The sequence below is a fragment of the Candoia aspera genome, chromosome 10 (genome assembly GCF_035149785.1).
Source record: "Candoia aspera isolate rCanAsp1 chromosome 10, rCanAsp1.hap2, whole genome shotgun sequence".
Classification (NCBI taxonomy): domain Eukaryota; kingdom Metazoa; phylum Chordata; class Lepidosauria; order Squamata; family Boidae; genus Candoia; species Candoia aspera.
In genome coordinates, this window is record NC_086162.1 from 22,916,914 (window position 1) to 22,972,557 (window position 55,644).

General features: G+C 45.1%; 4 protein-coding genes across 5 annotated transcripts; 1 reads left to right on the forward strand and 3 right to left on the reverse strand.

Moving 5' to 3' along the window:
- Nucleotides 1-7,934: 7,934 nt before the first annotated feature.
- On the reverse strand, nt 7,935-10,732 carry LOC134503712 (C-X-C chemokine receptor type 3-2-like). The gene is made up of 3 exons (XM_063312616.1): nt 10,662-10,732; nt 10,260-10,404; nt 7,935-9,397 (listed from the first exon to the last, which is right to left on the reverse strand). The coding sequence occupies exons 1-3, from the start codon at nt 10,730-10,732 to the stop codon at nt 8,369-8,371; spliced, it is 1,245 nt and encodes a 414-aa protein (XP_063168686.1). The 3' UTR covers nt 7,935-8,368.
- Nucleotides 10,733-13,735: 3,003 nt separating this feature from the next.
- On the reverse strand, nt 13,736-15,141 carry LOC134503045 (C-X-C chemokine receptor type 3-like). The gene has a single exon (XM_063311658.1). It carries the CDS (start codon nt 15,032-15,034, stop codon nt 14,057-14,059), a length of 978 nt encoding a protein of 325 aa, XP_063167728.1. The 5' UTR covers nt 15,035-15,141; the 3' UTR covers nt 13,736-14,056.
- Nucleotides 15,142-30,573: 15,432 nt separating this feature from the next.
- On the forward strand, nt 30,574-34,509 carry BLOC1S3 (biogenesis of lysosomal organelles complex 1 subunit 3). 2 transcript variants are annotated; one of them, XM_063312534.1, is made up of 2 exons: nt 30,574-30,639; nt 33,314-34,509. In XM_063312534.1, the coding sequence occupies exon 2, from the start codon at nt 33,325-33,327 to the stop codon at nt 33,904-33,906; it is 582 nt and encodes a 193-aa protein (XP_063168604.1). In that variant the 5' UTR covers nt 30,574-30,639; nt 33,314-33,324; the 3' UTR covers nt 33,907-34,509. The 2 variants fall into 2 exon arrangements, 1 of the variants encoding a protein (XP_063168604.1); XR_010068566.1 differs by lacking the exon at nt 30,574-30,639 and having other exon boundaries at nt 30,828-33,960; nt 34,068-34,509.
- Nucleotides 34,510-35,410: 901 nt separating this feature from the next.
- Nucleotides 35,411-50,266, reverse strand: LOC134503653 (galectin-4-like). The gene is made up of 9 exons (XM_063312532.1): nt 50,165-50,266; nt 45,449-45,537; nt 42,814-43,009; nt 41,932-42,051; nt 41,024-41,074; nt 40,193-40,222; nt 38,689-38,777; nt 37,859-38,024; nt 35,411-35,938 (listed from the first exon to the last, which is right to left on the reverse strand). Exons 1-9 carry the CDS (start codon nt 50,192-50,194, stop codon nt 35,795-35,797), a joined length of 915 nt encoding a protein of 304 aa, XP_063168602.1. The 5' UTR covers nt 50,195-50,266; the 3' UTR covers nt 35,411-35,794.
- Nucleotides 50,267-55,644: the final 5,378 nt, after the last annotated feature.

Genomic DNA, 55,644 nt, shown 5'->3' on the forward strand with positions numbered 1-55,644 from the left:
TTGTTTGCTTAGACTTTGGACAGGCAAGAGGGGTGTGCAGTTTTGGAGAAGGTGGAGAATCATTTTGGATGGTGCTTTGCTTGACTTTTCTTTTTCTTTTTTTTCTTTTAGCAAGACCGCGATCACATATAAATGTCCTGCTTTTCATACCAGCTCGATCTGGAACTGATACTGCTGCCGTAGCTGGGTAAGAGGACAGCGTGAGTGGGACTGAACGCTTAAGCAGTGAACTGTGGGACGGTGCAAGGGATCCAATGAAACCAATGACTTAGGTGCAGGGAAAAAGAATGTGATTTGGGGGATTTTTTGCCTTAAGCCCTAATATCTGTGGAACAAAGAAAGAAGGTGTTGTAGAGGCAGCCCCGGGATCCAGCAGGGTGATACATCACAGGTCATTTTACTCCAACAGCCTAGGATCAAAGTTGGGTGGGCAGGGCTGCAGAAGTGAGGAACAAGTCACGCATCCCAGACCACCCCATCAGGTTATAGAGACCCTGCTGACTCTAAACTCAGGTGGATTTTTTTCCCCCCTAAAGATCAGAGAGCTATTGCCCCGTTTTTAAATTTTTGCATGTCGTGTCCGAAAGTGCATTGACAAGGGCAAACTTCAAAGAGCTGGGTTTTTAATCATCCTGTCGTGCAAGCAAAGGAAACGGGGCTGGGGCCAGGGGCTCCTTAAGCAAGGAGTGGGGCAAGAACTAACTATTTATACCCTTCAGTTAACGCATTTGATTTCAGTTTACCAGGGTGTATCATGTGCTTAGTTTTAGGTCTACAGAAATCTTCGGAGGAGCAAAGAAGGAACTGTACATTTGGCGCTGAAAGGTATGCCTCTGTTCTTCCTAGAAAAGAGTTGCCATGATGTTTCTGACCGTGCTCCTGTGCCAGAAACAGACGCCTTCCCGGTGGGAAAGGCCACAAGTAGGTAACACCTCGCCCATCCCTCTCGCCATGCCAGGAAAAACTGCAATAGATTAATATAAGCATGAGAGCTCCTGAAACGTATCAGAGGTGGTATATTAAGTTTGCTCTGCTTCCCCATCTGATTTTCATCCACTGATGCCTTGTGGTCTCTTAAATTATCCCCCCTTTTTAGGAATAGAAGGACTGGCTCATCCACATCGGCTTTCTGTCAGTCAAGAGATCTGTGAATCTTGCCCAGCAGCAACTGCTGCAATTGTTGCAGATGTTCTCCCATTTACAGAAGTGTTAAATGCATAAACTGCTGTGGTTTCTCTCTCTCAGCGTGACTGGAGAGGGAGGGTACTTGCAGGAACCCTGCGGTGAATCCCTCGGCTCTCTCAATTACAATTCAGGAATGCAAAAAGGACAGGAAAACACCTTGTAGCTGCCCCAATATTCTCCTCTGCACACTCCTGTGCACTTTTTACATACCCACGTATACCCCTACGCATCACATTATCTTCTTTCGGGGTGAGCAACCTGGTGCAGAGCCCCAAGTAGGAACAAGCAATATTGCTCAAGGCAATTAAAAGCATTAACTAGGAAAAAGAAGACAAATGAGAGATAAAGCTAGTTTACAACAAGCTTCCGGTCCTTTCTGTCTTTGCAAACCACCTCTGTGTCTCTCACATCCCTCCATGCTACACACACTGCCTTTTGCCCTTATCAGGAGGGGAAGTCTTTTAATCATAAGGTCTGATTAGGAGTTGAAATAAATGTGGACGTTTGCAACTGTTACACATCTGTGGTTGGCCCAGTCAAGGTGCCCTTGTGGGTATTTGATTTTTGGAAATGGAAAAGCCACAGGTTAAGTTGCATATTGCCCTTAACTTGGTGATTTCAATCGCTCATTTGAAGGGTACCTTTTGCACGCTAAGCTGCGGGGGGAAAATAAATAAAACTAACCAAGCTTAGAGCCATGTTGTAAGAACGGATCTTCTAGGTGTTCTGCTGATCTAGTTTCCATGTTATATATCTTTATATATCTTTTTTTTTTAACAGTATACTTTATTGATTAGTCAATTGACCATATCAAAACATAGGCATCAGCCACAGTAAGATACAATAAAACAAAGTGAAACACAATAAAATGAGATAAAATAGGCTACAGTGAGATAATATAGATAAAATATAATACGGTAAGATAAAGTAAGGATAAAAGTAAGGTAAAATAGTATGGGATAAAATAGAGTACAGAAATGTATAACAAGATGAATATTAAATATCTATATTTATATATCTGTTGTTTGCCTTCAGCAACCAGTTTTATGTATGTGTGATGAAGCTAAGATATTGGAATTGTCTGCTGATGTTTTTAAAAACAGCACGGTCTGTCTTTATAGCCTTTCATTTATGAGATGAGTGAAGAAAGTTCCTAGATAGGAAGAGAGATTTTTAAAATCAATAGAACTTTCCCTCCACCCACCCACGCACCGTCCCCGCTTTTCCAAAATCAGAAAGACAACATTTTAGGGAACTCTAGTGCACAGGGTACCATTTTCAGCTTCCCAACAACCCTGTGAAGTAGGTTAAGTTGAGAGAAAGCTCTTTGCGCGTGCGCGCGCGCGCACACACACACACACACACACACACTGGTAGCTATTCTATTCCTCTTTCCTTCCTCTTAATTTTTTCATTATACTTTTTGTAGGTGAAGAAAAGAGGTGAGAAATGTTTGGGAATAGTTGGATTGTTACAAATAGAAGATTACAGCTCCTGGAATCCGCAGAAATTCCCAGAATGGAGGGGAATTGTAAGGGCTGGTCTGACGTCTTCTAGTGATTGGGTTCCCACAACATAGATGACCAGGCTAAAACTTGGATAGTTCAGGGTTCAGCATATTAGGATAACCCAGCCCTTGTTTCAGCAGATTGGGTGAGCCCAGCCGTCACTTCTGGCCTTCATTGGGGTGGTGTATTTGAGCGAAGCATTTCTGTGAACACAGCCATCGTGTTCACTTAACTCACTTTAGAGCAGGGGTCCCCAAACTCTTCAGCTCATTGACCCCTCCATGAAGCTTCAGATTTTTCATCAGCCTCCAGACATTTATTATATGAAAATAATTTAATAAATACTGCATTAACTCATTGCCAAGAAAACTGCAGGGACTTGTCCAGGCAGTTGCTGAGAATCAGACACAATTGAACGGATTAAAAAAAAAACTTTAATAGTAGTATGAATAATAATAATAATAATAATAATAATAATAATAATAATAACAATAACAACAAAATTGACCCCTTGGATAGTCCTATCGACTCTTGGTGGTCAATATTGTCCACTTTGGGGAACCCTGCGTTAGAGTTAAGTAGTGGGAGGAACTCAGTCACTGAATTTCATAGATCGAAAATGGGCATTTGGTGCTTGCTGGTGTTTGTGGCTTTTTTACAAGTGTTGCTGGTGAGCTGCCCATCGAACAGGGATCGACTATGTCCAAGGAGTTGTTTGACTTCAGAGCTTTCCCAATTTTTGCTTATCTTGGCCAATTTTTCTTGTCCAACCTCTTAGGAACAGCTAATGCCAAAAATGAACCTGAAGTTTGTGGCTGCATCAGTTCTGTTGCTACTCCTTTGTTCAGGTTAGTTTTCATCCAACGGCTATTTCTTTTGTCTTATATATTATTTTATTTATTATTTTATTTTATTATTTATTTTTATTATCTAAAGAGTGGGAATTGCAACAAAGGGCTGTGGAGAAGAAAACCAAGCCCATTTCCAGGATACAGCTAGTCCTCATTTAGTGACCACAACTGGGACTGGCAACTTGGTTGTTAAGTGAAGCAGTTGCTAAGTAAAACCACAACTGTGCTTATGATCTTCCTTCAGCTTTCCTTTGGTTTACAGACCTGCAAAGGTCATAAATGTGAGGACTGGTTGCAAAATTACTTTTTCATCACCGTCATAACTGCGAACAGTCGCTAAATGAGGCAGTCGCTAAATGAGGATGACCTATACTCCATTCCCTTCCCTTCCTTGTCTTCTGTTCTTAAACAAACCAGAGATGTCCTCAGGGGGTCAAAAAAGTCAGGAAGGCAACCACAACCATGCCATCGAAGCCCCATCCTTTTTTACATGCATCACGATGGACAGTGGATGCCCATGTCTCCGCACTGTGACCCCATGGTAATCCACATATTTGTATCTTGTCAACCAGACCCAAAGCAACCCAGTCTTCTGCCACATTCAAAGCTCTTTACTTTTTCTCTTTTGCTTTCCTGCAGAAGTTCTCAGCTATCGTCTGCAAAAGAGAGAAGCTGAGGACAAGACAGTATTCACCGAAATTCAGGAGGCAGCCAGGGGGTACATGAATTACATCTCCGACGTGACTAACACCTGGGTAGATAAAGTCAAAACCTTTGACTTTAGCCATCGCTTTTGGTAAGGAAATGACAGGGAATGATGGGTGGTGGGGATTTTCCAAGGACCTAATATTCCTTTCTGATCAGTGGTAGGCCAAGGACATGTTCGACAGTGACAACTGCCTCGCCACATTCCTACCTTCCTTTCCTGGATCAGGAGGCCCTTTGAACAGTCACTCATGCCTTGGTTATCTCCCAGATAGACTACTGCAATGAGCTCTACATGGGGCTACCCTTGAAGATTATCCGGAAGCTTCAGCTGGTCCAGAATGCAGCCACGCAGGCAATTCTTGGTGCCCCTAGATCGGCACATATTACAGAGTTGCTTTGCCAGCTACATTGGGTACCAGTCTGCTTCTGGGTGCAATTTAAGGTGTTTACCACCTTTAAAGCCCTTCATGGCATGGGTCCAGGCTACCTGAGGGGCCGTCTCATCCCCATTGCATCAACCCGTCCCACCCGGTCAGGCAGAGAGGGCATGTTACGGACCCCGTCTGTAAGAGAATGCCGTCTGGCGGGGCCCAGGAAGCAGGCCTTCTCTGCTGTGGCACCTGCCCTCTGGAACACTCTTCCCCCGACAGTGAGGCAGGCCCCCTCTCCCCTGGACTTCCATAAAAAGCTGAAGACCTGGCTCTGCCATCTCGCTTGGGGCAGGAAGGGGTGTAGTCAATCCTGGGGGGGGGCACCCTAAAATGGCCCTTATATACACACAAACTGAATTAGGGCTTTCATCACCATCTGGATTTTATTTTATATTTATATCTTGTATTTATATTTGATGTATTATTTATGGTTTTATTGTATTTTAAATCTTTTACCTTTATTATAAATCCCCCAGAGTCCCACCTCTGGGGGGAGATGGGTGGTGGCAAAATTGAATGAATGAATGAATGAATAGTAAAACTCCCCAGCTTTGCCTGAAAAGTGAATGTGTGCAAAAGACCATCCATCATGGGCTAGTGCTGATCTGATTGGAACCAAAAAGGGATGGGGAAGCTGAAATAACATTCTGGAAGATGGTAACAATAAGATACTTCGGTCTTGCTATTTGAAAAAAGTACACGGTCTTCCTACTTTGGGACACGGTGGTGCTGCAGGTTAAACCGCTGAGCTGCTGGGCTTGCCGATCGGAAGGTCGGCAGTTCGAATCCCCGTGACAGGGTGAGCTCCCGTTGCTAGTCCCAGCTCCTGCCAACCTAGCAGTTCGAAAACATGCAAATGTGAGTAGATTAATAGGTACCGCTTTGGCAGGCAGGTAACGGCATTCCGTTTAGTCATGCTGGCCACATGACCACGGAGGAAGTGTCTACGGACAAATGCTGGCTCTTTGGCTTCGAAACAGAGATGAGCACCGCCCCCTAGAGTCGGACACGACTGGACTTAATGTCAAGGGAAACCTTTACACGGTCTTCCTATCAAATCTCCAAGACTGGATTTGATTCAAGGCTAGCTTTATCTTATCTGGTATTCAATAATGTCCTCTTTCTTATTTTTGGTAAATTAAAATTGCAACTCAAGCAGACATGGGGGAGGAAACTTGGAGGCTGGGGGCAAAGTTTTCCAGGGGTCCTGACCTGGAGCTGAGTGCCAAAAGCGATCAAAGACGAAATCTCTACCGAAGGTCTCCCAACATGTGGGTGAAAATTAGTGAGTAGAAGTCTTTGTTCTTGGGAAGGGGCTGATAATCTGAAATGTGTCCTGTGTTCTTTCTTTCCAGGGAAGGCTATAAAAGCTTCACTTCAACAGTGGGCACCTATAAAAACATCATCTCCGATCAAATGTACCACTACTTGTGGCCCAACGAATGAGCCCTGCCACTCAGCCGTCCCCCCACCGTGTCCTTCAACCTTTGTGTCTCAGTGTCCCCAGCTCTTCCCAGTCTGGCCCTCCATACTTTGGGGGTACAGAGATGCATTTCTGTTTTAGCATGTGAATAAAGTTCCTTTCCTACTAGGTGATTCTCTAGTGATGGATTTGTTCGTTGACATGCAAGGAATCCCAACAGGATGACTGATAATTTAGGCACCAGCTTCCCCTAGAAACCGAGGAATTTGCAGGGGTGGGCACTGGCTATCGCTGTCAGTGAATTCTCAACATCCACTCAAAATGCCAAGGCAGCAAAGCCACATGATAGTGGACAAGTTAATCAGGAGGAATCCAGGTTTTCTCAAGAGAAGGGGGCAAATATTCATTTATATATATATTTACAGCATATTCTAGCAGGCACCCTTGCAAGCCCTTTTCCTCTAATATATGTTTCTGCAAACAGTGTTTTATGACATACATTGTTCTGCCGAGGAAGGACTGTCAAATACAGTGAAACATTCACTTCAACCAAGCCAGGCCAGTCCATGGTGGCAAAAAATTCTGAAGGAGCCTGGTAGCCCCTTTTCTGACTAACCCGTTTTATGAAAAGGCAAAAGCTGGCTTGTTTAGTGGGACTCGAGATCCCTACTCAGGAAGCTCAGAAATTGTCCGTTCAATAGCCATGTGAACCTTGCTGTCTGAAGACCATCCCAAAGTTCTCAGGTTGAAACCAGACTGCAGGGGAAACATTCTTTGGGCCAATGCTGGAAATGCTTGGTGAAGTAATTCCCGTCAGCATGAAGCAAGGGGCAACGTGTGGTGTTTTGAAACCACCTTCAGGGCTGTTACAAGCTGGATCCTTCCCGTTGTGGGGAAAGATCTCTGGGTTTGGTTTTGTTTTCTCATCCTTCTGAGTTCCCCTTCATCGCTTCTGGGGAGGATGTGGGAGGAAGGCAAGTAAATAAAAGGGGTTAAAGCCGTGTGTCTCAATCTTGGCCACTTTAAGATGGCACCAGCTTCCCAGCCAGCATGGTTGGTTTGGAGTCGTTGCCTGTTGGGTTTCTGAGGGTTGTGCTAGGGATCTTGCCAAGGGGGAAAAAAAACGTCAACACACCTATTTGTTGCATCATAGGGGCCCGGTAATGGCAGTTCTGCCTGCTCCCCAGTTGTTGCAATGGTGTGGCTGTGTGGCAACAGTGTGTCTAACCAGGTCAGTTAAAGACTCAGTAGCCGCATGTGCACAACATGTAAATTGTTGTTTAAACAGGGGGATGACTTAGCAAGCTCAGCCAGCCAGTCCCATCCACCCTTTGAGAGATGCACAGACTGGGATTTTCCTACCAGCATCGCAATCAATTCCCAAACAGGGCTGACCCTGCCAAGCTGACCTGCCCAGACCCATACTGTGAGGCTATTGTTGCCTTGTATCAGTGTTTCTCAGCCTTGGCAGCTTGAAGATGTGTGGCCTTCAACTCCCAGAATTCCCCAGCCAGCATGGGGAATTCTGGGAGTTGAAGTCCAAACATCTTTAAGTTGCTGAGGTTAGGAAACACTGTTTTGTTTAACCAAGCAAAGTTATATATTTGCCTTTCCCACTCATTCAATGACTTTTCTTAAGTCTTACTAGCATCTTTTAGAATAACAAATTAATCCTTGGTAAGTTACTCATTTTTATCGTCAATATTCTTCCTAGCCAAGGAACATTTATGTTTTTCCATCTTAGAATGTCAGCCATTATATGTTTCCAGATCTGTAAATCATTATGTTTGAATAAATCTTTATTGTTTTTCATTAAGTAAATCCCCAGATCCTTGATCCATTTAATACTGATACTAAACCCTGCTGTTAGTTGCAATCACCTGGGAATAAATGACGGGCAAGCTTTCACCTGCAAATTGTGCCCATTTCTGAGAGCCGCAGAACAAAGGGGGAAAAAACAAATAAAATTTCCCCTGCCCCACCCCTTGAAGGCCAGCCTTTTGGCAAAAGAGAATTTTCTGCTGACTGAAGCCGCAAGTGCTCCGATGCGTAATTCTTGTAAGTCTGAAGCAAGTTGCAATGAGGTTTGGTCTTTTGTAATTATTATTTTTGAAGCTGTTGCAAATCTAGAACCCTTCCTCTCTGGGGGAAGGTGCTCCTTCCTTTCAGCTCTGCAATCTCCCTTTCCCAACGTCTGGTGGGAAACTGTCAGAAGGAGGCTTCACTGATCTTGCCTGGCACATGGGGTTGACCGTGCGCAGCTCACATCATGACAGAATAATCCATGCTGTGGATGGCGCTCTGGTCAGTAGCTTGACTACATTCTTGGCTACCTAGATGGCACCTGCCTCTGTTTCTCCTACAGAACAGCCTGGAAAATTCCCTTTGGAACTTGACTGCTCCAAAAGCGTAGACCAAGGGGTTGAGGCAGCAGTGGGCAAGGCCTAGACTCCTGGTAATCAAGAGCCCAAAATCCAACACCTTCTCCCATCCGCAGTCCCTCTGCAAATGACCCAGGCGTTGAAAAGTGTCCACGAGGACAAAGCAATGATAAGGGCCCCAACAGGCAATGAAGAGGATCCAGATTACCACCAGGAGAAGTAGGGGCAAATGCTTGCTCAGGAGTCCAGCATGGCACAGCCTGGTAAAAATCCGTCCGTAGCAGAAGATCATCGCTAGGACAGGCAGGCAGAAGCCCAGAAGGAAGAAGAACAGCTGTAGACCCAGTCTCCAGGAGTCTGCTTCCTGAACCTCAAAGCCCAGCTGGCAGATGACCTTCCCAGCCTGCGAGACGTAGGTGGTAGTCAGGAAATGCAGGTCCACTATGGAGAAAGCCAAGCCGACACCCCAGAGGAAGGCTGAAGTCAGATAGATGTGAGCAACCTTCAAGAAGAAGTTTGGCGGGATAGCGTGGACCATCACCAAGTAGCGCTCAGTGCTGATGTATGTCAGCAGGAGGATGCTGGTGTACATGTTCATGGTCGAGAGGCCCCCGATGAGCTTGCAGAGGAACCTCCCAAATCTCCAGCCCTGGGTAAACCGGACAGCTTGGAAGGGGAGCGTCATGACCAGGAGGAGATCAGCCAGAGCCAACTGGAAGAGATAGTGGTCCGCAAAGCGCCAGGAACGGCGACTCAGGCCCAAGATGGCCAGCACCAAGCTGTTGCCCCCCAGCCCCACCACAAACACCAGGGAGAAAATAACAGGGCCAAAATAACCAGCAAAGGTGTCCACTTCGGTCTGAACGCATGGTTCTGCTTTGGGGTCAATCTCAGGGAATCCGGTGCCAGGCTGGGAGGGAGGGAGGGAGAAAGAAAGAGGAGTTGTTTGGGAGAAATTCTCAGCACATCCCAGGCACACAGGCGTAGCATACATGCCCCCTTACGAATTGCCTGTTGTCACTGGTCTTGTCTTTCTGTCCTGCTTTCTGCTGGGCAGATTAGTAGTAATAAAAAGAAGTAAACTAGGAGGGGACAAGCCAATCCTGCCAGAATGGGAAATCATCTTGATCCTCTTCCCTGCTCACTTCCACCTTGTCCTCCAATCCCATTTCTCTTGACCACGGATATTTAATGTGGTACTGTTACCCTGAGAGCAACCTTCCCTCCCTCCCTCCCTCTTCCTTCCTTCCTTTCTTTCTTTCCTCTCCTTCCCTCCTCCTCGGCCCAGGAACTCTAGGAAGTACAATCTCCCCCAGCCATCCCTTCCCAGTCTCAAGAGATGTGCTATGAAAGCCCCACCGTATCTAGACCCACCCTTTTAAGGGTTGGTCCTGGTTACTATCTGGTCCTTGTGGAGTAGGAAGCAACGGAAGGTGGGTGAACATTGGCGTGCAATGAAACCGGGAGGACATTTGCAAGGGTACAGGGTGGGCCGAGGTCTTTTGCTGGCCAAAGCAGCCGATGAGATGGCTCCCTCACTGCATTATACCCACAGCCTGCGCATGAACCAACTTGGTGGGCTCGAGGGGGCAGGGGAAGCTGGGCATGGCGCATCACTCAGCCCGCCCCGCTCTGCAGACCTCCGGCAGCCGATGGTCTGGCCGGCCCAGCTGGGGTGATCTTGGGGTCTCCTTTCCCAAGCCAGAGGGACGGGCTCAGCTAAGCCATTGGCTCGACAGCAGCAGAGACGAGAGAGGCAGGGAGCGACGTACCTCGGTGTAATCCACTTCCCAGGAATCGTTGGACAGATTCGTTTCCATGGCTGCATCCAAGCCTTCTCCTTGGGCGCCCTTCTCCGCTGTGTTCCCCAGAGTGGGCGCAGAAGCAGCCAATCGTGGGATGAAGTCACCGGGGCTTCTTGGGCGGAAAGGAAACCCTCAGGTTATGAAAGCTTCCCCGGTGGGGAAGCTGAACCACACTGAGGACCAATTGCTTCTTTTCCTCTCTACCACCTTGGCCCCAGTGCCTTTAGCGTGGAGGGGGGCAGTGGGCAGTCTGAGAATCAGTGGCCCCCAGACCCATTTCTGAAACTCCCAACGTTCCCCAAGATTGCACTGCAAACACTGGCGGCACTTCGGTGGTGCGATTTTGGAATTTTTTTCCCCTGTGCTGACAAGGCTGTCTGCAGTGGGGTCCAAACAGGGAAGATGGTGGTGGTGGTGATGTGATCAAAGCCCCACCCCATTTTAGGTGGATTGTGTTTGACCTTTGTGGATGCCCCTGAATGGCAACAATGCAGGTAGTCCTCAACTTACGATCACAATTGGAACTGGAACTTCCATTGCTAAGTGATGCGGTCATTAAGTGAATCAAATTATTATTTTTGAAGCTGTTGCAAATCTAGAACCCTTCCTCTCTGGGGGAAGGTGCTCCTTCCTTTCAACTCTGCAATCTTCCTTTCCCAACGTCTGGTGGGAAACTGTCAGGAGGAGGCTTCACTGATCTTGCCTGGCACACAGTCGTTAAGCGAATCACTATGGTCATTTTGTGAATCATGTGGTCATTGAGCAAATCTGGCTTCCTCCATTGATTTTGCTAGTCAGAAACCAGCTGGGAAGGTCCCAAATGGCAATCACGTGACCCCAGGACGCTGCAACCGTCATAAATATATGCCAGTTGCCAAGCACCTGAATTTTGATCACATGACCACAGGGACACTGCAACGGTCATAAGTGTGAGGACCGCCTGCAAGTCACTTTTTCCAGCACCACAACTTTGAACGGTCACTAAATTAATGGTCGTAAGTTGAGGACTACCTGCATGGAAGTGGTTTGTCGTTGTTTTCTGAGATGTTTTTTCTACTTTTTAGCTAGCCTACCACCCTGAGCCATTGGTAGTCTCCTATCCAAGAACTAACCAGATCTGACTCTGCCTAACTTTTCTGAGATCTACTAAGGGCAGCTAAGATGCTGCCTCCTGCTGCAATTGAGGAGGAGGAGGAGGAGGAGGGGGAAAGGGAGGAGGGGAAAGAGAAGGGAGGAGGAGGAAGAAGAGGAGGAGGAGGTGAGGACTAGCAAAAAAAAAAACACCTTGTGTAACAGAGTAAAGTAAGTGTGCATCTCTAGATCCTGGATCCTGAAGAACACAAAAAATACAAAACTTACAATTAGTGTAAGCTTAAGAGAATTGTTGCTTTTTCTAATCTAGTTAAAACTGGAACTCTTGGGGATTGAATCAACCAAAGTCCATTCTCTGTACTGTTAGTCAACCTAGACATTTAGTTAAAAACCCTCTCATCTCACCGCAGTGTTAATATTTTTTAATGTTAGGATGTTGAATAGATAAAGCATTAAGGAACTTAGTCAAGATAAGCTCATTTTCCCTACATCCTCTTTCCAGCAATGGGCATCCAGAAGAACTGACCAGGAAACTAAGAGCCATCTTTTTCTCTCATTTGTCATTCATATACAGTATATTCAGTTCAAAGACTTATTCAAAACCGCTCTTCTTCCATCATATTCATCAGAGAAAATAATCTTCAGCTACACATTTCAGAAGAGCAGGGTCAGAGTTTATGAGCAGGTTACAAGGACATTGGGGTGCACATCAAGCCAATGTGAAATAACAGCATAAACTGCACCACAAAGCCTTCAACATCTGGAGTTTTTGACACGAGCCCTGAAATGTTTTGCGTTCTGACATTCAAAGCCTCCCTATCTTCAACCTCAGAATGTCCCGCTCGGAGGAAGCAATTGAAAACATGAGCCTGTGACCTCAAGACCATGATCTGCAACCAGCTTCTTGACTCAGATGTGGAAGTGTTGACGTTCACAACCAGGATTGCCAATGCCCACCTCTCTGAAGAACCTTTTTTTCATGGAAGTACTTAGCCCGCTTTCTAACGAAGCCTGATCCACAGAGGAATCTCTCTCTCTGTCTCTCGTTTTTATTAGAAGTTTTAAAAAGAAGATGGAAAACTAACAAAAACAAACAGAAAGAAAGAAAGAAAAAGAAATGAAAGAGGAAGGAAGACAAAAGGGCAAATAGAAAAGATGAAAAGAAATGTTTATTTATTTTTATCAAATCTGTATAGCCGCCCATCTCACGGAAAAGTGACTCTGGGCAACATACAACAAATATAAAGAAGCTTCCAATTTACAGCATATACAAGCATGATTACAAAATTATCCCTCACGCTATGGTTACATAAAGAAAAGCTCTTTTTTTCTGTTATCCAGGTTTTTTTTTTTCCTAATCATCAAACTCACAAATCATCAGTTCATTTTTTTTATTTCTTATTTTTCTGTTTCATGCAAAAAGTCTGTAAAGGGTTTCCGGTCAGCAATAAAGGCAGATGTTGTCTTTTCTCTCATGAGGGAAGTCAATTTAGCCATCTCAGCAGGTTCTATCATCTTCACCAGCCATTCCTCCATTGAGGGTAATGCCGAACCGCTCCACTTTTCAGCATATAAATAATCTCGCTGAAGTCGTCATATATAAAAACAAAGCTCCATGACCTTTTTTCCAGCTGTCTGTCCATTGGTCCCAGAAGAAAGGCCTCTGGCTTCAGTTGTACACCAGTCTTTAAAATCTTCTGAATCAGTGAATGGATTTGTATCCAAAATTTTTTGGCTTTGTTACACATCCACCAAATATGATAAAATGTTCCTTCATGCTGATCACATTTCCTGCATAAATTCAAAGTACCTTTATACATTCTAGGCCAGGGTTTCTCCACCAGGGTTCTGTGGCACCCTCGGGTTCTACGAGGGGTCCCTAGGGGTTCCCTGGGAGATCACAGTTTACTTAAAAAATTATTTCAGATCCGGGCAACTTCACATGAAAGAGGTAAGTTTCATTCTTTATTTTTAGTTTAAGAACACTGTTCAGGCATATAGACAGGCCTACATATGAAACAATGAATACAATAATTTTGTAATTGCTGGTCTATAATTGAGTCTGAATGTGAAGGGGTTCCCTGAGGCCCAAAAAATATTTCAAGGGTTTCTCCAGGGTCAAAAGGTTGAGAAAGGCTGTTCTAGACAATTTCTCTGGTGACATACAGTATACATCATGTTTGGGAAGCACTGGTCTAAATGGTACATCAGTGGTCAAAACAGGTATTGTCTGAAACAAAAATAACATTCTAGGTAAAATGTTAATCTCATTCACAGATATTCTCCCCAGCAGTGACAACTGTACTTTATCCCATCTTAACATACATTTTTAATGTCATCCCATGTCTTAACATAATTATTTTGAAATAACTCATATTTGTCAAAGTGATACCCGAATATTCTACCTTCTTTTCAACCTTAAAATCCGTTTTGTTCATCGGTTCTGTTTGTTCTTTTATTTTCCTACCTTTCATTAACCTCTTTTCTTCTGTTTATTCGACCGTAAACCTGCTAATGCACCAAATTCTTTCAGTTTAGCCACTAATATTTTGATCCACAGAGGAATCTTGATGCTAGATCTTGATGCTAGATATGCCAGTTTCAACTCTGCTTGAGAAGGATCAAGAGGAGGATTCTGGGATGGCAGTGGTATCCTTATGGCCATGGGCCTCCTAGAATCCTGAGTAGGAGCCCTCTGTGCTTTCAGACCAAGTTGACTCTTTCTGGTGATTCAACAACCTGAAATGCCTCTTCAGGAAGTTCTGACTGATGCAGCCAAGTCTCCCCAACACTATGAGGAGCTTGGTTCGAAACTTGACCCCAATGAAGGCGTAGAGCAGTGGGTTGAGGCAACAATGAAAGAAGCCTAAACTCGTGGTGATGGTCTCAGCTATGTCCAGTTTCTCCTCCCACTGGCAATCCTTCTCAAGAACCCCCAGCTGGAGCAAGTTTGTGATGAACTGAACGAAATGGTAGGGTGACCAGGAGAGAAAGAAGGCAATCACCACTGCCAAGATAACCTTGAGGGCCTTCTGTCTCTGGAAGCCTTTGGAGCGCAGGAGGGTGAGGATGATGTGACAGTAGCAATAGATCATAGCCATCAAAGGGAGCAAGAAAGCTATTACTTGATTGAGGATGATTAGGGAGATTTTCCAGGTCTTGGTTGCATGAGGGGGGAAACTGAGAGAACATGAAGTAATATTGAGACGAGAATCAAACTCGGCCCGTAAGTATACGAAGTCTGGCACTGTGAGAAGGAAACAAGTGAGCCAGACCGCCAAGGTGGTATAGATGGCCAGGAACCGCTTGTTCCTGTTGTACATGCGTATCACATAAACAATGGAGAGGTACCGTTCAAAGCTGATGCAAATCAGGAAGATGATACTGGCGTAGAAGTTGATCTTGAGGATGCTGCCGATGACCTTGCACAGGAAGTCCTTGAAGATCCAACCGAGCACAGACTGGGCAGCCCAGAAAGGAAGAGTCAACACCAGAAGAATGTCTGCAATGGCCAGGTTGAAGATGAAGATGTCGGTCCCAGGCAGGGGGACCCTGTCAAGGAGCAAGACAGCGACGACCACCGCGTTGCCTCCTAAACCCAGAAGGAAAATCAGGGCATAGAGCGGAGGCAGAAAACTCCCGGAAAACATCTGGTAGGGAGAGAAATCACACGGTGGGGACGAGCAACAACCGCTGTAATTGTAGTCATCGTTATAACTCCCATTATAGTAGTCTACGTAATCTCTGCTGTTGAAACTGCTCTGAAATTCAGCCTAAAAGGAGGAGGAAATATGGCAGAGAATTATTTTCTTTTATTATTATACTATTTTTTATTTTATTTCAATATTTCTGGTTGCTGTGTGTGGCTCAAAACCTCTATGACATGCAGACTTAATATGTGGAATTTGGCATTTTTCTGCTTAAGGGCATCCTGGTGGGTCAAAAAAATCCAGGTCGCAACTGTGGCCATGCGATGAGAGACTCACATGCACATCTGCATAAAAAAGGGCTGGGGCTTTGATCATGTAGTTATGGCCTCCATCTTGACTTTTTTGACCCACACAAAGAGACCCAAATGCCGTGGATGCCCCTGGCCAAGTCCTTTGGAGAAACACTGACTTTTCCTTCTCTACTATTTCATTATTCAAAAGAATGATCAGAAATATCCTAATGATGAATGGAATTGAGTGGGTGGGCTCTGTTTCATACTGGGCTCCGTGTGTGTGTGTGGTGTTGTGTGTTCAGAAGCCTACTGGAGGTATGATATGACTAAATTTGGAAGGACTTAAGAGTGACATGGTTGGACTTCAATTAGTGTTTTTCAACCTTGGCAGCTTTAAGATGTGTGAACCTCAACTCCCAGAATTCCTCAGCCGGCATGCATGGACTGGGGAATTCTGGGAGTTGAAGTCCACACTTCTTAAAGTTGCCAAGGTTGAGGAACACTGCTCTAGAGCTTCCCTCCCTACCCGCTCACTGATCAGCTGAAGACTGCTTGTACCGCCTCATGGTGCATGCTGGGATTGAATCCTAGAATCACAGAACCACAGAATCATAGAGTTGGAAGGGACCTTGGAGGTCTTTAGTCCAACCCCCTGCCCAAGGCAGGAATCCCTTTCCCTTTGCTGCCTCCCAACACGGCCAACTCTGAACAAAAACCTTGCTTGCATGCCCGTGCTGCAAATAGTTGTTGATGTCCGGATTTGTTTTGCCAATAGGGCATCCTAGCAAGAGAAACCTCAAGCTGGATTTCAGAGAACACCAGTGATGAAATTCTCAACGCTTTGAAGAAAGCCGCAGTGCTTGTGCTGTAGAAGCAGCCACAAAGAGTGATCTGAGGCCGCTGAAGGCGTCCAGCTGACACGTGTGGAGAGGACACGGTATTCCCATGAGCATCTTCTCAATTGCACAGACAGCTTCTATTTTGGAAGGGGGCATTTCACCTTATTTTAATTTCTCACATATTTGTGCTTGGGGTTTTTTTTTTTAATGGTATGAGCTTTAGCACCAAGGTACATCACAACTTCTGTATTTTTTTTCCTTTGAGAGCACACTAAAAAAGGACAAACTAAGATTTTTTTTGCCCTCCTAACTTTGCCAATGAAATTGCAGGATTACATGTATACTGTACATCTCACCTAGCGACAGAGTAGACAGAGCCAAAGGTATTTGCTTTCTGACGTTAGGTCTAAAGCAGTTTCTCAACCTCAGCAACTTTAAAGATGTGTGGACTTCAACTCCCAGAATTCCCCAGCCAGTGTGCATGGATTGGGGAATTCTGGGAGTCGAAGTCCATACTTCTTAAAGTTGCCAGGGTTGAAGAACACTGGTCTAACGACTCCTTTGAGACCCAACTCCACTTCCAGGAATTGTATGGATGTAAGCACAGAGGTTTTTCTGGATGGCCTCTTATCCAGCCAGGCCCATAGCGGCTTATCTTGCTCTGCAAGATCAGCCAGAATTTGCTGGATGCTGTCCGCTGCTACGGTGTGGAAAGATCTGGCATATTGCATTTTGTTTTGCATGGCATGTAAACATCGTACATGCAGCTCTCGGCCACATGATTGAAGCTCTGCCCATTTTTGCATGTGTCGTGAGGCGGGTCAAGGAGGAGTGGAGCTTTGATCATACGGGGATGGTTGCCCTCTTGACTTTTGGACCCCTCTGTGAATACACCTGGAAAAATTAAATTTCTGGATTCACACATCTGCATCTCCTTGGTTGCAGGTTCCCCCCTTTTCTCATCCCATGTAAAAAAGGGGTGGAGCTTCTATCCTGCAGTTGCAGCCACCAAATGACTTTTTCTGCCATGTGGACACACCTGCATACCTTCAACCTGCACCACTGACATGGCTTCCCACATCTGGGAAGGTGCCAACAGGAAGGTCTTGACTATTGAGGAGGAGGAAGAGGAGGAGGAAGAGAAAAAAGAGGAAGAGGAGGAGGAGCGGGAGAGGAATAGGAAGAGGAGGAGGAGGAGGAATAGGAAGAGGAGGAGGAGGAGGCAGAAGAAGAGGAGGAGGAGATGTGAAAGTCAACATTTCATATTTCTAAATATCTCTATCATCTCTGGAAAGGGTGGTTTGGCGGTTGTTGTTTTTTTGAGGTTGCCACATTATACCAAACCTGCAAAACAGAGGGGGTTTTTTTATGAGTGTGCATAGATAAGGCTGGAGATCAGGAGCCACTTTTCAGAGAATTTTAAGACAGCGTATGCATATTGTTATCCTTGGGAGAAGAGCAATGACCAATCTCGATAAAATAGTCAAGAGCAGAGACATCCCACTGACAACAAAGGCCCGCATAGTTAAAGCAATGGTGTTCCCCGTAGTAACATATGGCTGCGAGAGCTGGACCATAAGGAAGGCTGAGCGAAGGAAGATCGATGCTTTTGAACTGTGGTGTTGGAGGAAAATTCTGAGAGTGCCTTGGACTGCAAGAAGATCCAACCAGTCCATCCTCCAGGAAATAAAGCCAGACTGCTCACTTGAGGGAATGATATTAAAGGCAAAACTGAAATACTTTGGCCACATAATGAGAAGACAGGACACCCTGGAGAAGATGCTGATGCTAGGGAGAGTGGAGGGCAAAAGGAAGAGGGGCCGACCAAGGGCAAGGTGGATGGATGATATTCTAGAGGTGACGGACTCGTCCCTGGGGGAGCTGGGGGTGTTGACGACCGACAGGAAGCTCTGGCGTGGGCTGGTCCATGAAGTCACAAAGAGTCAGAAGCGACTAAACGAATAAACAACAACATGCATATTGTTGGTGCTGCTTGTATCAGGTGTCATCAAGCCACGAGGGGAAGCTTCTGAATGTGCAGTTGTTGTAGGCATGCATCACCCTTAGCCAGCTGATGCTGCCATCTTAATCTGGCCCAGTGAGGCTGCAAATTCCTCATCTCCGATACACCCACACAGTTCGTCTCTCCCCCATTTGCCTACATTCTTGTCTTAAATTCTGCACCGACGCTCATCTTATTGTTTCATTTGCTTGGACATTTTGAACCACGCTTTTGACTGTCACCAATCTCTGAAAGCTGCAAACACACACACAATGATGGAAAGCCCAGAACAGACATTTTAAATACCTATAAACCACACTCCCTTTCAAGTGTTTCATCAGTTCTTTTAAGAGCCTTTGCCTTTTTTTATCTTGCTCTTTTTACTTAATCTTTTTTTTTGTGGCATCCTTTTCTCCCCAGTCCCTCCACTTCAGTTTATTCCAGTGTAATTTCCTTTGAAATGGACTTTCATTATTATTTTTATTACAGTGCAGTACCAGGAGACCCATTTGTTAAGGCAATTTGAATGACATCTGATGATTCAAAAACAAAACTAACCCCAACCTCGTTATTTCTAGATTTAAAAATGGATGGGTTTCAAAACACAGAGTAACCGTCTCTAATCAGCACCCAACCAAGCTATCAAAATGGTATTATTCAGAAGGTAAAGAGATTCAGAAGTTCTGGGTGGGAAAATGTAAATGTTTAGTTTCCAAAATCTTGGTCCAATCCAATAGCCAGATTTATTTCAAAGACTGAATCAATCAGCTGTTCTCCAGGAATGATCACTCCTGGGAAGATTACTGGCTCTATATGCATAAGATCTGAGGTTCAGGACCTAATAGGGATGGGGATAAATTAATTTAGCTTTGAGAATTTAATTCTGCATTTTCAGAGCAATATTGAGCTGAAATTTAGCATTCTATAGGCACAGTGCTCTAAATTTTGTAATAAAATTTGCCAGAATTTTAAAAATGAAAAGATATTTTAAAAAAAACTACATACAAAATGCATCCGCTGTATTTAAAAATATATGAAAAGGAATTATATCAGAGAAAAGTTTGCACATTTGGTAAAACTGCCTCCCCCTTCCAAGCACTGAGCTTCTAGAGCAATGTGCACCAAAATACTTATAAATTTTAGTGCACAGTTTTTGTTTTTTTGTTTTCAAATAGCCTTACAAGTATAATCAATCAAGAACTTGAAGACTGGCATGAAATAGAAAACTGATGCTGACAGATTCATTCATCACCCATCACATTCTCTCCCCCTTTTTTTAATCCATTCAATTGTGTCCGATTCTCAGAGACTGCCTGGACAAGTCCCTGCAGTTTTCTTGGCAAGGGTTTTCAGAAGTGGTTTGCCATTGCCGCCTTCCTAGGGCTGAGAGGGAGGGACTGGCCCAAGGTCACCCAGCTGGCTTTGGGCTTAAGGTGGGACTAGAACTCACAGTCTCCCGGTTTCTAGCCTGGTGCCTTTAACCACTACACCAAACTGTCTCTCATCACATCCCCAGATTAAATAGAAGATGAGATACATTTATATTTATACTTATATTTATAGGACATCTTGGATAGTGTGAGTAAGTGAAGTTGGGATTGTTGTCTGCGCTTAGGAAGAGTAGCTGCAGCCAGGCAGAAACGCTTCTCACACAATTCCCTACATGCATTCATTCACTCACAACTTTATTAACAAGCAACCAAGCCGGCATTCCACCTGCCTGTGATAATTGAGCCACATTCTGGCATTTTCAAGGACATGCCAATGTCCAGAGGCAGCCTCACCCCACCCAGGCCCTTCGCTTACAAAAGCAAACACTAAGACAGACTGGAAAAGGTGTGTGTAGGAGGAAAGGTGATCAGCAAACAGACAGGGAAGTGGAGGCAACGTCTGGAGATGGGCAGCTATTCCAAGCGGGCAAGAGGACTATTAGTCAACTGCCCGTACCACAAGCTACAGTGAGCAGCATATCTTGGGGAGAGACCTGCCTGGAACTTGGACCTTTGCCGGGAGCTCAGTAGCAACTGGAAGAAGAAGAACCACGCTGAAGAAGCACCTCATCCCAAGTAGAGTGAGTTGGAAGGAGGCAAAGGTTGCATGCCACTTTACAGACTTACAGACTTTTGCTTGAACTAAGCATTAAAGGACGGAGTATTAAAGGCATATTTACACAGCAACATCACCTTGCAAGTCCAGTTCTTGGAAAGCAAAGGACCCCCACAGAGATTGTAGGAGGAGAGCAGTGTTAATCTTATGGCAGAGTTTCTCAACCTTGGCAGCTTGAAGATGGGTGGACTCCAACTCCCAGAATTCTGGAAGTTGAAGTCCACCCATCTTCAAGCTGCCAAGGTCGAGAAACACTGATCTATGGTATCCAGAAATCAGAAGGAGTCTGGTAGGACTGGTAGGAGTCTTTTCTGTTCACTAAAAAAAAATTACTAAAAGGCATCAACTTTCATCAGCTGCAGCTCAATTTATAGAGTGGTTAGAAACAAAAAAAAATTATTACTACATTACTTGCAAACATAAAATCAAAGGGCATCTATTAGCACCTTTCCCACTGACTAACATTTCATGAAAAGGCAGCCCATTATGTGAGACGCAGCTCACTTTAACAGAGGCAACCAAAGCGGTTAGCCCGCGGCTCATAAAAGCTGATGCTTTTTCATAAAATGGGTTAGTCAACAGAAAAGGTGATACCGCAACCCTCCTGGGGAATTGTTGATGGTCATCATTTTCAGAACAGCTGTAATCTCCTGTAGCAAAACCAAGCGGGCTGAAAGTAACTTGAAGTTTAAAGAAAGGGGATACGTCAAATCTGTTATCTGGACTTTTGTATTGGAAGAAGGATCTCTGGGCATAAAATCAAGCAACCCATTTCTCCCTGAAACCTAACCCAAGGTAATTATGGCTTTAAAAAAAAAAGTCTTCCAGCTGTGTGTGCATCCAGGCACTCAGATGAAAAAGGGGATTGGTGCCTGTGGTTTCTTATCTAGGTAGTTTGTGGTGGATCAGCTTTTGCATCTTTTTTGAAAAAAAGGGGGAAAAAGATAAGCATTCCAGAAGAGCAGTGGAAGATGATTAGATTTAGTCCCCTAGCAGTGTTTCCCAACCTCAACAACTTTAGGATGTGTGGACTTTAATTCTCAGAATTCCCCTGCCAGCATGTCTGGGCAGCCCTGTTGCAGTCCAAAGTACGTGGCTGGCCAGCTGTCTCGTATTTTCCGTCCTCGTTATCTATTGCTGGGGCGATGCAATTTTGCATTCTCTGCCCCGTAATTCTTGCAGTTGTTCACGTTTCTTCTGGACAGGAGGTGTGATGTTCTGCAGTAGTCAGTTCTAAAGTTTCACCCACTGTTTTACATAGAGGGTTTTTTATTCCCTTTAATAAAAAAATACAAATTTTTTTTTTGCAAAGATTGTTTCTTTAAAAAAAAAAGAAAAAACTAATACAAATTAATATGAAGTGAGAAAAAGAAAATGAAAGAAATCAAAGAGAAAGCTGAAAGTGCAAGAAAGGAAAAAATGTTTAAAAAATAGAAAAGAAACTTTCTGACTGGAAACCCCTTACAGACTTTTTGTGGTGAAACAGAAAAAAATGAATTTATGATTTATGGTTTTGATGATTAGATAGAATATAGAAAGAAGAATGTTATGTTGTAACCATAGAGTAAGAGGTAAATTTATCATCGTACTTACAACTGTTGCAAAGAAGATCGGAAGCTATTTCTTTGTGCCCTTTGCAGAATTTTAAATCACATTTGTATCCCAAGTGGGAGAAAGAGATTCAGACCCATCGAAAACATGGGAATTAGTGAGTAGCCAAATTTGGGTCCCACAGATTTAATTGGGAAGTTGCTTTCTAAACCTGATTCCATTTCTCCATTTCCATAGTATGAGGGAAAAGAACTACAATCTTTAAGCCACAGTCCCGCTCTCTGGATTGGATCTTAAAAAGAGCAGTTGCAGAGAAGAGCCGCAGGAATGATCAGGAAATTAGAAGCTAAGTCCCTTGAAGAAAGATGGAAATTATTGGGCATGCTTAGCCTTGAGGAGAGAAGATGGTGGGGGTGGGAATGGGAGAACTTGAGAGCATCCGTCAAATACCTGAAAGGGTGCGATACAGAAGGACATCAAGGTGTGTTCTCCATCAGTCCAGAACGTAGGACTTGGAATAAAAGATCTAGCTAAAGCAGGCAGATTCCATCTTAAACTTGCAAACGATATTATCTGGAGCTGAGCTCCATTCCGCTCAGTGGGTTCAAACGGAGGGTTGACAATCATCCTGAGATGGAGGACGATCATGATCAAGGTGGGTCCTTCTGGATCTAAAATTCTCTAACTGTATGATCATAAATGAGCAATCTCTTTTGCACTCTTTATCTCATGAAGTCTCTGATTTCTGCAGAATGTGTTTCCTGAGGTTTTCGTTATTATTGGTAGCAATAATAATATAGTTACTTGCTTGTTGTGTTTAAAAAGATGGAAAGGTTAAATTAAAAATGGAGCAAATGCTGCTCTAGTTTATTTAAGACTAAAAATATACCATGCAGGTCCTCAAAGAGAAGAGAAAGTATATTTCAATATCGGTCTCAAACATAATTCCTCAGCCAGAGAATTATTTATTACTATACATTATTTTTTAATTGAACACATCCCCTGAATATTGTCTTCTGCCTTATCCATTCAATCAGTATTGTACTCCTGGCTTAGAACCCTCCTTTCATAAATACATAATAACAATAACAATAATAATAATAATAATAATAATCCAATTTTGACCCCCACTATACTTCAGAGGTAATCAGTCTTAAAAATCTAAGGATAATGTCTTTACACATTTACTTGGGAGGAATCTACACTGAATTTGTCTCCATAGGAGAAATTTCAGACAAATCTGTGATTGCTTTTCTAAAGCTGCATCAATATTGTTTGATTCAGTTCTTCCTTCTTCCTTAGAACCATTAATCAACTTGCATTCAGTGGTACAAGAGTCCAGACCAAAGGATTTCAGAAAAATTATTCATCATTCAATTAATATTCAAGCAACTGTTACTGTCCCACACCTGAAGGTATTCAGATGCTTCCTCCAGCTTAAGCAACTCTAGATCTGCAACCCCTTTGCTCATCACAGCTTACAATACTCATCACCCTCTGGCACTCCAACACCTACGTAATTCATTTTACAAGCAAATTTTAAAATTCCTTCTCCCAGCCCAAGATTTCCCAATCTTGACCCTGCCTATGGCAGTATCTCTAACTCACCATGAATGAAGCCGCTCTGAAAGCAGACAAAACAGAGGAGAAGAAAATCTGAACAGGAAGTCAAGACAGGTGGGTTGATTATATCTCTGCAGAAGAAATGTCCCGCCACTCAGGTTTGTGGCAGCACAAGGCTCGAAAGTTAGCTTTATGTTAAAGATCTGAGACAAAGCATGTGGGCCAAGGCCCCCTCCCTCTTCGCACTGAAGACGTTGCCTAGTCTGGCCATGAAACGTCTGCAAGAAAACAACAAGGCTCAGAGAGCACCCAGGACTCCACTGTTCAACCCTGAGCTACAAATATTCGCTTTGATTGGTAAAAATATTAAAGGCAGGATAGAAAATAAACAAACAAACACATAAGCATCAGAAAAGGGCATGACTTTGACTGCATGGCTGCAGCTGCTATTTATTTATTTGATTCTTTTTATCCCACCTTTATTATTATTTTTTTATACACAAATAACTCAAGGCTGCAAATATACCTAACACTCCTTCCTCCTCCTATTTTCCCCACAACAACAACAACCCTGTGAGATGCTGTCTTGGCCTTTTTGACCTCCACCCACTGTGGGTAAGGCCTGTCATCTTGTCTACCCCCTCAAAAGGCCTTCTGTAGATGACCAGACCGGATGGGTAGGTTCAATCCCAGCAAGGCATTGTTCTATATATTCCATTGTTGTGCAATTCCGCTTGAGATAACAAGCAGCGCTTTGAATTAGGCCTGGGAATCTCCTGGAAACCGATGCACCAATTTTAAGATGCTACCTGGCTGGGCAACGAAACGTCTTCAAGAAAACAACCCAGCTCAGAGATCCCCAAGGACTCCACCGTTCAACCCTGAGCTGCAGAGATTCTCTTCTATCGGTGCCCCGTACGGGCCTCAAACAATTCAGAAGCCACGCAAACGGGAGAACTTTCCATGTAGGCAAACCTCCACCAAGGAACGACGTTTCTTTCTACACAAATGCCTACGACAGCACGCCCTGCCCTCCAGGGTCAGATACAAACCTCTTGTAAACTGCATGGCTGGATGGAGAATAGCTCCATGAAGCAGCCGAAAAATGATACGGCTAATGATCACGGATGCTCCCCTCAGACTAAACTAATACCAGCGCACAATAGATCAGGGTTCCTCAACCTTGGCAACTCTTAAGCTGTGCGGACTACAACTCCCAGAATTCCCCAGCCAGCACACCATAGATCAGGGTTCCTCAACCTTGGCAACTCTAAGCTGTGCGGACTTCAACTCCCAGAATTCCCCAGCCAGCACACCATAGATCAGGGTTCCTCAACCTTGGCAACTCTAAGCTGTGCGGACTTCAACTCCCAGAATTCCCCAGCCAGCACACCATAGATCAGGGTTCCTCAACCTTGGCAACTCTAAGCTGTGCGGACTTCAACTCCCAGAATTCCCCAGCCAGCACACCATAGATCAGGGTTCCTCAACCTTGGCAACTCTAAGCTGTGCGGACTTCAACTCCCAGAATTCCCCAGCCAGCAGCTGGCTGGGGAATTCTGGGAGTTGAAGTCCGCACAGCTTAGAGTTGCCAAGGTTGAGGAACCCTGCCATAGATCACCACAAGGAGCAACTGGAGCAAACCATGACCAGAACAGGCAAAAAACCACGACCAGAACACGCAAAAATGCTGGCAACCACCATCAAGCCTACATCTCTAACACAAGCTGGAAAAAAAAACTCCCAACCAAATTGCTCAAGCTAAACCCCAGAAGCAAAGAGGCACCTGAATGGGTAGCCAACATGCCTAGCTGCCCACTATCTACTACAGAACACAAGATCCTCCAGAAAGGCCTCACCTATAACACAGACGATGCTAATCAGTCAGAATTCTTTGCAGCCTTAGAAGCAGCATTTAAAACCACAAGACTTAGCAGAGAGACTCAAGAAAACATAAGGCAGGCAATCATACCACAGACCAGAAGGACACAGACGCAGAACCAACTCCAAGCAGAGGACAGAGCAGCCCTCAAAGGACCAAACCATCATCATCAGACGAAGGCCGAACCACAGTTATCATGGACAGCTCACAATGCATACAGAAAGCCAAAGAATTACCGGAGGAGAAAGAAACTCTACATCTGAGTAGACACCAACCCGATACAGAAACTGGGCTACCAGATCAAGAGATCCCTCAACGACCTAACCAAGAAAGGTGAAACCACAAACGAAGAACAGTGGTAGACCCACACGTCTATGGATGCCCCAAAATACACACGTCGGACATACCTCTCCACCCGATTGCATCATTACCAGGAACCCCAAAATACAACGTAGCCAAAGGACTTAACAAAATAAAGCTTGGACATCTCACTGAGGGGAGCAAATACTCTATCAACTCCCCACTGCTGTGCCCCCAGAAAATCAAAGACCTCAAAACAGAAGAAGATGAAATTATGGTTTCATTCAATGTCCATAGATCCAGAACTAGCAGAAGGATCCATGGCAGCAGTTCTACACCACACACCCGACCTGGCCAAATACACTAAGATTGAAATACCCAGAATCATGGACCTCCTCACCCTCTGCCTCACTGCCTACTTTCAGTTTGATGGATGAATATGCGAGCAAATCAGAGGAACACCCATGGGGTCACCAGTCTCAGGACTCATAGCAGAGACTGTAATGCAGCACGTGGAAAGGATAGCACTCCCATGCATACCACCCAAAGGATGGATCTGGTACGTGGATGACACTTTTGTCATAATAAAAAAGGAACAACTGGAAGAAACACATGAAACCATCAACCACATCTTCAAAGGAGTAAGATTCACAAGGGAAGGAGAAAACAACAACACGCTGCGCTTCCTAGATATCCCATCAGCAGAGGAAACGACAGCAACTTAGAAACACGTCTATCGAAAAACAACCCACACTAACCAAGTAACAACCCAACCTCCCAGAAGAGGAGCTGTGTAAGAACATTATTCGGATGTTCAAATGCACTGCAGCAACCAGAACACCAGAAAAAGGAAACAGACCACCTATACAGCATCACCCAACAAAATGGATACCCACACAACTTTATCAAAAGGTGCCTGACCACTCAACCCACTGCAGCACCACCAACCCAAGCTATGGAACACCGCCATACATCAAAAACATCTCGGAAGCGACCAACAGATTTTTACAACTACACAGCATCACCGTAGCACACAAACCAACTAAAGCCCTCCAAAACCTTTTCAGTAAACCAAAAGACCAAGTAGCTCAAGAAGAAAAAAACAGAAGTTATCTACAATATACAGTGTAAGGACTGTAACGGCCACTATGTAGGACAAGCAGGCAGAAGACTCGCAGAGGACATCCACAAACACCAACTGGCAGTCAGAAGACACGATGAAAACTCCTTAATCTCACAACACATGGGCAGACTCAAGGAGACTTTCAACTGGGAAACTGTGAGCATCCTGGACCAAGCTAAATCCAAAAAACGTTAGGGAATTCCTGGAAGCTTGGCATGCAGACAAATCAGCCATCAACAGACACAGAGAAGTACACCACAATTACAGACCATTCAAAAGAGACAATAAAACAGCTAAGAAAGAAACAAAAGGACCAGAACACATCCTCTCCAGCAGCCAACACCCAGATAAGCAGGGATTAACACCAAACAATCAAGCGCACCAAGGACTCCATAGTTCAACCCAGAACTATGAATATTCTCTTCCATTGAAGCATTCTCAACTCTCTCTTCTTTGTTAAATGCACAGCAGGGAGCAAGAGCTATTCAGGATACAATCTATGCAATTAACATAATTTGCCCATCAAGGACCACATCATCTAGAACATTATTTCTCAACCTTGGCATGCTGGCAGGGGAATTCTGGGAGTTGAAGTCCACCCATCTTAAAGCTGCCAAGGTTGAGAAACACTGGTCTAGAGTTTCCTTTCTCTTAATACCCCTTTCTTCTAAGCATTAAGAAACTCAACAGAAGGCACATGAGTTTTGAGTGTTCAGGCTGAATTTTGTTCCTTGATCAACAGAACAATCCATCAGCTAACTCACTGAGTTGTGGACCATGGTCCAAATTGTTTCTGAATATTAATTTGGAAGACCCCAACTTTGTTCTAAACCACCACCCCAGAGCAGCCATGTCTCTCCCCGTTAGCAAACTGCAAATCTCTCCGAATTGCCTTCCTTTCCTTTCCTCTACTGCATTTAAGTTCCTGCACACTGCGTTGTCTTTCAAAGATCAGTAATATAATCTGCAACAGTTCATTCATTTTCCTACCATTTTAGCCCATGGAGAAATGGCCCGAGACTGTACTATGCCCATCAATTCTTCCCCTGCCTCCCCACACCTGCCAACATATCATCTGATCACCATCCCTGCCTCCTACTTAAATTCACTGGCTCAAATTCATCAAAGAAACTCTTTGGATGTGCAAATCAATACAAACCTGGTCTGTTCACTGCCCATATTAGCAAGGCACGATTTCAGCCTGGTGCTTATTTTCTACAGATTAAAAAAAAAAAATCTGTAAGCAGCTTCATCACCATTTACTTCAGCAACCTGCCCTAATATAGGGAGGCCATTTTCCCGGTATGTAATATGCATCTTTTTTCTCGCTTTCTCTTTCATTGCCAGTCAACTGGCTTTCATTCTTTGACCTACGAATTTCCCCAAATCGGCTTGACTATTCTAACTTTCCACCATGAAAGCTCTTTTTCAAAACCACTAGTGTTTGTACCCCACATTTAATGTATCCCTTTAAGTCACATTTCTTGGGGAAAGGTATTGATGGGGGAAATATAAGCCTTGCTGATTTTGCTTAATGCTAGCATTAACACTGAGAAACTCAAAGCACCTCAACACCCATGTCTGTTCCCAATGGAATCTGTAGGGAAATTGGTCACATCTCTTGCATATCCCCAAATTAAAGTAGCTTTAGAATTAAAAGGGAAAATAAGCACTTGAATGGTGGCGGGGGTGTCCACAGGCAGGCCCGCAACTAGGGTCTTTGTCACCCAGGGCAAACATGGATTCTGTGCCCATTTTGGCACCCCCGGGGCACATGCCCCACTTGCCCCCCCCCAGTTGCGGCCCTGTCCACGGGGGATGGTGAAAAAAACCAAGATGGCAGGTGCAACAGTACAAAATTCTGCCTGTTGTTTAACGTATGTTGCGCATGTGACTAGGTCACTAATATGGTGACATTAACCACTGTAAATGCAGTTTTGTTTGAGCTAAGATCTCGTAGGAAGGTAGAAGTGAATTCACAGCTAAACCAGTGACTATTGATAAGTATAAAATATAAGATAGATTTTTTCCCCTCTTAGTTTGTATCTTTAGTTTGTATTCTTAATTTTAAGTTTCTTTTTTTTTTGTAAGATTAAAGATTGTTTTGTTAAAAATAAAGATACTAAATTTTTTAAGGAAGGAAGGTAAGTCTTATTTTGCCATCTTGGCCTTCTCCAATTCTGTTCGAATTGCATCGTCCTAGGATCCCACAACTTTGCCCATGCAGAAAGTTCCACCACGCCCGAAGGATGCCAGCTCAGGGCATCCCGATGCCAAGCAAGAATATACTGTAGGCGCCCCAGATGTTTTACTCTCGTTTCTGCCAAGGGGTTCTGATTGCGGCCTCTTAGCACCTGCTGAGGCCCTGCTGCTACTGCTCGGCTTATTCCCCGGCTGCTTCAGAGCAAATACAGGAAGAGCAGCAGCACATGGTGGTTTCGTTTTCACACCTTTTTCAGCACTGCTGGGATAGGAGGGTTTTCACTCCGTTTCTTCCCTTGTGGTTTGCTTCTGCACCGCACTCTTCGCTTGCTTTGCAAACAGGGGGAAGCTGTGTGGTTGAAAAAAGAGGCAGCAGGACGTGGGTTTGCATGACAGTCAGAAACAGTTCTTCTTCTCCTTTCCGCGTGAGCATCAAAGACCTGGCCACTGGTACGAGTTGAGGGGAGGACCCTCTGTAGGGGCTGTTGCCAATGGCCATGTAGCTAACTTCATCTCGCTTTCGTTAAACCATCAGAATTACCCGCTCTTAATCACTGTTCTGGATTGGTGTATTTTCCCCTCTGGAGTTTACTTTCCGATACAGACTGACCTCTGCACTGGGGAGACAAATGCATTCTTTTTCCTGTGCAAGCCCCATCTTGCTCTTCAAAGATTTGCTGAAACATGAGCAAAGCTCACCCTCACCCACCCAGGCCTGAATTTAAAGAATCCGGGACTTCAAACTTCTTTGGAGGGATGGGGAGATGGGAGCTGTGGGAGGAAAGGCTCGCAACCATCTTGCGGTGGGGGTGCTGCTACAAGCATGAGAAAAGCTGACTCCTTTGCAGAGAAAAATTGGACATCTCACACCTGGTATCGAGGAGCCCATGGCCTCCAGATTCATTTTGGCACTCCCATTGGAGTATGCTTGCCAAAAGAATGGCTGCACAATTCCCTCCGTTTTGAGCAGGAATCACATACACACAAAAATCTTTTTAAAAAGCAAGGAAAAGCTTCTCCTCAAAATTTGGGGAAAATGGACATTTCTGGCAGCACTCATCTGCCTCACACAGCACTGCCCAATTGGCATCCACAGCAGGCCGTTCTTCAAAAAGCTCTAAATCAGTGTTCCTCAAGTTCAGCAACTTTTAAGATGGGTGGACTTCAACTCCCAGAATTCTTAAAGCAGCTGCCTGGGAATTCTGGGAGGTGAAGTCCACCCCTCTTGATGCAGGTGGCTGGGGGATCCTGGGAGTTGAAGTCCACCCGTCTTGAGAAACACCTATCCAGAGAGTCCCAGCGCGACGCGCGGCCGGACCACCTTCCCTAAACGGCCACCAGAGGGGGCCGGAGGGCCGCCGCAGGGCAAGGGTCCTTCTGCAAAACTAAGCCGCTACCGCCCAGCCTCGACAAGCTGCGCTTCCAGCTCCTTTCTCCTCCCGCGCTCTTGGCCATGTCAAAGCTGCTTTTTTTTCCCATCGGCCTTTTTTGCACGGGCAGCCCCGCAGCGCGCTCGGAAAGGCACGGAGGCCCCGGGAACAGACGGCCCCCCCTCCGCCCCAGAGCAGGGCGCCGAGAGGCTGCCCGAGGCGCAGACGCCGCCAGCCGGGCCCTCGCCCTCCCCACGCGCATGCGCAGCAGGGCGCCCCCGGCCGGCGGGGGCGGGCGAGCAGCTGCACGATCACGTGATCTGCGGGCGTCAGGTGACCCGCCGAGCAGACGTCGCTCTTTCCCGGTCGGAACGGTGAGCGGGGCGGCCGATCGCAACAGGAGCAACGGCGGTAGCGGTAACAGTAGCAGCGGCAGCCGGGAGCCTCTGCGGCGATCGCCGGCCGGACCCCTTCGCCGCGCCCTTGCGGGGCTGCCTCTGCACGCAGCGGCGCCCCTGGACGCGGGGGGGCCGGCGGCCGCCTTCCCCAGGCCGGGCCCTCTGCTCGGGCCGGGCTCGCCGCCCCCGGAATTCCCGGCCGGCCACAATTTAAGGCGCTGTTCCCGGGCTGGGCTCCCCTCCCCGCTGGCTGACGAGCCACCCTGCAAGCCCATCCGCGGGGGAGGGGGCTCTTTTTGCAAGGACAAGAGGCGGGCAGGGAAAAGGGTCGCGGGTGATGAAGAACACCCTCGTCGCCGCGATCGGCAGCAGGCCAGGGCGCAGGGCCTTCTGCGTGGCGTCCCCGGCCCTTGTTTTCCCGAAACAGCGCCAGGCAACGCTATTCCAAGGCTTTAAGCCCGCCCTCCATGTGGGCTCCTCGAAGCCGATGTGATGCTTGGTCCTCTGTTTCTGCAATTCTTCTTTTGCTTTGTTGTCACCACCCAGAATCTGTTAGGATTAGGGTAGGCTGTAAATTAATGAGAGCCAGTTTGGTGCGGTGGTTAAGGCACCAGGCTAGACACCGGAGCCCCTGAGTTCTAGTCCTGACTTGGGCACAAAGCCAGCTGGGTGACCTTGGGCCAGTCACTCTCTCCCAGCCCTAGGAAGCAGGCAATGGCAAACCACTTCTGAAATCTTTCCAAGAAAACTGCAGGGACTAGTCCAGGCAGTCGCCAGGAATCGGACACGACTGAACAGCAGGAAAAATAAAAGGCTGTAAATATTATTATCAAGGAAATGAATAAGCCAGAAGAAGAAAGCCGAGATCGGTGTGATTTTTCAGCGCCCGTAGCCTCGTGCGTGACACAGCACGCTCTTGGAAAATTTAGAGAGCTGTGGTCCTAACGTGCATGGAGTGCATCCGGTTGGGGAAAGCTGCTCTGCCAGCGCAAGAGCTTTGAAAGGGGAAGAGAGTGTTGATTGGGGCATCCCATCAAAAGGGAGATTGCTCTTAACTGGAAGCCTAGAAAGAAGGAAGAAGGAGGAAAAAAAGCAGATTCCTTCTTTTAAAACCTCCGCTATGCAATGCATGTTGTAACAGCCCTGATGGTTCAGCCTGTTGGTAGATAGCATAAAAAAACCAGATCACTTCTTGGAGTTTGATTGGGGGACCACAACAGCCGCAGAATAGCTTTCTAGTTACTTGCAGCCTTAATCCCCTAAAGCAGCGGCTGGGGAATTCTAGGAGTTGAAGTCCACACGTCTTAAAGTAGCCAAGAAGGTCTAAGGCCTAAATGTGATTCTGTTCAGACAGCAATTCCTGTCTTCAGACAGAATGGAAACTGTAGACTTTACAGCCACAGGATCTAGTTTCTTCCATCCCTGTGGCCTGCTTTTTGTACCAGCTACCCTGATCGAGCATTGTGAAAAACTCGAAGGCTTTCATTTTCTTCTCTGGCATTTTGGCCAGTCCAGGCAAAAATATTGCCCAACTGCATTTTTTAACAATATCAGTTTTTATCTCTAACAGCTTTCTCAACTTTAGATTCCATGAGTTAATAACAGTACAACTTCCATCTACCCCAACCAGCTCAAGATTAGATAGATGTCTAATAATCACAAGAAACGGTGAACATAATCATCTTCGCTTTGTGCTTGATTGAGGTCATGAATCACACTAAGCCAGGGTTTATCACAGTTTGTTGAACAAATCATAACACTAAACATCTGGCCTGAGGATCTGGTAGTGGGGGTGTGGAGCCTGCAAAATACCTGTACTGTTAGTGAGATTGTGCTCTCCCACAGCTTATGTTTTTTAATGATTTTAATAATTTTATTGATGTTTTAATGATCTCTTGTTATGATTTTGGGGTGGGGTTTTTTTGTTTGTTTTTGGTGGGTTTTTAACCCTGTAAGCCACTCAGAGTCATGTAGGTGAGATAGGCAGCTATATAAATTGAAAAAAATAAACAAACCGTGAACTGTAACTTACAACCTCAGTGGCTATGTTCTCATGTCACACTAAGCTATCCCAACAAAACTGTTTACTGTTTTGTATGAACCCAGACATTGTCCTGACAAACGGGGGCTCACAGCCCCTGAATCTGCTGGATCCATTTAGTAGATTCCTAACACTTAAGACAGGGTTTCTCAACCAGGGTTCCATGCACCCTCAGGTTCCATGAGAGGTCACTAGGGGTTCCCTGGGAGATCACTATTTAAAAAATTATTTCAAATTCAGGCAACTTCACATTAAAGAGGTAAGTTTCATTCTTCATTTTTAGTTTTAAGAACACTGTGCATAGATACAGGCCTACCCATGAAAGGAATCTAATAATTTTGTAACTTCTGGCCTATCTTTGAGCCTGAATGTGCAGGGGATTCCCCAAGGCTTGAAAAATATTTCAAGGGTTCCTCCAGGGTCAAAAGGTTGAGAAAGGGTGACTTATGAACTAATAATGGTCTAAACTCCAAGATCTCCAGGGTATGGGGGGTATACTTTAATCCACTGCCTGTATGTTCTATTGTGGCTTCTATTCCATAATAGAAAAATTATTTACTGTAGGCCTGCCTCTCGCATGCTCAAGTCTACTGCCTTTTCTCTTTTCAGGTGATCCAAAAATGATCTCTCCAAGGTACAAAACTGTAATTCAGGGTGAAGCCTCAGAGACTGACTCAGAGGAAGAAATCAATTCTTCGGCCTTGTCCCGGGCTCCGTTCTGCAGCCTATCTGGAGTGCAAGTTGCCGGGGAAGCCTCTGAAACAGATGAGGACGACGAGGAAGCCAGAAATCCCGCTGGATCAAAAACAGAGGCTAAATTGATCAGCCCAGATTTACCTCCCCTGATTGTTTACAGGAATGAGGATTTGGGCTCTCCCACGGCGGTAGAAGAGAAACCTGCCCTTCATATCAGACACCGGGGCCGATATAGCACCCTGTTGCAGCAGAAGCTGGTGGAGAGTAATGCCCGCTTGTACTGCGACATCAACAACACCATCAAGCAGGTCTACCAGACCGCCATCAAGGAAATTGGAAGCATTACTGGACAGCTGAGCAACTCCCAAAATGGCATAATCAACGCTTCACACAACATCCGGCTCGTTCTGGAGGACCTGCGGGCCGTGGCTGATAAGATAGACATTATTACCAGCTGCAGTTTGTTGCCTGATATCCAGATAGAGGTGCCTCCAGGGCACACTTAACAGACGGATGAACTTTCTGCTTCCTGCACATGGCTGTTCACTGGGGTTAGATGGGTTGTGGGGTTTCTCAACCTCAGCAACTTTAAGATGTCTGGACTTCAACTCCCAGAATTCCCCAGTCAGTCTGAGAGTTGAAGTCCAGAAATCTTAAAGTTGCTGAGGTTGAGACACACTGGCTGGTTGGGACCCTGGTTGTAAAGCACAGCAGAAAACTGAAACGGAGCTGGTTTTCCCTGGAGAAATATTTGCTCCCTACTTGATATTTAAATCATGGTGGGTCCTCTACAATCTGTCTCTAGCTCTTACATAACAAAAGAAAAGTGCTTTTGCTGTTTTGGGGGAGAGGGATATCCCATTTCAAGAGAGAGAGTCTTTTCCCTGCTAATGTTTCCCACAATATCTTCTAAAAGTAGACTTGGTGCCCAAGGTTGGAGGCACTTACCGAGCATGTAAGCATAGCCTCACACTGGACTTTGTCCGAAGATGCTCAACTGCCTTCCTCTATGCACTTAGGTTATTGTATAATGTATTATATAGGTTATTCATTTAGAGGGATGTATGATCTCAGTAGGCTTCAGAAAAATAAAATTGTGCAGCTTCAAAGGATGACCTATTTGACCTCCTCTAGCTGATCTAATTCATGGGGGGTGAATCAAGGGAGCTGTGATTTGTAAATCTATTATAGTTGATAACGATTAAAATACAGCAAGTTCAGTGTTTGTGGGTGGGTTGTGTAGCAGCTGGTGATTGATCAATTATGTGCCATCCAGTTGGCATCGACTCTTAGGGACCACATAGGTAGACCTTCTCCAGGGTGATCTGTCCCCAGTCTGGTCCTTCAGGTCTTCCAGTGGTGCCGCCATCATAGCTGTAACTAAGTCTTTAAATTTGGGGGGACACACGCTCCTCAGGGTTGTCGCAAAGAGTACAATAGGATGAGTCCTGCAAATCTGCACTGCTGATTAGTAAAAAGAGAATTTGGGGCACTGGGCCTGCTTGAAGGTTTAGTTCACCGCCGTCTTGCTGATTTAGGAGGGGTGGCAACAAGAAACGCTCTGATTGATTGATTATGTGCCATCAGTTCAACGTTAACTCTTAGCAACCACATAAATAAGATTTTCTGCAGGAGGATCGGTCCCTAACCTGGTCCTTCAGGTGTTCCAATGATGCATCCATTTTCACTGTAACTGAGTCTGTCCACCTTGCTGCTGGTTGTCTTCTTCCACCTTTCCCAGCATCAGAACCTTCTCCAGAGAGCTGGGTAGCAATTGGTGACCCACGAATTGTTCATTGCTTTCCCTTCTGCTTTAGAGGTCTTTTCATTACGCCTGGCTGAAAAAAAGGCTTTGACGGAAACAGTACAACACAGAAGGAATTCAGAATCTGTAGTTGTTCTGTTTTTACCTTGGAATTTATTTTCATTGAGGAGCGAAAGGGCCCCTCTTTGCATAATTGAACGAGATGCGATCAAATGCCAGAGTAAGAAGCAAGGAAGTAAAGGTAGAAATTACCGACTATTCAGTAAAATTTCCCATTCACCACCTTTATGCATTGCTTGTACATTTGTGCCTTAGCCACCAACTTTAAATTGGGTTTAAACCTATTGGCTAATCATGATTTCCACAGCATTGTAAACAAACATCCGGTTTATCCTGCAAGTCTTAATGTCATTTTTCTGCAAGCGATCAGCAGCTCTCTTTGAGGATCCAAATTCCAGGTTTCTTGTGGGGAAGCTGATACTGATGCACCAATTTTATTTTGCAGGTCAAAGCGTGCATGACAGGCACATCGGTCTGGAGGGGGGCATGGGAGCAACAGCCCACGTACTCTTGTATCCCTCCGCAAAAGGCAGGGGCAGAAACGGGATGCAACAATTCATAGCTGACCATCAGTATTGCACGCAGGAAAGATTCACATCTCCGGCTATTTCCAATTGGTCCACTTGACAGGGAGGGAGTCGATGGAAGTATTTAAATCTCAGCCGCCCATTCACCGTCACCTGGTAGCAATTCTTCAGATAGGTGATCTCCATCTAATGGTAAAAGAAGGCAGGAGACATTTTATCCTGAAGTTGGGTTTTTTTTAATCCACTTGTTTGCAAGAAAAGTAGGGGAGAACCAGCCAGGAGCATTGTCAAAAAGGTCAAGGTAGGGGCCATGACCATTCAGTTGCAGTTCCATCACTTTTTTACCTACATTGCAGGTAAAAAGGGGGAGGGGCTTCAACTGCACAATCCCAGCTGCCGTCTTGACTTATTTGACCACCCTTTCTCCTGTGGACACTCCTTAATCCAGCTCTACAAATTATTCAAGATTGATTAAGCTGGGTTATCCTAAGGAAAGGATCTTGAAAAACATTTTGATGAGGTGCTATGGATCCAGAGAGATCTCTGCCAGACTTCACAGAAAGCCTGGTTTGGTCTATGTGTCCCCCACCCCAAAAAGGGACATGTAGTCCTTCATCTGATGGGAGAGAGGGATGTTTTCTCAGCTCCATTTCACCTCTTATGGAATAGTTGGTTTGGAAAAATTCCTCAACGTAGGCTGGTAAAACTTACAAGATCAGAATATGAAAGAGATTTGCATCTCACACTGAGCCATAAGACGGTTGGTTGGTTTTGAGTAAAGCATGATACTGTGGACCTAACCATTGAGGCTCTGCGTTACGTGGAAACCAAGGTATTAGGCTGACAAGTTCTGTCCAATACTAGATTTATATCCCGCCTTTTTTGGACAAGTTGCTAAGGGTTTCCCTGGGCAAGGGGAACCCAGGTCTGAATTCTGGTCCTACTCCAGCACCTTCATCACTCTACCAACTGGCTCCCATAGAGAGGTCCCATCTGTTGGCATGCCATGTGAATGCAGCCAGTGCCTCCAATCTCTTAGAATTCCTGTCCTTTCTTGCCCACAGATGAAGACCACTTTGTCCTCTCTAACGAAAGTGTCCAGGGCAAGGAGAAGCCCAGAAGGTTCCTGCTTGCAACCCTTCAGGCTCTTCTCCACTAGCAACTTACAGCATCTTCTAGTCCCAAAAGAAGAGAAATGAAGACAGGTGCTCCACCTCTTCGACAGTGGTTGGACGATGCTGTGAAGGTGCTGAAAGTCACTAGTGGGGAAATGGCTTGACAGAAGCAGTTGTGACGACAAGCCAGAGACAGCTGTGGATTTGCCTTGGAAACCGCCCAGAGTCCCTCTTTTGGGGGAGATGGGCGGTAATTAAATTTGAATAATAAGTAAATAAATAAAATAAATTCAGGGTGCTCAGCTTCACCGGGCTTGATTAACTCCCAATGGGTTCACACAACCCAGTATGCCAAAGCCAGACAAATCACATGGAGGCTCAACAGGTGGTGGGTGCCAGGCTGGAGTCCCAATGAAGAAGGGAACTCTGGTTGAAAAGGGTGATCCTCTCAATCAGCGGGGATGATACTGTAATGGTATGTGGGAAAGACCTCGGAAGACGGGGCGAAGAGACGCCGCCAAAGGAACGTTCAGATAAGAGACGGGGTAGCCTGCAGCTGGATAGTGGGTGGGGCAAGAGGCTCAGAAGGGACCCTCCCTAGCTTCTTGGGCTATAAAGGAGATGGCAGGAGAATTGGACTTTCAGACTTGCAAGATTCTGTCAACATAGCTTTACAATAAAGTAGAATTAGCTCATCTGGTCGTGTTTGCTGTCTGGTCCACCTAGTAAGGCTGACATAAATCTTGCAAACTGAAAGTACATTTCTCCCCCCGTCTCCTTTGCAGACCGAGAAACTAGGGAGGGTCCTTTCTGAGCGTCTTGCCCCACCCGCCATCCAGCTGTGGGCTGTGCCGTCTCTTATCTGACCCTTCCCTTGGCAGTGTCTCTTTGGCCCAGTCTCCCAAGGACTTTCCCACATACCATTACCGATACGGGTTTTCTGGCCAAAAGGCCATGACGGAAATGCTGATCCTGGAGTTGCCTGTCTTACATGGAAGGCCTGGCCAGAGGAGAAAGGCAGAAAGGCAACACGTCTCTCTTCGGTTCCCCAAGCACCATTGATGAACGAGTTCCGGACGAGCGCTCCCTCTTTTAGCCGGGGGTTGATGTGCAGGGCGATGTTGCCCGTCAGGGTGTTTTTCAGGTTCACGTGGAATCTGGGTCAAAGGAAAGCATGCTGGTTATCTCAAGGGCACTTGGAAGAAATCCAGGCATAGGAACTGCAAACGCCTTTGCCAAAAATCCATCAAGTGAATATGGTTGGTTGTGTCTTTGCTATGTGATTTCTTTCTCAGGCTTCCATTTAAATTTTCAAAGTTTACTTCCCCACCTAAGATAACTACTAGCCTGGCTACCCATCAGCCCTTCATTACTGCACTGCTGTTTCTACATTCTACAACCACACAGCGCACCAGGGTTTGACCTTGGCTTATCCATCTTTCCTTCTTTGGGAGCTCCAATCCAGGCTCTTCAATTCAGATGTCACTAAGCCTTTGACTTCTGGCTAGTTTAGCCCCAGGAGGGGCAACTTGGTTTCTCTCGGGGGGGGGGCTTGGAGTTGGAGGAGATGCCTTTGGAGGCCCCCTTAGATACTTTCCAAAAATTGTGGCATAGTTTTCTAATATTTTGAGGCAGGAAACATACAAAACCCTTCAGCAGAAGCTCTAAAAGTGGCTAAACATAAAATATTTTAAAAATAAATTGGGAAACAAAACCCCAAACTCTAACCATTTTCAAAAAGAAAAGAAAATCCTGAAGGCATAAAGACAGGATCTATTGGAGGGGCTTATGTTTTTGCCCTTTTTCCCCAGGTTGACGTACTTGTCTGCACAGAAGGGCATGCTGCCCGCAACTGTGATCTTGCAGGAGGGAATGAAGCGTCCTGAAAGAGCAGCGTAGAAGGGCGTGGCCTGGAAAAGAGGAGGATGGAAAGGAGAAAGAGAAACACTTGGAGAAAGGGAAAAGTTCCTAGGAGGTGAGTTTTTTATTCTTTTTTTTAATCCCACCTTTATTATTTTTATAAATAACTCAAGGCAGCGAACATGCCTAATGCTCCTTCCTCCTCCTATTTTCCCGACAACAACAATACTGGGAGGTGGGCTGGGCTGAGAGCGAGGGACTGGGCCAAGGTCACCCAGCTGGCTCTCGTGCCTAGGACGGGACTCAAACTCAGAGTCTCCTGGATTCTAGCCTGGAGCCTTCACCACTAGACCAAACTGGCCTGAGTCCGGGTGATGGGGTGACCTCAGAGAATGGCTGAAAAAGTCAAGATGGCTGTTGGATTGCACTGCCCTGGCTTGCCAACTTGACTTTTTGGACCATCCTGTGGACACCCCAGCCTGGTGACTTTGGGGCCATGTTCAGGTAATTCTGTTGGCAACAGGACAGAAAGGCTTGGTCACTGCCTTCTTCTTCAGGTTTTTTAAAGCCTTGCAATTGCCCATCCAGGGACTAATCTGGTCCAACTCTGCTTAGCTTTTCCAAGATCCCCCAAGGCTGGCTGCTGGCCTCTCCCTTTGTTTGTCTACCAAAAGTGGCAGCAGCAAGCTCAACTTGGCCAATTTTGATAAGCTAACTAGGGTCAGACTGGGTTAACAGTTGGATGGGAGACTACCAGAGGTGTAGGCTAGGCTAGGCTAGGAAGTTCAAAACACAACCCAGAAGAAGGCAGTATCAGTCCACTTTTGCACTTCAGCCAAGAAAACTACATGGAGATGTCCATGAAGTCAACATTGGTCAAACCTGACTCAAAGGAGGCTTTATCTTGAAATGAGGCTTCAAGGTCACTTTGGAATGCTGGGACTTTCCTGCTCCTTTTTGATCTCAGCAAGTCCATGATAAAGGAAACACACACACATGCACAAAATCTGCTAGAAAAAGCTTTGTGCTGTAGTTTATCACCGTGACCTCAGTTGAGTCCTGAATCGGATTACCCATTTTTCCTTTGCCTCCATCTGTTCTGATTAGACTCACCTTGAATTCCACCTGATCTGCCGTTCCACTCCTTTCTGGTTCTTGTGCTTGCTACATGTGTTCTTATACCATCTACATTCAGGCAAGTGCCAATAAAATCCAACTTCTGATTCCCCCTTGACTAAGTATCCCATCTCCAAGAGAAACTAGATTCCAGGTGGTTCATGAAGGAACATTCAAAGACATTCCGTACAACCAAAGCCTCCTGTCTATTGCCCAGACATTGCAGGGGACCAGAGGGGGCTTCCAGCCCAATGAAGGGCCATTGCAAATGGGGGGGTGGGTCAAGACCAACCAGTTTCCCAGGGATGGAGAACTCAGAGGCCTAAACAGAGGAGAGGAGGTCACGTACCGGACTGCACACCATCATTCCACCGTAGTTCTGAGGAAAGGAAACAAAGGGCTCGTGTTACAGAGATCTCAGAAGCAAAAGACAGTCCAGACCAGGCTTCCTGATGAGATGGGGCTAAAAGACCCAGAATTCTCGGCAAGGATGTCCAGCAAGGATGCTTTAGTTCTTGTCAAAGAGGAAATTCTCTCCTTGTCTAGAACTGTTTGTTCATAGTCGAGGCTAGTCCGTCAGGGAACCACCCCTGCTGGTCCAAAGACTTAAGCAAAGGCAAAGGTGTAAAATACTCAATAGTTAAAATACAGGTAGTCCTCACTTAATGAAGGTAATTGAGACCAGCAACTCCATCACTAAGCGATGCAGTTGTGAAGTGCGACATCACATGACCATGCCAACTTACAACAGCAGTTGTGGCCGTTCTGGTTGCCGTCATTAAGCGAATCCCATGCAGTCATTAGGCGCAACGTCACGTGATTGCCATTTGCAACCTCCTGCTGGCTTCTCCACTGACTTTGCTTGCTGGAAGCCAGCAGTGAAGATGACAGATGGTGATCATGTGACCATGGGACACTGCGACCGTCGTAATTGCGAGCCAGTTGCCAAGCACCCGAATCACAATCACATAACTATAGGAATGCTGCAATGGCCACAACTATGAGGACCTGTTGTAAATCTCCTCATTCAGTGCCGTCATAACTTCAAATGGTCACTGAACAAGTGGTTGTTAAATGAGGACTACCTGTATTGATCATAAGTGCTGAAAAATCCACGGTCTCGATCCTTGCTCTTTTTGCAAACAGAACACAGACAAACAAACCCTTGAGTTCTACTTACATTCATGGGTGGGGTGGCATTGTAAGGTGGAGGTGCATAAGGGGGTGGAGCCTGAAATATATAAAAACAAGATATACACCCAGGATGAGAACTAATAATAAACAGGCTTAGAGCTCAAAGCTTATCTTCCTGGGAGGTGGGAATGGTTCCATTATTGACCCCAAATTCATAACTGAATGAGTTTTTTTGTCAGCAAAGGATTTTTGCAGGAAGCTTCCCAAGCAGAAGACTTTTTTTGTGGGAAAAGGCAGCTGTTTTGACTGTGAGGTTTTAAGAAAGGAACATAATGATCCAACTGAAACCTTCAAACAACGTGTCTCAACCTCAGCCACTTCAGATGGGTGGACTTGAACTGGCTGGGGAATTCTGGGAGTTGAAGTCCACCCATCTTCAAGTGGCTGAGGTTGAGACACACTGCCTTAGAAAATACAGTGCAAGGTTTTGAAAGACAAGATGGTTAAGAAGTCCACAACTAGAGAGAGAAGGGAAGAAAATGAGAGCTGTAAACCACGACTCTCCCGGTTACCAGTCCATCTAAGTCTGTGAACAGGTGCAGGCATGGTTTAGATGTTAGCTATATATCTCCCAAGAGCCAGTTTGGTGTTGTGGTTAAGGTGACCATGAGTTCTAGTCCCACCTTAGGCACAAAGCCAGCCAGGTGACTTTGGGCCAGTAGCTCTAATCCTTGGCCACAGGCTATGGTGAACAGGCTGTCCATAAAGAGTCAACTGACAGATGGTGACATTAGCTTAATAATCTCACCATCCTGCTCCTTTTAGAATTCAGTTAGTGCATTTCCAAGGACTGCCATCTGATTCAGAAATTTCTGTTCCCCTCAGATGAAGCTACAAAATCCATGCTGGTGAATTTAACCATGCTGGGGGTTAGAGACCGAGGGAAGTACTCACGAGCCCTCCTGAGAAGCTGACACAGCTCAAGGAGATGTCCCCGCTGATCTGCAAAGTCTGGACCAGATGCATGGAAAGGCGGTGTCGGTAATCAAGGAAGTGGTTGCCGTTGATGGAAACCTAAAGAATGGAGAAAACAGAACGAGAAGGTGAAAGTAAGTTGTGGGGTTATAAAAAGAACTGTATAAAAAACTTTTATCTGGAAGCACCCAGCAGGTAGTTGGCAGTCATTCTGCACTTCAACCACTAGGGGGCAGCAAAAATGAATCAGTGCACCACCACTAGGGGGCAGCAAGCAATAAATTTAACGTTTGCCTTATTAATTAAACAGAAATGGGAGGAGGCAAAATAGAAAATCGAGATGTCTGGGTTAATTTAAGCCTATTATTTTTTTATTCACAGCTCTGCCCCCTTCACCTGCCAAGAAAGGATGCGGGCTCAACTTTGGAAGGAGTGCAGAGAGGAGTGGATCAAATTCAGCCTGGTTTTACCTTCTTACCTTTTCCTGATTTAAGGACGTTCTGCCAAGGTTGGTGCAATTCCAGTGGCTCAGCCACAAGGGGGAAGAAATTGCTTAGAGCTGCCTTTCCAACCAGGCACTCTTCGGTGCATTGGACTACAGCTCCCATCAGCCCTACCCAGGGCAGCCACCTAACCATAACCCTATCCATACTGGCACCAGCCCTCCTGCCCCTTTGAAGATAGCCATCCCTGTATAAACCATGGTCTACAAACCAGAAGATACGCATTCACACAATATCCTAAGCCAAGAACAAATCACGTGATGGCTTAGCTGCATGTGCAACAGGGATGCATTTGGTGCCACCTGGGGATATCAAGAGGCCCTGAGCCCATAAGATTGCCTTCTGCCCTTGACTTTACCTGGTAACCATGGTTCCTGATGTTGATGATCACTTCAAAAGAGACACCTGGCTGGAAGAGCATTTTGGAGGTTCGTTCCTCGGGTCCCCAGCACCCACCTTCTTTTGTGTTGCAGACAATGACGTTGCCTTCATCAAATCGGGGGTTGAAGTGGAAGGCTATGTCGCCATTCATACACACCAAGTTCACAGTGAATCTGGAACACAAAGGGCCCTGTGGCTGAATAGATTGCTCTTCAAGCTCCATCTTTCCCTCAAAGGACTTCTAAAATGATCTATTGGGGAACAGCTGGATCCCTGTGAGATGATGAATCAACAGAGACCGGCCCTTGAGGACACCAGTTCCTGCTTTATCCCCCCACTTCCTTTTCACTGCAACCTACATCCAAAGGTTATTTTGTTCCCTCCCTTGACTTCTTCTCTGCCAAAGTCAATAGCACCATTGAATGGAAGGGCCTGAGAAAACTGGAGCTCATTTGCGGGACTGAACTTTCACTGATGGATTCTCCTGCTTCCAAGGAATTGTACTGATCCGTCTGTGGAAGGAGCTTGGCTGGTAAAGGGGAAAATATGAAGCCAAGCACAAGATGCAGACAGGAGCTGGAGATAACCAGTGACCTTGAAATAAACTCTAGGTGACCTGATGAGGGGACACAACCACCACAGTTTCAAGCTGGTGGGAACCAGTTCATGTCTCCTCTCAAGATTAAATTGTTGGTGCAGGATGCAGATGGATGGAATCTTCTCAAAGAACAAATGCATGCCTGATGATGATGATATGATGATGATGATGATGTAATTACATGAAAGTTAGTTAAATGAATATGTGTACTGGAAACTAATATATTCTGCTCTTGTTTCTACTCAAGGGTCTAAGTAGAGCCAATGTGGTGTAGCAGTGAAGGTGCTGGACCAGAAACGGGGTGTCAGTAAGTTCTAGTCCTCCCTTAGGCCAAGAAGCCAGCTGGTGTCCCCTCTCTCAGCCCAGCCCACCTCACAGGGTTGTTGTGGTGGAGAAAATAGGAGCGGGGAGCATTATGTATGCTGCCTTGAGTTGCACAAAATGAAGGTGGGATAGAAGTCTAATAATAAATGAACAAAGTGTCTTTCTGGAGAAGTGCCTGATGAGCACCATTCCTTTTCTAGGGAATAAAGGGGATAATTTATCGGTGTGGTCACAAAGAGTTGACATCAACTTGATGGCACATTTTCAGTCAATTGATCAAGCAATCAATGGTGCACCTGTTAATTCTCTCCAACCTGTCGGTTGTTTCACTTGGGATGTTTCTCCAACATATCTGACCCCTTCAAATCCTGGACCATCCTTTTGAGGGGACCCCTCCCTTCATAGGACCCAGAGCAATTGTTCCTGTTGCTGATTCTCCAGAAAAAAACATGGTTGCAGCCATCTGAGCTTGGATTCACACAGCTCCTTTCAGATTGCTGATGGCCAGAATATTTTTCTCTGAATGGCCCATGATCATGTCTTTGTGTCCAGCAATCCTGAAAATACTAGGCTTGATGGGACAGTGTTATCCAAATACTTCTGTGGCTCAATATTATTTTTATTATTTTAAACCAGTGTTTTTCAAACTTGGCCACTTTAAGAAGTGTGGACTTAGTGGCCAAGTTTGAAAACTTGCAAGCATTATGGTCTAAGAAAGGGTGTTGACAAATTGAAGTGGACCAAGATGTTAAGAGGACTGGAAACCAAGTTTTAGGAGGAGCAGGTAAAGAAACTGGGGATATTTAGCCAACAGAAGAGAAAGAAGAGGAGATTTATGAAAGCAGTTTTCAGGCTGTCCTATGGGGGCAGGAGGGGTTCTCTGTCACCCCAAAGGGGAGGTTGAGACCCAATGGATTGAAACTGCAGAAAAATAGATTGAAATTAGAATGTAAGAGGAATTGCTCGAAGAGTCTTCAAACGGGCTGGGTTTTATTTGTTCAGTCGCTTCCGACTCTTCGTGACTTCATGGACCAGCCCACGCCAGAGCTTCCTGTCGGTCGTCAACAACCCCAGCTCCCCCAGGGACGAGTCCGTCACCTCTAGAATATCATCCATCCACCTTGCCCTTGGTCAGCCCCTCTTCCTTTTGCCCTCCACTCTCCCTAGCATCAGCACCTTCTCCAGGGTGTCCTGTCTTCTCATTATGTGGCCAAAGTATTTCAGTTTTGCCTTTAATACCATTCCCTCAAGGGAGCAGTTTGGCTTTATTTCCTGGAGTGGCTGGGTAGCCTCCTCTCCAACATGCTTTTGCAGATGCTGCAGCAAGCAGGGGTTGGACTAAATGACCTCTGAGGTACTTTCCAACAGGATTCTACCTGTGAGGAACAAAATGCTGGATTAAAATGGCCTTTGGCCTGGCCCAGCAGGGCTGTGCATATGTAGTTATGCCTTCTCTCTGCGATGTCAAAAACCCTAGGTTCAAAAGCCACCTGGCATGTAATGCACTCTTCAATGCCCCCTTCCTTATAAGCAGAAATCATCAAACCCTAAAATGAAGAATAAAACACCCTGCAGTGAAGCCAAGTGATGAAATAATATGCTTCAAACCAGATGGTAAAATTGGAATAGAGAGAGAAAGAAGGAAGGAGTAGACGGGCCAAGTGCAATCAAGTGTTAAGGGGCCACAAACCTTTTTGCAGGGAACAAGACACAGCCTTGGATTAAAATCATTTTCCTTTCACTGAGACCCCCAAAAATGGGTCCATTAAAGGGAATGCTCTGCAGGATGGAAAAGAGAAAAAAGATAATAATCACCTCCTGTATCAGAATTCAAACATACTCAAATCTGTGTCGTAAGTGCGTTTATTGCAGCCACGGTATCTCTGCCTGCGAATATTTTCACCACTTCTTGGATTTCGACATCCAAATTCCCAGTCAACTTTGGGAGAACATCTGGAGGACCTACGCTTAGGGGAAAGCTGTTATAATGGGCTTTAAAACAGCAGGGAGTGGGGTCCACACACCACACTGAACCATAAGGTGGTTTGCTTGCCTGTGTGAATCTCAGCAAGGGGGCCCTTACTCCAGTAACCAAGACTCAGCCTGGAGTGGACACCAGCCAGAATCTTTGGACACCTTAGAGATTAATGCTCCAAGTTAACTGGTTAATGCTGGAATGTGGGCTGGAATGCGCTTCTCAAGACACCCAGGGAGTCTTCTCCTACATTGTTAATTACAGGAAATAGAAAGAAATAGCAGATGGCTTAAAGTAAACCACTTTAACCGCTACAACAGATTAACAGAGTTACTTTCTTAGGATTAGTCTTCAGGAATATGGTTTCAGTTTCAAGAATTAGGATCCTCTTGCTTCTTGGGAATAAAACCAGTCACATACCCCTTGTCATGAGTAAGGATGGCCAGCAGGGGGCTCCCACCCAGACTGTCAAGCGCATGCGTAGCACTGAGGAACTGTTCAGCCATTCAAAGAGACACAGATCGGGACCGCCTTAACCTTTGGGGTTTATATGGCTGGGTTTTCCCACGCTTCTTCAGTTTGTTAGGATTCTTGTTAAGTACTACTAATAAATATTAGAGACCAAGTCCTCGCCTCAGTGTGTTTCCTGGTAGTTAGGACACCCCTTTCTTCCAAGACGTCTTTTTCAACTTCCCTGTCTGACCTACAGAGGTGGTCTTTCAGATGGGTAGCCCATCCAAGAACAAACCAGGCCCAATTCTGCTTAGCTTGAGTCAAAGCAAAGTCAGCCAATTGCCACCATCTGCAATAAGCACCTGCAGAGCTTAGGTTATTTTAACAGGAAAGACCCCATTGGAACAAACCTCTTTCTCTCATTCCCGGACTTTCAAATGGAAGGCTGACAAAGAAATTAAGACAATGAAACATTCCCCATCATTGACCTCCATAAGATGCTCCAGCCTTAGCATTATTATTATTATTATTATTATACTATGATTGCATGCTCCGCAAAGGATCGTTACCTTGTCGTGGTGCTGGAGCTTGAGCACCTCAATGATGCCATGAGCTAAACCGTGAAGGGCCACCCAAGACGGGAAGGTCATGACAGAGAGGTCAGACTAAATGCGATCCCTGGGGAAGGTAATGGCAACCCACCCCAGTATTCTTGCCGTGAAAACTAAATGGATCAGTACAACCAGAGATATGTCGGTATACCATCGGAAGATGAGACCCCCAGGTCGGAAGATGGTCAAAATGCTACTGGGGAGGAACAGAGGATGAGCTCAACTAGCCCCAGTCGTGATGACGCAGCTAGCTCAAAGCCGAAAGGACGGTTAGCGGCCGACGGTGCTGGTGGTGAACGGCGAATCCGATGTTCTAAGGATCAACACACCATTGGAACCTGGAATGTAAGATCTATGAGCCAGGGCAAATTGGATGTAGTTATTGGTGAGATGTCAAGATTAAAGATAGACATTCTGGGCGTCAGTGAACTGAAATGGACTGGAATGGGCCACTTCACATCAAATGACCACCAGATCTACTACTGTGGACAAGAGGACCACAGAAGAAATGGAGTAGCCTTCATAATTAATAGTAAAGTGGCTAAAGCAGTGCTTGGATACAACCCCAAAAACGACAGAATGATCTCAATTCGAATTCAGGGCAAGCCATCTAACATCACAGTGATCCAAATATACGCCCCAACCACAAATGCTGAAGAAGCTGAAGTAGAGCAGTTCTATGAGGATCTGCAGCACCTACTGGACAACACGCCTAAAAGAGATGTTATTTTCATCACAGGAGACTGGAATGCTAAGGTGGGCAGTCAAATGACACCTCGAATTACAGGTAAGTATGGCCTGGGAGAACAAAACGAAGCAGGACATAGGCTGATAGAATTTTGCCAAGACAATTCACTCTGCATAACAAACACTCTCTTCCAACAACCTAAGAGACGGCTTTACACATGGACTTCACCAGATGGACAACACCGAAATCAGATTGATTACATCCTTTGCAGCCAAAGGTGGCGGACATCTGTACAGTCGGTAAAAACTAGGCCTGGAGCTGACTGTAGTTCAGACCATGAACTACTTCTTGCACAATTTAGGATCAGACTAAAGAGATTAGGGAAGACCCACAGATCAGCTAGATATGAGCTCACTAATATTCCTAAGGAATATGCAGTGGAGGTGAAGAATAGATTTAAGGGACTGGACTTAGTAGATAGGGTCCCGGAAGAGCTCTGGACAGAAGTTGGCAGCATTGTTCAGGAGGCGGCAACAAAATACATCCCAAAGAAAGAGAAAACCAAGAAGGCAAAATGGCTGTCTGCTGAGACACTAGAAGTAGCCCAAGAAAGAAGGAAAGCAAAAGGCAACAGCGATAGGGGGAGATATGCCCAATTAAATGCAAAATTCCAGAGGTTAGCCAGAAGAGATAAGGAATTATTTTTAAACAAGCAATGCGCGGAAGTGGAAGAAGACAATAGAATAGGAAGGACAAGAGACCTCTTCCAGAAAATTAGAAACATTGGAGGTAAATTCCAGGCAAAAATGGGTATGATCAAAAACAAAGATGGCAAGGACCTAACAGAAGAAGAAGAGATCAAGAAAAGGTGGCAAGAATATACAGAAGACCTGTATAGGAAGGATAAGAATATCGGGGATAGCTTTGACGGTGTGGTCAGTGAGCTAGAGCCAGACATCCTGAAGAGTGAGGTTGAGTGGGCCTTAAGAAGCATTGCTAATAACAAGGCAGCAGGAGAAGACGGCATCCCAGCTGAACTGTTCAAAATCTTGCAAGATGATGCTGTCAAGGTAATGCATGCTATATGCCAGCAAATTTGGAAAACACAAGAATGGCCATCAGATTGGAAAAAATCAACTTATATCCCCATACCAAAAAAGGGAAACACTAAAGAATGTTCAAACTATCGAACAGTGGCACTCATTTCACATGCCAGTAAGGTAATGCTCAAGATCCTGCAAGGTAGACTTCAGCAGTTCATGGAGCAAGAATTGCCAGATGTACAGGCTGGGTTTAGAAAAGGCAGAGGAACTAGAGACCAAATTGCCAATATCCGCTGGATAATGGAAAAAGCCAGGGAGTTTCAGAAAAACATCTATTTCTGTTTTATTGACTATTCTAAAGCCTTTGACTGTGTGGACCATAACAAATTGTGGCAAGTTCTTAGTGGTATGGGGATACCAAGTCATCTTGTATGCCTCCTGAAGAATCTGTATAACAACCAAGTAGCAACAGTAAGAACAGACCACGGAACAACGGACTGGTTTAAGATTGGGAAAGGAGTACGGCAGGGCTGTATACTCTCACCCTACCTATTCAACTTGTATGCAGAACACATCATGCGACAAGCTGGTCTTGAGGAATCCAAGGCTGGAGTTAAAATCTCTGGAAGAAACATTAACAATCTCAGATATGCAGATGATACCACTTTGATGGCTGAAAGTGAAGAGGAACTGAGGAGCCTTATGATGAAGGTGAAAGAAGAAAGTGCAAAAGCTGGCTTGCAGCTAAACCTCAAAAAAACCAAGATTATGGCAACCAGCTTGATTGATAACTGGCAAATAGAGGGAGAAAATGTAGAAGCAGTGAAAGACTTTGTATTCCTAGGTGCAAAGATTACTGCAGATGCTGACTGCAGTCAGGAAATCAGAAGACGCTTAATCCTTGGGAGAAGAGCAATGACAAATCTCGATAAAATAGTTAAGAGCAGAGACATCACACTGACAACAAAGGCCCGCATAGTTAAAGCAATGGTGTTCCCTGTAGTAACATATGGCTGCGAGAGCTGGACCATAAGGAAGGCTGAGCGAAGGAAGATCGATGCGTTTGAACTGTGGTGTTGGAGGAAAATTCTGAGAGTGCCTTGGACTGCAAGAAGATCCAACCAGTCCATCCTCCAGGAAATAAAGCCAGACTGCTCACTTGAGGGAATGATATTAAAGGCAAAACTGAAATACTTTGGCCACATAATGAGAAGACAGGACACCCTGGAGAAGATGCTGATGCTAGGGAGAGTGGAAGGCAAAAGGAAGAGGGGCCGACCAAGGGCAAGATGGATGGATGATATTCTAGAGGTGACGGACTCATCCCTGGGGGAGCTGGGGATGTTGACGACCGACAGGAAGCTCTGGTGTGGGCTGGTCCATGAAGTCACGAAGAGTCGGAAGCGACTAAACGAATAAACAACAATGATTGCATGATTCTGGGCTGGTGCAACTGGATGCTAAACAGGTTGCAGATCTCTGGGCCTGCCCCTCCCTCTTAGGAAGCCCATTCCCACATTTGGACCATGTTTCAGTTTCTAAATCTCTAACTCTGTGCTGTACAAGTATCATATAGATATCATGGTATAAAAATTCTACCATGGAAATTTTGTCTGCGCTGGCTCTCAGTACTCACCGGGTTTAAAATGGGCTGTTGCAAAGCCATCTTGGGTTTTGCTGGAGCCGGAGGGATTAATGATGGCTTCTAGGTAAAGGCAGTATGTCCCCAAAGGTGCCAGGGAATGAAGTTTCATTTCCTTCTAAGTAGGTGTGGTTAGAAACTGGCTGTACTTTGATCTGAAAGCAAACAAAACTTCAGATAAGGGCATTTCTAAAACCAGAGATCCCAAGGTCAGTGTTTCACCATTAACTCCAGTAATGCCAGTTCATGCCTATTTTCCCAGGATGCATCCTTTTTTCTGGAATAAAGATGCTGTTCTTTTCCCAAAGTCATGACTTACTGGCTGACTCCTTTTAAAACAGACTGGCTACCTTTCTACGTCAAAGCTCAGCTGCTCTGTGGGTGAATTGCACTGTCTGGAGCTCATGTCCCATTAAATGCGTAGCCTCCGTCTTTCGCTATGGAACAGTCAAACCCCAATGATCTTACACTATATTCAACTTACATACCCATAACATAGTCTATTTTGTTACAGGCTTTGCAGGAGGAGAGCTGTCTTAGTCTATAGTGGCAAAAAATCAGGAGGAGTCTCATAGCATCTTTTCCAACTAACAAATTTTATTAAAAGGCAGAGACTTTCAAGAGCTGCAGTGGTTTCCATTGATAAGAGACCCATTTCCTCATCGTTTATTTAATGTGCATCCTGCCTTCTTTTCAGAGAGAGGAGGAGAAAAGATAAGACACGCGCACACACCCAAAATTTATTGGAATATTAAAAAAAGGGCATCCATCCTTCCTTGAAACCACAAATTTAAAAAATACAATTCAATGCAATATGGTAAGCACACTTCTGAGAAGGCATCTGTTTTCTGAGCAACTTTCTTTGAAAGAAATCACACTCAAATAGCATTGGTTTGGGAGCCTGATTTGGAAGAGATCCTTGAGGTCATCAAGTCCAACCCCCACTCAGCGTAGAAATTTACAGTGTCTTCAAGCATCCCTGACAAACGGCTCTTCAGCTTCTGCTTGACCACATTGGCAAAAAAAACCCCAAAGCCATTTTTTTCTTGGAAGAATTGTACATGTGGCAGGGCCATTACTTCCACGGTCAAATGGCTGTTCCTGTTAGGAGTTCTTTTGCTACATTCAGACAGGATTTGCCTTCCTGTAGCTTAAAACCAGAGGGAGGCAATGGCAAACCATTTCCGTATGCTTGCCAAGAAAAGAACATAAACAAATTCAGTAAGTCACCTCGTGTTGAGTTCAATTCAAGAAAGATGTTCTCTCTATCTGCTTTTTCCTCCCTTGGCAGCATCTCATAGCTTAATTATCCCAAGGACTTTTTCCTAGCTTTATTTATTGACTCATATAAATTTATTGAGTGTAATATTGAGGCTTTCATGATTGACTCATATATAACAACTTCTTCCCTACGTAGACTAACAGCAAGCATCAGCTCTTTCTGGTGATTAGTCCATTAATCATATGGAAAGGAGGCGGCTCTGGCTGTCACAGCACCACTCTTGAAAAAAAAAAAATCTCCCAGACCTTACATTCAAGTCTCAGCCAGGTCTGACTCAGCTTAGCTTTTCAATGCCTGCCACACGGAGATGTCCACGTAATCGCTATGACATCATAAGAGACTTTCAAGTTACTCGAGTTACTATCAAGTAACTCTCTTGCAAGTCTTTCCAGTTACTATCAAGTCTCATGCTGCTGGACAAGATCAAGGAAGCAGGAACTGTGCAAATTTCATTAAGGTATCCTTAATCCTTTTTTTTTTTAATCCATTCAGTCGTGTCCAGTTCTCAGAGACTGCCTGGACAAGTCCCTGCAGTTTTCTTGGCACGGTTTTTCAGAAGTGGTTTGCCATTGCCTCCTTCCTGGGGCTGAGAGAAAGGGACTGGCCCAAGGTCACCCAGCTGGCTTTGTGCCTAAGGTGGCACTAGAACTCACAGCCTCCCGGTTTCTAGCCTGGTGCCTTAACCACCACACCAAACGCTCTCCTCATCTTGGAAACTCCCCGGCCTGGCTTATAGTGAGTTCATTAAGGCACCATATCTATCTATCTATCTATCTATCTATCTATCTATCTATCTATCTATCTATCTATCTATCTATCATATTTATATGGCTGCCCATCTCACCTGCAGTGACTCTGGGTGGCGTGCAACAATGAAATAAAACAGCGAATAAATGAAAACAATCATTATAAAAGATACTATTAAAATAAAAGTATTATCAAAACGATTTTGTTTAAATGCTTTGAAATGTTTCTTCCAGGATTCCTCTCCACCTGGGCTAAGCACCTCTTTCTGAGATAAGCTAGCAACTGATTGGTCTACTCTCTCTTCACTGTCTATGTCTTGTTTTTTTTCCTTTGCCAGCCACGCCACACTTGCTCATATACCACCTTAGTCATGTTTTTCCCAAAGCTAAGCAAAACAAATTGCCTCCATCTATCCCAATAAGACTTAGTTTCCAGCCTAAATCGTCAAGGTCTCATGGAAAGGCACGGAATATACTGCATGATGGTTCCTAAACTGACCACAGCAACTGGGGTGTAGGGAATAGAGTCGCACCGAAGCTATTTAAATGCAATAAAAACTTATCAGCCCGGCAAAATCTGGCATTTCATTTGCATGCAGGTGTTATAACTGAAAGCGGCGTCAAACGGGTGTGTTTGTTTTGTTTTTTAATGCCTACCTTGTTTGGAAAGGATGAGGCTGTGCTAAGCTGTGCATTGTTTTTAACGTAATTGCCTTAATTGTTTCCTCTTCGTGAAGAGGCAGCTAAATGGGAAGATTATAGATGCCTAGAATGTTACAGTTAATTTACTCTTTTATTATTCAACCTTATTAAAATTTTAAGATAAACAGATGAAGGCTAACAAGAAATTAAAAAAAAAATAAAGTCAGAAAGCGAAATAGAAAAGAACTAAGTCTAAAGTGCAGAAAAAGAAAGAAGAAAGGAGGGAGGGAGGGAGGAAGAGAAAAAGAATGACTTCTGACTTTCTTTGCTACAGATCTGTATATATTTACATTAAACTTGTGCTCTAAGCTAACAACGTACCTTCCGTTTATTCTATTGTCCATTGTCCCTCTGCTCTTTTTTTTAAACTGCTACTAAGGACAATATAGGTGCAGACAGTTTAAAACCAAGGAGTTTAATATTGAAAAGTCTTCACTCCAGTCTCCTCTGTATGTGTTGGGACTCCAGATCTCATCATCCCCACCCAACATGGTTAATGGTCACGCTGAGTTCCAAAGCTTCCCTTCTGAACCCTCCATTTTCTGTTCCAATGTCCCTTTTTAAACTTATTTTATATTTTAATTTATTTTATATCCCGCCTTTATTATTTTTATAAATAACTCAAGGCGGTGAACAACTGGTTCCCTATGTAAGCAAAACCCACTCTTGGAAAGAAAGATGGCTCACACTTTCCTTTGCACCAGGCCAACCACCTTATTTTTCTTAATTAGAAATATTATAAATGCAGAGCTAAAAATCAGGAGAAGCAAGAAACCTAAGGTGGTGCTCAAGAGCCTCGCATTAGGGCAGTGTTGCTCAACCTTGGCAACTTCAGGGCTGAGAGACACTGCCTTAGGGGCTCCAGCATCTGGGCCATCCTCATATAGTGACAGTAAAATGTAACAACTTTTACCATTTCTTATGCTTAGAAGGACCTTCCAGAACACCCACATGATGCCCTGCCTTCAAAATGCTTTTTGAAAACTCCTGTTTCCAGTACAGGCATTGCTGAATCCTCTGAAGGATCTGCTCTCCTTCATGCCCCCGGTTTTATATTTGCCCGAAATAAGCAGCAAACAATTCTCTCTTCCTCATGCATGTCATCCAGTCACCAAATTGTTGCAAACAGAGACAGGATATTGGGCAGTTTGGCAAAAGCGTGCCCAGAGACTAAGTCATGGTGTTTCTGGTCATACTAAGTCTTCATGCAAGCTGGACCAAGTGGGTGACTCATGTGCTGCCTTGCTTCATGAATGCACATCCTGGCCACACAAACACAGTGCAGGAAACTGTGGTTCTTTTTCAACAGCCCAACACACTGTTGTCTGAAAAAAACAGAGAGGAAAGGTGAAGGAAACCCAGAGATTATAAGCACAGTAATAGCATTAGAAAAATTAAGCACACCTAATAGCATTAGAAAAATTAAAACAGCCAGAATACTCATTTCATAATGGTTGCTAAACATTCCCACTTTCTTCATCGGCGTCTCTGCAGCACATTTCAATTTATTGCAAGGCTGTTAGGGCACAAGAGAGCTGTGGGGTGTTCAAGGCTGTTGTGATGTAGTGGGCAAAAAATGGGGGGTTCCTTTGATTTAATGGCCAAAAAAATGGGGAGGTTAACTTTATTAGGTTTCCTTTGATACAGTCCTAAACCAGATGGGTGGACCCATAGCTAGATGCAGTCTTGCCATAATTTGTTTTGCTTTGGCTTAGAGAATTGTGTGGCCCCTCTACTGTGGCTTGTAAGCCATGGTTTGGGCTTAGTGGTTTCTGTAAACCTGGTCAAATAAATCATGGCAGCATCAGCCAAAGCTCACGCTGCCTGGGAATTCTGGGAAGGTTGACCAGGTTGAGGAAGTTTCTTCCTTGATAATCAGCCCATCTAGGGTTGATGGTGACAAACAGAGGCATCTAAGGTACCCAACATATTTCCAAATGTCAGATTCTAAACCAGAAGGGGACAAGCTTGTGTGAGCAAAAGCCAAACATAATATTTTCTGATCAAAGTGAGGGCTGCAGTAGGCAGAGCAAGACTGCAAAGTGTTGGAGATGTCTGAGCTGGATCAAGATTTTCTGGGGCTCTTCCTGGGGGAGCCTTTAAAATTCCTTCCAACCGACCCACGGCAGGGGATTGGATTATAAAATTGATGGAGCTGGCGGAAATGGCAATGCTGACCAGTTTGGTCAGGGAAAACACAAAAGACTTTTTTTTAGAAGACTGGAAGACTTTGATGGCTGAAAGCGAAGAGGAGCTGAGGAGCCTTATGATGAAGGTGAAAGAAGAAAGTGCAAAAGCTGGCTTGCAGCTAAACCTCAAAAAAACCAAGATTACGGCAACCAGCTTGATTGATAACTGGCAAATAGAGGGAGAAAATGTAGAAGCAGTGAAAGACTTCGTATTTCTAGGTGCGAAGATTACTGCAGATGCTGACTGCAGTCAGGAAATCAGAAGACGCTTAATCCTTGGGAGAAGAGCAATGACCAATCTCAATAAAATAGTTAAGAACAGAGACATCACACTGACAACAAAGGTCCGCATCGTTAAAGCAATGGTGTTCCCCGTAGTAACATATGGCTGCAAGAGCTGGACTGTAAGGAAGGCTGAGAGAAGGAAGATCGATGCTTTTGAACTGTGGTGTTGGAGGGAAATTCTGAGAGTGCCTTGGACTGCAAGAAGATCAAACTGGTCCATCCTCCAGGAAATAAAGCCAGACTGCTCACTTGAGGGAATGATATTAAAGG

Excerpts from the sequence above, each read along its gene's own strand:
- LOC134503712 (XM_063312616.1), bottom strand. The coding sequence starts at position 10,732 with ATGGGGTGGGGCTTTGATCACATCACCACCACCACCATCTTCCCTGTT. Across the intron at positions 10,405-10,661 it reads ACCCCACTGCAGACAGCCTT|AAGCCCCGGTGACTTCATCC; the intron begins GTCAGCACAGGG and ends TTTCCGCCCAAG. Across the intron at positions 9,398-10,259 it reads GGGAAGTGGATTACACCGAG|CCTGGCACCGGATTCCCTGA; the intron begins GTACGTCGCTCC and ends CCTCCCTCCCAG.
- LOC134503045 (XM_063311658.1), bottom strand. The coding sequence starts at position 15,034 with ATGTTTTCCGGGAGTTTTCTGCCTCCGCTCTATGCCCTGATTTTCCTT.
- BLOC1S3 (XM_063312534.1), top strand. The coding sequence starts at position 33,325 with ATGATCTCTCCAAGGTACAAAACTGTAATTCAGGGTGAAGCCTCAGAG.
- LOC134503653 (XM_063312532.1), bottom strand. The coding sequence starts at position 50,194 with ATGGCTTTGCAACAGCCCATTTTAAACCCG. Across the intron at positions 40,223-41,023 it reads ATGCCACCCCACCCATGAAT|AACTACGGTGGAATGATGGT; the intron begins GTAAGTAGAACT and ends TCCTTTCCTCAG. Across the intron at positions 35,939-37,858 it reads CCTCTGGCCAGGCCTTCCAT|ATGGAGATCACCTATCTGAA; the intron begins GTAAGACAGGCA and ends TTTTACCATTAG.